Source organism: Molossus molossus, unplaced genomic scaffold (genome assembly GCF_014108415.1).
Source record: "Molossus molossus isolate mMolMol1 unplaced genomic scaffold, mMolMol1.p scaffold_m16_p_17, whole genome shotgun sequence".
Taxonomy (NCBI): domain Eukaryota; kingdom Metazoa; phylum Chordata; class Mammalia; order Chiroptera; family Molossidae; genus Molossus; species Molossus molossus.
Genome location: NW_023425352.1, coordinates 37,006,624 through 37,078,712, shown reverse-complemented (window position 1 = coordinate 37,078,712; position 72,089 = coordinate 37,006,624). Strand labels below are relative to the sequence as shown.

The following is a 72,089-nucleotide window of genomic DNA, read 5'->3' as shown; positions in this document are numbered from 1 at the left end:
ACAGTTGGTCATATTTCTGGTATTATTTAAATGCGGGCTCCTTCATGGCAAACCTTTCTGAAAATGAGGTCAAAACCATCCTATTCTTTGACCACTAATTGAATATTCTCAAGTATTTTAATCTATCATGAAACTATCTCTGGCTACAAAAAGCAGAGATTCTAATTTGGGATTAACCCTTGAACTTTTATATTCATAGACCAAGAGACCATCTGCTGAGCAGGCACCTTGGTAAGTGAAGTAGGCACAGATGTGGAGACAAAGGGTCTGCCTGGACCTGAGACTCCAACCTCCTGACTCCACTATTCCTAGCTGTGTTCACTTCAGGTTTCTGAGCCTCTGTTCTTCCTGGGAAAATGGCAGTGTGAAGGTCTACTCACAGAGACTATAATGAAATCTGGCGTGTGAGGGTGATATGATTACTAAAAATTCATTTTACCAAATAAAATTTGTATTTATTCATTTGGAACCAAAGAATAAGTAAATCAATTGATTTGCTTTATGGCAGAAATTTGAGTGAATTTTCATTATAAGGGGAGAAGGACAATAATGTAGAATACCTTAGGTCACAAAAACAAACACCATTTTTGAAACCTAACATCTTTTCCATATATTAAAGAGAGCCAAATACCTGCCCTTGTCATCGGAAGACGGGACCGCCTTCAGGCAGCTTCAGAGCCTCTCAGGCTGAGTGCACCCTGGTCCTTGCCAGTCCAGGGGCCTCCTCCTCATAGTCCTGTTTCAGAACAACACCGGAAGCGTCCGTCCCTGGGCTTCAGAAACACTGATTTAAGATCATTTTAAAGATATCAAAGCAGACATTAAATTTACATGAATAAAAAGAGGGGTTAGGAGTTTGTTTTCCACAATATCAGGAGATTTCCTCACACGTGTTGAAAGGCCCTCCCGTGCAGGCCCAGACAGACCCACCAGCGTCCCCTTGAAGCTTAAGAAGGGAGGATAGAGCAGACCAAGAGCACACCCCGACTGGACATGGGAAAAGGGGAGAAGCCCAGGGGCAGGCTGGCAACATGGGCTTTGTGGGTGCGACCTGGGCAGTGACCAGGGCCCTGCACTTAGCAGAACCAGCCTGGTTCCATGCTCTGCTGTCTCAGTCTTGAGATTCTTGACTTTCTAACAAGCGGCTGGAGATGATTTCATTTTCCTCCAGGGCCCACAGATCCCACAGCCCCGGGCACTGCCCAGCGGGAACTCCATGCACCCCGTAGCCTCTGAGCGCAACCCTGGCTGAAAAGGAGGGCGGGGCGGGGCGGGCCAGGAGTCCTGCAGCCTGACCCCCTCCGCGGGGCATCCCCACCCCGCAGCCCGGGACCAGCTGCCCACACCTGCTCTCCTCCCGCCGCCGCCTGGACCGCCCGGTCCCTGCGTCCGCACCAGCCGGCCTCGGAGCAGACAAGGCACTTCGTGAAAGGGACGGATTGGCGTGAAACTTTTTGGACTTCCCCCCACCTGCCAGCCCCTCCGGTCAGGCACCCCTCAGCTGCGCCCACAGCCCCTCAGGAGGGTGCGGGCCCAGGAGCTGGGGTGCCCTTGCCCGCGGCACCTCGCCCGACCCCAGCCTCCGGGGCGAGAACCCTGGTCGGTCTGTGTGCCCACAGCAGGCATTTCACACGGAGACCCCAGCACCTTCAGAAGCTTTGCACTTTGTTCCATTTCTCCTAAGCTACAATGTTCCCTTTAAAAAGAGGGGCAAGAAGAAGCGGAAAGAACACAAAGAGCAGGAAATTCTGTCCATTTCCGTCCACGCTGCCAGGAGGACGTGTTCAGTGTGAAGTGACTGCTCGGTCCGCGCCGCCGAAATCCCGGGCTAGGGAGAGATTTGCGCGGTCCCACGGTGCCATCTAGGGGCGCACTGGTGAAACGACAGCCTCGTAACCCCGTTTCTACTGACATTTGTCATCTGCAAAAATGTTTACAGGGTCACGGGACACCACTGTAGGCTCTCTTCTCAAACCAGCTGGCCGCAACTTCCATAACAAAAAGGAATAGAAAACCTTCTGGGTTTTATATGGACGAATGAAATGATATAATTTGTCATATTTATTTCTGAAACTCATTTAAACTCTTCCAACTCTAACCATCTGTCTGTCTTCCCTCCAGTTCCGCAAAACCCAAGCTTCCTCCCTCAAAACAAATCAATTATGTTAACAGATCTAAGAAGCATCTCTGACTTAGCTTCCCTAATGAGTTCAGTCTTTCAGCTCTGAAAGACGAAATGATTCTGAGATTCTACAAATCAAGTTAAGCACAACAATGTATAGTGCCTTCTGCTCCGAAGTATACTTCTGAGGACTGTGTCTTGAGAGGTCAGATGTTTTTAGCTCACAGAAGGTGCTCTCATATGTACACGTATTACACCACCAGTATGCCTTGGAAGGAATTATACTTAGACCTAAGGTTTGCTAAAGTGTTTCATGGACCAGAATTGCCCATGTTCATTTTACTACTCTCTAGCATCAGCGGATTTGCATCCAGGGAAATCATACCCAAAGTCACTTCCATGGGTAAAAATTGCCTGCATCCATTTGTTCATTGAGCCGATGCTTGCTCAGTCCCTAGTATGTGCCAGCATCCGTCCTCAGCCCTGGGGACAGGAAATGAAGGAACCGCTGCCCCTGCCTTCTGGTAACTACAAATATTTGCAGACCCGAGCCAAATAGGACCACATGCTATCAGTCAGGGACTTTTCCAAAGGTTGTATAATGGACTAGGTGAAGGATGAACTGAAGTAGAGGCCCTGTGAGGAGTCCAGATTGGGGTCCTTTATCCCAGGTCAAGACGTTTTCAAGGGAAGAGAAATCCAAGGGAAGATGCAGGAAGCATTTCCAAAAAGGAACTCTGAGACAGGTAGAATTCTTTCTTCTACTTCAACTTTCTTGAGTTTTAAGGGCACAGGTTTTGAAATTCAGTTCTGCCACCAATTAGCTGAATGATCTTCAGAAATTTAGCCTCTCCTTGACCACAGTTTCTTCATGTATCAAGTGGCGTGACAAGAATGCCCGTCTCAGAGGGTTGTTATAGGTACTAAATTGGGTGCCTTCAGCTTAGAACTTAGAGATCCTGCTACACAGCAAAGACAGCTATTATTATTTAAATTATGGTTACTATTATTTTCATTAGTCATAATCCAAATGAGACTAATTTAATTTTCTCTTATAGGTAATCATTTTCAATTTGTATGCAAAGTATATTTTGCAACTTTAGGTAGGGGATTTAAGTAAATTTGTTTCTATATGTAGCTGCCTCTGGAAGATACCTAAGAAATGGAACAGTGGTTTTACCTCTGAGAAGGCAGACACAGGGCCAGTGATGGAAAGGAGACTTAATTTCTCATTATATATATACTTTAGTTTTGTGCAACTTTTTATTATATGAACATCTTACCTATTCAAAAAAAACTATTAGAAAGGGCAATTTTTGCTATTAGAAAGATTATAAATGATAGCCAGATCTCTACATGAAAGTGAGGATAACAATTATAATAATACGTTAACATGCATTAAGAGTTTCTTACATGCTTGATACTTTAAAAAACTATTTTATATGTATTTACTTGTTTGATCCTCAGAAACAATGAGAGGAATTATCAATTTCTGCAAATTAAAGATGAGACACAGGAGGCTTAACAACATGTCCAAGATTACCCAGCTAGCCAGTAAGTAGTAGAAATGAGATTTGGATTCAGTCTAGGTGTGTTTGTGTGTGTGTGTGTGTGTGTGTGTGCGCGCGCGCGCACGCACGTGCGCAAGCCTCTGTATGATTATTGTTGGATGTGCCCACAGCAATGGCCAGGGCCCACACAAAGTTAATACCCTGTGCATCACTAGAACAACTCTTTGGTCCATAACCAGCCACATTTACCAACCTGCTCATATCTATGACTCTTAAATGGATTCCACAGATTGAAGTCATTTTGCAGAAGAAAGAAAAACAAAAATTACAGACTTGGAAAAAAAGAGATCTCTGGTGCCCGAGCATCCTGGAACTACTGAGTCATCCCGTATCCAAATTGAAAGTCACGATTCAAACACAAAGAAAAAGAAAAAAAAAAAAGTCAGTGAGTCTTTTCCCTGGCTCCTCTAAGAACTTACACATGCTTTTCGGAGATCTGTCTGCTTTGCACTGGCCAAGTGAATTATTAAATTTATGTGGGGGAAGCTGAGCCAGAGCTACTGATCAGTGAAATTGGTTGCACCTGGGTAGAGGAGCCGCACTGCTGAGACTCCAGCAAATGGCAGCATCACTCAACACGGACGGGATGCTGCTGCGAAAATATGACTAACGCCGCATGCACTCGGATGCCTGGATGCCCGCGGCGCAGGGGAGAGGTTATTTGATGAGCCTTGTAGAACTTCTGTACATGGCTGGGCCGATAAGATTAGAGTTAAGGAGAAGGCTGGCTGAGCTCAGGAACTGGCTTTTGTTTATCAAGATGTTGTTAAAACCTACTCTCTAGAAAACACCTTACTAAAATAGCTTTTATTTACAACTTGAGAACTCATGGATCTCCCCAACGTAAATTTAAATGCCTTGCTCTTGAACTGCCTGTTCACTGCTTGCATGCAGCATTTTGATACCTTTCTTTTTTCTTTTCTTTGTTTATCCTCACCTGAAGATATTTTTTCATTGATTTTTCAGATAGAGTGGAAGGGAGATAGAGAGAGAAAAGCATAGATGTGAGAGAGACACATCGATTGATTGCCTCTGGCACGACCCCAACCAGGGCCTGGGATCGAACCTGCAACCCAGATACATGCTCTTAATTGGGAGTTGAACCCGAGACCCTTTGGTCGAAGGGCCGATGCTCTAACCACTGAGCAAAACTGGACAGGGTGCATTTTGATATTTTTCTATTTGCGGTAAGAGTTCGGAGTCTGATAGGATGGTGGAAACAAAATGTTATTTTAAGGGATGTTGTAAGTTCTGGTGGAAACACGGTCTGTCCAGAGTCTGGAGCACTGCAGGCCAACACGTTTGTTCACAGACGCCTGGGCGTAGACTCCCCTTTCTCCTCCTGCGTGAGAACACCATCATGTTTCTGTGCTTTCCCAGCACCAGGAGTGAGAAACAGTGCTGCAAAGTGGCCACATGGATTGCCAGAGTAGGCGCTTTGGAAACAGAGATGAGGTCTCCAAGGTTAAGTGAGCAACAGTACGCAACAGTTGACTTTTCCAGTTTGGCAAGGCCCCGCTGTTCAGGGTGCTTCACCCGTGCTCATTGCCAGTGGCTTACCGGCTTATTGGCCTGATGTGAGCATGTCCCAAATGAGAGCCCATGACATACCTGGCGTCAACCTCTTCTACTTCATTGGCTGCTCTGGAATATATTTTAACTCTCCTGAGACACACACACACATGCATGCACACGCACACACGCACACTTCAGTAAATTGAAAGAGACCTCTGCTAAGTTAGTCATTACGCCATTATATTTAGGGGCATAATATGCGCGTTTATGAAGGAAGGTGACTTTTCTAAACCCTCAGCTAAGCTCGGACCGTTTCCTTTCCATTATGAATTACTTTTTAAGCTTTTATACAAAAGGAAAGATGGCCCATAAGAGGTCATTTTCTCTCTCTCAAAAGCTTCAATAAGGACTAATATCCTTCTAACATGCGAGGAAATTTTCACCTCACCCCCTCCTCTGTTCAGCCATTTGACATGAAACCTCACTGATGCACAAGTGAGGATTTGGATACAATCTTTAGAAACAGAAAACTCCTATTAATAGGGTCATACTTAAGATTAGAAGTTCTAGAGTCACCCGTGTGTACCCAGGGACGGAATCTTCTCTCCTTGATCAAACAACAGTGACAGCTGATAAGTCACATAATCCTACTTACAGAACACTTCAGACCATAATACCTGAACACGGAATTCAATGTGCAGAGTGCTGGTTTCGCTTAAATTTAATTTCTTCCATGAAAAATTTCATTGCTTCCAAAAAGAATCTCAAAAACCCATGTGGCTAAGCTTTGTGGCATTTACAAAGCTACTTATGGGAGAGTAGCCGGCCATGGAAAAAGGAACACAGTAAACTGCTTAACTCTTAGCTGAGAAGCAGAATTTCGGGACAAGTACCAGTGCTTTTAATTAACTGAAATTAATGCGCAACTTCTAGCGATCGGAGTGCAGAGTACTCTGACCAGAGCAAAAGAAACAGTACTGATCGGCTGCCTCCTTAACCCCCTCTAGCTTGACCTTCATTGAATTTCTTCCCCATAAGCAAAATTAGGCTCCTAAAAAGTGAAAAGTTGTAGGTCAAGGAGGTACATTAAAACTTTCCGACAGTGTTTTGGAAACACTACCATTTATTAAATTGCCATAAGTTGGAAATAAATCGACATTACCCGCCTAACTCTACTCCTCTCACTTTTGAGCTCTCCAACGGTCTCATTGGCCCCAAACCTGCGGAGCACTTGGGCTGAGTCCACTCATAGAATGAGAATTGCACACAGAGGATAAAAATAAACTAGCCCCGCATTAGAACTGTCCTGTGGTCATAGACCCATCAATACATCTGCTTGTAATTTTAAAATAATAAAGTATTATATGTGGCTGAAGTTACATCCAGGATAATTAACTGAGGCCCCTTCGCTGGCAGTAAATAGAACCCAGAGAGTCCTACAGGGCTCAAGGTAGCAGTTCAACTCTGAAAATGTTCGCAGGCAGTGAGCGGAGGTGGCACGCCAATGGAAGGAAGTGAATTAGCAGGTAATATGTGATACACTGGGCATTTAAGAAACACAGAGAAAATGGTACCTGTCAGAGCAGTGGCACTGTGTGACTCTTGCTAAACTCAACTGAAGCTCTGTAAAATATAGAGACCTGAGTGTGATGAATTGGTAGTTAAATGCCAAATGTGAAAAGTTAGAGCAACCCCTTGGGAGTATCTAGAAAACTCTCATTCCCTGAAGTGGGAAGACAGAGAAAGCTGAAGACGGGACTCGGGGTAATTTTAAGAATAGCCATGTGCCAAAGAAAGTTCAGCTCTCGAAGGAGCAGGTCTGCTACGCCAAGGGGAGGGCTCTGGTTGGAAATGAGTGGAGTCTGTCGAAGTCTTCATGGAGACTGCATTTCAGCTTCCCTTCTCCCTGCCCTCTTCTGTTTCTTTTGTCACCCTGCCACAGGTATGATACCCCAATTTCCCTTATAAATAATCTGTGCATCTGTTTATCTCAGGAAAAAAAGCAACAGAAGACACTCTGCATAAAAATCCTGCAACCTACAAGCAGTGCCATGTACTGTTCTGACATACACATATATCCAAGTTACAAAATAGGCCTAGGAATGGGAAATGCCGACTTGAGTATAGAGGTTAACTCTTGGGAGAAAAAGAGGGAAATGGGATCAGGGAGAGGAACACAGAGGCCTCCATCTGTATCTGCAATGTCTTATTTATTTTATTGTTATTATTTTTGTTGTTGTTGCTGTTAATCCTCACCCGAGGATATTTTTCCATTGATTTTTAGATAGAGTGGAAGGGAGGGAGAGAGAGACATCAATGTGAGAGAGACACATCAACTGGTTGCCTCCTGCTCGACCCCAACCAGGGCCGGGGCTGGGGCTGGGGCTGCAACCGAGGTGTGTACCCTGGACCAAAATTGAACCTGCAGCCCTTCAGTTCTTGGATTGAAGTTCTAACCACTGAGCGACCGGTCAGGGCTATGTTGCTGTTATTATTATTATTTTAGAGAAAGATAAAACTTTGATGTGAAAGAGAAACATCAGTCGGCTGCCTCCTGCACACCCTCTACTGGGGATCAAGCCTACAAGCTGGGCATGTGCCCTGACCAGGAATCAGACCTCGACCTCTCAGTCCATGGGACGATGCTCAATCCACTGAGCCACACTGGCTGGGCTGTATTATTTATTTTCAAAAGGAAGGGGAAAAAGTGAGGGAGAAAGGGGGGAAGAGAGAAAGAAGAGGAAAGAAAAGAGGGAGGAAAAAAAGAAAAGTAAGAAATGTGAGGGAATGAGGAAAGGAAGGAGTCAAAGGAGGGAAGGAAGGAGAAACGGAGGGATGAAGAGGGAAGTGGAGGGAGGGAGGGAAAAATGTTAAGAAATGACCAGTCTTGGTAGTGGCTCCAATGACATTTTATTTTCTTTATATTTGTTTTTATGCTAAAAGTATGTTATGTTTAAAAATTAGTGGAAGTCCAATATTTGAAAACCGAGAAAAGTAGAACAGCTCAGATGACAGGGTTTGAAAGAGCAGACTCCTCCTGATCCCTGGCCTTCGTGAGAGCAACAGAGAATATGCTTCACAAAGGCCTCACCTGAGGGATCAGCGGTCAGAGCATAGCTTCTCCATGGCATGTCATAGAAAGGACACAGAAAAGACACCTAGGGATTAAGTTTTCATTTGGTCTATGAGCCCGGCTGGTGTGGCTCAGTGGTTGAGCGTAGATCCATGCACCAAGAGGTCGCCAGTTCGATTCCCAGTCAGGACACATACCCAGGTTGTGGGCCCAATCACCAGTGGGGGGCATGTGGGAGGTGGCCAATCCATGTTCTCTCTCATCGATGTTTCTATCTGTCTCTCCCTCTCCCTTACTCTCTCTCTCTAAAAATCAACAAAGAGAAAAAAATATTTTACTTTTGGCTCTGACATAGACCACCTATGTGAACTTAATAAAAAAATATAACTTTCCAGAGCTTAAATGATCTCCAAATCCCTCCCACCTCTAAGTAAGAGTCCATTCGTTGAGTAGCCCCTTCTTCTATGAGGCTTCCTACTGTTCACTGCACTAGGTCATACAATTGTGATCTAGATTCTGGTAATTATTCAGTCGCACCAACACCACCTTTGGAAGCTGCGTAACTTCTCACACTGACACAAGGCAGATGCTGAATAAAGAGCAAATAAAGGAGGGAAGAATGCTTGTGAGCCTGGAAGCCACTTAAAGAGGTGGCCTGTGGCCCAGCCAAGCGGTGAATTCGCTTTGCCTCCTTGGTGTCCCGCAGAATGTGTGAACTCTGCATAAATCCTCACCTGTTTTTATCTAGCCCTTTCTTGTTCCCCTAAGGATGTGTCCCCCTTAGGATGTGTCCCCCTTAATGGTATTATAAACTCTCTAAGGCAGAGGTGGAAAACTATATCCCACAAGCCTATTCTGGCCTTTAGACTTTTCTGTGGCTTTTTTTTTTTAAGATGGCTTATTGTTTGATAAAATTAGAGTTTGAATATCTTTAGATGAAACCAAGATTTCTGCAGTCGCCTATGTGATTTCTACTCATACCCTTCATTTCCTAGTGTTTATACTCGGCCTAATTATCTGCCCTGATGTTATCCTCCCTGCCCCAGAAGTTTATGACTTATGTCTAAAGGCAGGGATTATGCCCTCATTCATTTAATCCTTAATCAATAAAATCACTAACTGCCAGGCCCTGGGCTGTTTCCTGGGGCTAAAAGATTTAAAAATATGTCTGTGCTCACAGTGGAGCTCACAGTCTATTAGAGAGACAAACATTATAATTCGATTATACTTATTAAAGTTATAGATACAATTAGGAGCATTTACAAGGCACCTATCAAGGAGAAGGTGAACTGAAGCTTTTGGTAGGTTAGGAAGAGGCTACCAGGAGAGGTTTCCAAGATGATGATTTTCTAAACTACATTTAGAAAGTAGATACAGGCAATCAGGGAGAAGTAGGCATTCCTGGCAAATAGAACCTCACTTGTAAAACCACAGAGGCAGGAAATGCAAAGTGAGTCAGCATGGGGAGCAGGTCAAGAGGCAGAGAATAATGAGCTAAACCCTGCAAGTTTTAATAGTTGAGTAACCTTGGACACTGTTCAACCTCACATGTGAAATGCACATAATACTTCCTTCCTCGTGGTGTGCTCATGTTAGTGTGGACTTAACATGATGACATTGATTAAAGCCCTTAGCACAGCATCTGGCCCCTGGGATGCACACAAACATTCATTTGACCTGATTGAAATTGCAGAGCCCCGGACACTCTGGTCACCTTCAATGGACTTTCTATGGATCTCCACTGTAGCATTCCTATAGGCCCTATGATGATCTCATTGTGAAAACCATGCTTTTGCACTTGGACCAAAAAATGTCTTCAACCACTTCCTAGCATCCTCCTTGATAATTCCGACCTACTGCATTTGTCACATTTTGGGTCACTAGATCACATAGTAGCTAAGCTGCAAAGACATTCCCTAATGAGCCGTGTCTGCTGGTGTTCACACTTTTATGTGTCTCCTCCTACCATGAATGTGGCCCTGTGACTCCCTTAACAAAGAGCATGCAGCAGAGGTGACTCTCGGCCACTTCTGGAGCTAAGCCTCAGGAAGGCCAGGCACCTTCTGCTTTTATGTTCTTCTGAGCCTTGAGTGACATGTAATAAGTCTGGCTATCGTGAGGGTGAACTACATGGAGAAACAGCCTGGAGAGATGATGTGGAAAGATAGGGGCCTTGAAACTGCATGGGGAGAGAGAGGAGCTTGGCCATCCCAACATCTCAGCCTAACCTAGGCTTAAAATAATCCCCACCGAGACATTACAAGTATGAGTGGTGTTATCCTGGTCTTTCTGGTGACAGCTCCCACCTGACTGCAGCTTCATGAGGTCCCAAGGAAAATCAGTAGGAAAAAGAAAAAAAGAAAAGAAAATTCAGCCAAACACTTGCAAACCCATTGATGCATAAGTAACAGCAAAATCATTGTTATTTTAAAAGTCACTTCGCTTTGGAATGATTTGTTCCACAGCAGTAGTTAGCTAAGATAGAGCAGGAAACAGCTTTGACCTTTGCCAAAGGGCTGAAGAAATAGAAACATCTGTGTATGTGGGCAAATATGGGCTAATTTTATTCTTTATCTACATTGACTTAAGTAATCTCATTCAGTGCCTTGATTTAAGTATCACCTGTAGCATCGTATTTTAGGTGTTGTTCAACCCAGAGAAACCCCAAATTTTATCTCAGCTCCCTTGCATTTAGGTGAGTCCAAATGACCAAGTTCTGCCTAGTAGGTTGTAATTGGAATTGTCACATGCAGCCTTTAGTGCTCTTAAAGAGAGAGACCACGTGCTTTTTCATTCTTGCCTCCTCCTCTGGCATAAATGGAGACATAAAGGCTGGAGCTCAGGCAGCCACATTGGACCATGAGACCAAAGTCACATATTGAGGATAGCAGAGCAACAAGATAAAAGAATTACAGTTCCCTAATAACTGTGGAGTCAGGCTCTTAGACTGCTAATCTATAAACTTTTATACAATGAAAAAATAAACTATATAATTTAAACCAATGTGATTTTGCTATCTGACATTTGCAAACAAATCTAATTCTAACAGATAAACTATTTTAAAGCTGACCGTCTCCAAATTGGATAAAGAAGATGTGGTACATATATACAATAAAGTAATATTCAGCCATAAGAAAGGATGAATTAATGCCATTTGCGACACCATAGATGGGTCCTGAGGATATCATGCTAAGTGAAATAAGTCTGACAGAAAAAGTCAAGACCCATATTCCCTTCATATGTGGGATGTAAAACTGAAAGCAACAAATGAACAAACAAGACAAACAAACAAACAAAAACTTATAAACACAGTGAACAGTATGGTGGTTACCAGAGAAAAGGCAGTGTTGGGGGCATTGTAATGGGCTTGGGGGTCAAAAACATGGTGACAGAAGATTTGACGTTGGGTGGTGAGCATACAATGGAATATACAGATGGCATATCCTGGAATTGTACACTTGAAACCTATATAATTTTATTAACAAATGTTACCAATATATTTATTTTTTTAATGTTGTTTAAAAAACACACAAAACAAAAACAAATTTATCACTCCTGTCCCAACCTCTTTCCTAAACTCAAATTCATATTCCTACCTGACTAGTTATATGTACACTTGGATATCTAAAAGGTATCTTTAATTGAATATGTCCAGCTAGGTTCTTCCACTCTTTCCTATCTTAATAAGTGATAGATCACCTCATCCTATCAGCTACTTAAGCCCACAAGTGAGTCATCTTCACTCTTTCATTTGTCAAACCTCATTCAGTCCATCAGCAGATGCTATTGGCTGTACCATCAAAAGCTGACAATTTTTCATCACCTTCACTACTGCTGATTTCATCCAATCGACCTTGATCCTCACCTAGATATTTACAATAGCCTCCATTTTGAATCTCTCCCACTTGCCAGTGTGTCTTCTTTTTAAATATGTCAGGTAATGTCATTCATCTTTTCAACCTTCCTATGGCTTCTCACGTCAACTCAGAATTAATCCAAAATCTTTCCTTTTTCCTGCAAATCTTTATATGATCTCATCCATGCTCTTGCACTCTCTCTGACCTCATCTCCCACCAATGTGACTTGCATTATTGTGCCCCAGACACACTGTCCCCTTCTTTTTCTTATCCATACGTGCTCTGACCAATGGGTTTTTAAACTGCTGTTTCCTTAGACTGAAACACTCTTTGTCCCAGACTTGTACATGGCCTGTTCCTTCCAGCCTTAGATTCTTTGGTCAAAGAGAAGTCTTCTCTGACCATCCTATATAAAATAGCCACTCAGGACTCCTCAGGAGAACGTACCCTGACCACCCTCCATAAATTAGTCACTTGCACAATTATATCTTTCTTGAAGCTATTTAATTCTTCCTGATGGCACTAATCACCATCTGACATATTATGTAGTCGTTTCCTTTTCAATTACCTCTCAGTAGATTGTTAGATCCATGAGTGCAGAGTTTTTGTATGTTTTATTTACTCTTGAGTCCCAGAACCTTAAATAGTACCCAGGCCATACACTGTGCTCATTGGTATTTGTTGAACAGATGAATAAAGGTGTGCACTGGAGAGCAGCAGAATGAAATCTCGAAAAAGTAAGGAAGAGGGTTTCTGAAGTGAAGAGAAAAATCTCAGGGCATTTCAATTAAATTGTTCTTCTTTATGAGCTGGTCTCCGAGTTCTTTTTTTATTTTTTCTAAGTTTATTTAGCACTAACTCTTTTCAAGAGCTGAAATTCTTTTTTTTCTTTCTTTCTTTATTGATTTTAGAGAGAAAGGAAGAGAAAGAGAGAGATAGAAACATAGATGAGAGAGAACATCGATTGGCCGCCTCCTGCATGCCTCCCACTGGGGATCGGGCCCACAACCCGGAAATGTGCCCTGACTGGGAATTGAACCAGTGACCTCCTGGTGCATGGGTCGATGCTCAACCACTGAGACACACCAGCCGGGCCTGGTCTCCAAGTTCTAAGGTCCTCTGTGGGCAAAGGCCAGAGTGTCATCCTTGCTGGCAATTCCTCTGGCCAACGCAGGAAAGAAAGATTTCAAAGAGGAAGGATTGAGAAAGACCCCACCCCAAATCAGAGAGAACTTAACAAGAAAGTAAAGCCTAAGAAGCCAGAAAATGGTTCTAAGTGTTTGAAATGTGGTAAAGTCGACCACTCAAAGCAGATAATCCTATTTGAAGCTGGCTTGTAAATGCCTGAGTAAGTGGTACATGGAAGAGCCAACATCACAAATCTGGAAATGAAGTCATTATGTACAATGAGGTCATACTGGAAGCAGGGTGTGCTCTAATCCAGCATGACTGGTGTCCTTCATAAGAAAAGGAAAAGAAGCACAGAGAGAGCAGATGCACAAGGGGAGAAAGGCATGTGGTGACCTAGGCGGAGTGTGAAATGCTACAGCTGCAAGTCAAGGAATGCCGAAGATTCCCAGCAAATCACCAGAAGCTAGGAAGAGGCGAGGAAGGCTTGCCTGAGAGGGAGCATGGTCACCTGCAAACACCTTGACTTTCGACTTCTACAGAACTGTGAGAAGACAGATTTTTGTTGTAACCAAGTACCAATACATGTGTGTGCATGTGTACTAGGTTGCAAGGTAAAATGAGTTGTTTACTGTAAACCCGGGCAAAAAAAGATTGAAACCATTCTCCTGGATCATGTATAATTCAGCCAGTGATTACATCTTATTTGTTTCTGTGTCTCTATAACATGCTCAGTGTTTGCCACACAAGAGCTGAATAAATATTTGAGATCAAAACAGGGGAAGTGAGAGGTGGGGGAAAAGGGGAAATGGGATGGAGTAGGGAGAAAAGGACAGAGGAGAAAAGAGAGGTGCATAGGAAGAGAGGAAGAGGAGAAGATAGTACCGTAGCCCCTCTTATCCACAAGAGAAACATTCTAATACCCCTAGGGGATGCCTGAAATACAGACAGGACCAAACCCTGTATATATCGTTTTTTCCTATACAAACATACCTATAATAAAGTTTAACTAATAAATTAGGCACAGTAAGAGATAATAACTAATAACTAATAATAAAATAAAACAGTTAAAAAATATTGTAGTAAAATTTATGTGAATGGCTAAGGGGCCGTTATTCGGTGAAACGAGGGTTAACTGAAACCAGCACTGCACCACCAGGACAGTTGATCTGATCACCGAGACAGCCCAGCGAGTGCCTGAGTGCCTCGCAAGGTGGGTCGCATACACAGCATGGATACACTTGGCAAAGGGATGATTTACATCCTGGGCAGGGAGGGGCAGGATGGCACAAGATTTATTCGTGCTACTCAGAATGGCGAGCAATTTAAAACTTATGAATTGTTTATTTCTGGAAATTCCCATTTAATATGTTCGGAGAGTAACTGAACCATAGAAAGCAAAGCTGTGGATGGGGCAGGGAGGGGGGGAGGGGCCGTAGGAAAGAGGGAAGGAAGGTGGGTTCTGTGCTGTTCGAGTTTCAGAGTCCCGTGGAGTTGAAACAGAGAATCACAGCCTGGTTTAAAAAAGATCCGACAAGAAATGGATTTTGGAGATTTCCTGCTTCTTTTTGTAGAAATAGAGATACTTTGGTTGAGAACAAATACAGGTTTTTATGGAAAATAATGAAAAACATCCAAAATGTTGTTCTAGGCAAAAAGTGTTCAGCTACCCTCCAATGAATTCCAGAAGGTATTTATAAACTGAAAAAGTAATATTTAAAAGTTCTTTGATATAACTTCCTCACATTGGGCCAGACCAGAGACCACACAGACAAACTGGTGTCCAATGAATGAAGAATCACCTTAGCCGTCCCAGCCGCCTATAGATGAATTCCATGTATTTTATTTGAAATATGTCATTTCTCCTTTGTCATATTTGCTTATTTATATTTTGACTTTAAAAAAAAATAATTGGTCACTGATTCAGATGCCAGATAAGCAGAAGAAGTAAATGCTTTAAGGTATTACTATACTCCCTGCAGACTTCTTACATTAAAATGGACATGGGTATGTTCCATATGCAAACACTTCTACATCGACATTTTCATTCAAACATCTGGTTAGCTGCAGAATCACAGCTTCTAAGCCATTTAATTCACTTCTAGATAGCACCAGGGCACCAGTGCATAAAAATGGGAGAAGATGAAAATAAAATATTCCATCCAATTGCAGCAAGTGAAAGTGAGGCCTCCTCCAAGCTTCGTGTGATCTGCATGATCTTATTCCAAGACTGCTGGAACGAGAGCTTGCGAGGGCCTAAAAGCTGTCTACATTACCCTCTAGCTTACATGCACGAGTGTATGTCGGGTGCAATGACAATATTTTAAAAATAAAAGCCAGGACATGTGGATAAACAGAGATTGTTTATTCTGACTTCTGAGTTCACTCATAGGAAAAGTGCATGTCGGTAAAAAGAATGAAGGAAATCACATTTAACTGTGCACATTTAACAGTTTTCTTACTGAACCAGTGGCCATCCGTGCATCAGGATATGTTGTGTTTGAAGCCATAAATACATGCCCTGTGCTGACTTTTCACTCTGGAGTCTGTGGTCCACACAGTTGAGATCAATTGTTAACCAACAGAAGGTTAGAAAATTTCATTACTTACAGGCATATTCTCTGTGCCTTCAGTTGCAGGCCCAACCCAACTCAAAGAAATAAGCTTTTAAAGATTTTATAAACTCTACAATTATAATTCTAGAAGTTCTACCATACTCTAATCACCCACAGGAAGGTAGGTAGTAAATATTTAAGGGGAAAAACAGAATACTGCTGGTTTATCTTTTTGTGTTATAACATCTTTCTCATATCTTAATAGTCCAAATAAACCAGCTCCAGGCTGGCCGAACCTCAAAAATCCTAATATCCCAGGGAGCTGGTAAGACAGTGTGATACAGAATCTTGCATTGGATTTGTCTGTGGCTGGACGAGGAGAGCATTCTGTGCTTTGATTTGGCTGTTAAAAGTCTCAGGTGTATTATTCAATCCTTCTTGGATATAAAGACCAATGGTGAATCTAGCAGGATGCCAACAAGAAAACTTCAAAATGACTGACTTTTCCAGATTCATATCAGTCTCAAAGGATGCTGAGATCAAATGTGAAAAATCAGAATGTGTAAAATTTATAAAAATGTACCGATATCATTAGCCCAAATAGATATCCTTCTAGTTGAAATGCCCTTCCAATTGCAAGGTTTTCTTTTTCTAGATTTTCACTATAATAGTTCATGTGTCCCTACCTCCATAAATGCTGACTTAATGTTCATATGTGTTAGAAAACAACATTTCTTCTCCTTTTTATACATAGCCAACAAAATTATAGAAAACTGTTGCTTCTATCATAAAGAGCTTTCCTTAGGAAGAAACTGGGGAATCACAGAAATAACTTCAACATAATAAGTCACGTGAATGATCTAAACAAGGTTTGGAAACTTGAAGGGATACAAGACAGTCACCAAGTGATTCAGTACTGAAGTCTCAGTCCTGGAATCTGAGCTACAAAAAGGTGTTCTCTCCAAGCCATCAAGAGGAAGCCAAGGCCAGAGGTCCAAAACCTCTGGGCTGGCTAAGGAGTCTAAGAGCCACTACCGGCCCAAGTGGCATCTGAGGGAGGAAAATGTTAGGACCAAATGCCAGGCAGAGGGGAAACATGGCAAAGGACTAGAGTTAAGGGAAAGATAAGAAGTGTCCTAGGAAACTGTTTTTAATGAACTAAAAGATCCTGAATATGAATAAGTCAAGATGCCTTAAATGATGTCAAATAACACTATGAAGATATTTTAAATGCCTTTCTTAATCCAGATGGCTATTTGAAATGAGCCGTGTATTTAAAGACTGTTAAAGAGGTAATCTTTTCAAAGACAAGTACTGTACCTCTTTGACCATTCACAGTTCTTAATGACGCTCAAATGTAAATTTGGTTGGCCTGCCCATAGCTCCCAAATGGGTTATTTAAAGTGCCTTATGATTTTAAATTCCTGACCATGACTAACTGGATCAGCAGTAACCAGTTCATTCAATACCAGAAAACTCATATACTAATCAGCAGCCAATTATCATTCTCAAGAATTTCTATTAAGACTAAATGGACTCAGTGGATAGAAAGCTCTTGAGCTGAGAGGCCCTGTCGATTCCTGACGTACACCTTTAAGAACACAGAGATGAATTTAAATAGGGGAAAGGTGTTCTCAGAAAAGGAAAATAAAGCAAAAGTGAAGAAAGAGGCAGACACTTGAGGACTGGGCTCAGAAAGAGAAAGACGGAGTAAGTTCGGTAGAGTTAATTTTATCCACTGAAAAGCATGGCTTAGAAGTATTTTTCAATCCACTGATATTCATATCTCTTTTCTTATATCTTCTTTGTTCTCCAAAATAATGAAGTCTATGCTGTATAATACTCAAAGGAAAAGCAAGGATATCTATTTTTTTCATGTCACAAGATGAATTCTGAGTTATGAAAAAAAAAAGTTAAGCAGGAAAAAAAGTACATTGTTTCCACAATGAAAGAAAAATTGGATCATTTTCTCCTGAATTTTCAGGGGATTACAAGATCCAAAGGGAAAATAGCTTCTGCCTGAAAGAAAAACCTTTTTAATGATATTGGGCTGCAATGTACAAAAATCACACAGGAAGAGAGAAGACCCGGTTTATCAAACAGCCATTTCCAGGTTCCACACAAAGGCCTCGAGAGAAGCAATCAAATAAAGCTATATGTAAATGATATACTTTACAGTTGTTTAGGACTTGTCTTTCTTTCCAGCAAAGTAAATGGCAAGAATCCATTCTTCTTATTTAGTGGGAGGAAAAAATCGTTAGAAGAAAATTACGACCAAAAACCTAGGGGCAGCATTCTATATAGAAGAATAGCAGGCTCGCTGACTATCATTTCATAACTGCGCTATCACAATGATTTTAATAAAACAAATTCTTTTCATAGAACACAGAACACAAAGGACAATTCATATCAGCGTGAAAGAACCGGTGAAAAGAAAGAACTGAAGATGTTCAATGTTTTCAACCTCAAAAATCTCTTGCGTTGCTCCAACACATACTCTTTGTGTTGAGTGTAGATACTGACATCCATCGGGTTTCTTCTTGTGAGTGAAGAGGAGCTGTCAACTGTAATAAGTACAGCCCTGGCTGGGTAGCTCAGTTGGTTAGAGTATCGTACTGATATGCCAAGGTTGCAGGTTTGATCCCTAGTCAGGACACATATAAGAATCAACCAGTGACTGCTTAAATAAGTGGAATCACAAGTCTCTCTATCTCTCTCTCTCTCTCTCTCTCATCAATAAAAAAAGTATAAGTACAAGCAGCATGACCAAAAAGAATGAACTCTTCTTAACAGAGAGTTCTGTAAAGGGGATAGTTTATGCTAAAGCTAGATATAACACTTTGACCAGAATAGACAGAGTCTATTTATGATGGATGTCTATTCATAACTATACCTGGATGGGAGTTTTCATTAACTTAAGCATACATGTGTATAATTGCAAGGAAATATTACTGAACAGATTGGTATTGAGTGGGTAGGATCGTTCTGTGGAGTTAAAGATAGCCAAATTTAGACACAGATTTGTGGAGTAATACACACTAGCAGCATGACTTCGACAAGGCAGTTTCCTTCCCAGTTTCTTAGTCTACACAACAGAAATAATAATAGTACCTACCTTATACTCTTACTGGGAAAATTATGTAAAATAAACCAATTGACATACACCTAATTCACACTAGGTACTCAGTACTGTAGAGTAATGATAATTATTATGATGACCATGACTATCAACAATGACCTGAATTTCTGGCTTCTCTTCATTATCAATCTGTTGTGAATTTTTGTAACACTACTAACTAATTTTCAATAGCCCCTGTCACTCAAGTATTTTTCCTAATGCCAATTGATGTAGAACCAAATAGTTGTCATAGAGATGGAATAGTTTGGTGGAGACTAAGCATGCTTTCCCTCAAAATACACTTAGAAAGCTTTCCCCAAGGAATTCTACCAGAACTACAACAACAACAAAACCCCAATGCTTTTAAGCATGGTCATGAATATTAACATTATGAATATAAATGAGCTCTCTGAAACGCTTCTTTGTTTCCTATGGGGAAAAAAAACGTTGTCAAACTACACAGTACAGACATACACAGAGAAATAAACAATTTTGTTAGGAGATTCCAAAGACTGGTTTAGAATCTCTCAAGGATCCAACTTCTCTGCTGGAAAATAGGATAAATGTATATACAAACTCGTCTGTATTTCCTCATTAAATAACCTTATATGAGCTTTTTTTTTTTTTTTTTTTATCCTTACTCAAGGACATTTTTGCATTTATCTTCAGACAGAGCAGAAGGGAAAGAGGGAGGAAGAGAGAGAGAGAAACATTGATGTGAGAGAGACACATTGACTGACTGCCACCCACACAACCCCAACCGGGGCCGGGTACAAACTGCAACCGAGGTACTTGCCCTCAGTGGGAACTGAATCTGGATCTCTCTGGTCCGTGGGCTGGCGCTCTAACCGCTGAGCCAAACCGCCAGGGCTATATGACCATTTTTTAAGGACCTTGATCTTCTTCCACAGTAAAGATAGTCTTAACCGGCAATAAAGGAATGGCATTTGCAAGAAGAATTTATACTTGCATTAACCCTCTTTGAAATAATGAACAGAGCTCCGCTCCGCTGTAAAGGAGAATCCTGTTAATCATCGATCTTTTACATTGAGCAGCAAGGAGTCTTACAGTAAGCAAAAGAGCTGAGTTTGCCTTGAGGCTCATAAAATTATAAAGCTGAATATAGAGGCTAACTTCCTAATTATGACATCTTCATCGCTATGCATTTGTTTAATACCCGAAATGTTTGCTTTACCATCTAGGCTCTAAACTCTCCCAGTAGCCACAGCTCCATTTGGCCATATCCTTTGCTACTATTACTTATTAAATGTGCTACAAATGATTTTTAGAGTACTGGCCAGAAAGGCACTAGTCCTATTCACTTAAAATATATTGTTGCATGAAAGCCCTCAGGACAAAAGCAGAGGGAGAGTTATTACTTGTTTCTAAATACTGGTGAATGAAATGAAATGCAGTGAAAGGAAAGAGATTGGTAGACAGGGGGCTTGTTAACGTGGGATTTCTTCTAATGGTAACACCATGATTCTCATATAGGTATACAATGAACACATAGAAGTGATTTTTTTTAAACTCACTATTAAATGAGAAAATTGGGAGTATTTTACAACAAGTTCAAAAAAAAAAATTCAGAGATAGGAACATTTATAAAGCAGGAATATTGATAGAAATTTACAAATGGATGCAATACTGCCTTTTCTACAGAAGGGCTACATTTGTCCTTCCTCTGAGCTAAATTATTTGCTTTTTATAGACAGAAACGATTTACATTGCTACCTAAAATTGGGAAAGTTGTAAAGTGGCTCAAACACAATGAAAGGTACAGAGCCTCCATATAATCAAAATCAGATATCTGGGAAGGTTGTGCTATAAATATGTTAGTATTCATGGAAGCACAGAGTTTTCCCTAGAAAATAGAATGTTATAACTTTTTTTAAAATCTAAGCACAAAATCAGGTCATCCAAAAGGATAAGACAGTAGACATCATAGAACGGTAAGTTGAAAATTCCATTGAGATATAGTTTATGCCATGGCTTCTAACTATGTTTGAAAATACCAAAGTCACATCCATTGATAGGAAGGCAATTAAGTACCTCAATGAATGGTCTCCATTGAAACAAGACTTGCTTCTGATCAAAAGAAATTTGTAGGATTGGGTAAGAGGAGGTAAAAATTTATCCCATCCTAATAAAAGGATAACATCAGGAAAACTTCCTGGAGAAGAAATGGTATTACTTTCATGGCATATGAACATTATGATCACTGCAATTCTATTATAATTCTCTTTTAAAGATTTTTAATCTCACTGTTTTATATTCGAACTCTTGGTTGATGATAGATTGCAAAACACCAGCACAGATTTCACGCAGGACGATCACATAATTCTACATGCTTTACAGGAAAATAGAGCAGGTTTGGCTTCTTAGTTCTGTATTTAAAGTACAACATGTTACAAAATTCTTCTCAAAGAGAAAATAAGTCACTCTGTTATGGAGTAAATAAAGAAGAGCTAAAATATAATTATCTTAAATAAATATGGATAAAATAAAATGGATAGTTTAGCAATATAAAATTCTGAAGCTGATTTTCTTGATGTTTTCATTCATCAGCAAACAGGTACACAATATAATAAAAATGAATAAATGAACAAATGAAAGAGATATTCCTATGCTTTGGCAGCTCAAAATCAATTTGAGGAGAGACACATTAAAAAGTAATAATAATAAGAGAGGAAACAAGACCAATGTTTTATTGGGAGACATGCTGATCACTATCTAGGGTCACTAATTATGGTGTCTCCACCTAATGGTTATCTACAGGGTTAGTCTAGGGCCAACAGGGTCATATTGGTGACATTTTTTATACATACAAGAGCAGAGGGAGAAAATAAGTAAGGAGCAGTATCAAGTAATCAGGAATGTGGTATATTCTGGAGATCTTCCCATGGCTAAGATGTCACAAACCGTCTATTTTCATGGGAACACACACATTTAAACTTATTCAGAAACTCAAAGGAAATGGTCATGTTCACAGTCAGGCACAGCCCTCTGGACTACCTGAAATAGCTGTAAAGTTTGCCTTCACAAAGCAACTCCGTACACATATCTATAATGTATTATCTGTATATTGCATTGTGTGCCCACCCATCACTCAAAGTTAAATCATCTTGAAACCTATATGACCCTATTAACCAATATGACCCTAATAAATAAAAAAAAATCAAGTAACTGATTTTGTACCTGGCCAATTGCTTCTCCCTTCTCTTGACCCTTTAATGAATTCCCATAAGGAGGATAGAAAAGCCAGCATCTTGCACCAGTTTTTTTTGTCAGTACTTTCCCTGAGTAGTGCTCGCTGGGTATAATTTTAAGTCTCCAACATCCACCACCTCCCCACATGTGGTATTCCCCACCCACTTACATAACAACCACTTACTCCTACCCCAAGGCCTGTAAATACTTCCCACGAAGTTTGAAGATCCTGCCCATCATCTTTCTTTGAGGTGTGAGGTTGTATGTCTCTACTCGTTCCCGTGTTATGGGATACATACAAGTACCAGCAATGCTTGCTTCCTCTTTCTCTCCTTTATTCTTCACTTTTCCGATGTCCTTTGCCCTTTCTCCCTCTCTTCTCTATTTCTTCTATTCTTTATAGAGAGTCAAAGTGTAAATGTAGAAAGAGGATAAATATCATTTATCCCTAGATAGTAAGTCTATCATTTAATATTTCATAGATGTCCATCCTTAACTCCTTTGAGCTTGTTATATCCTTTTCAAATTAAAGGTAATGATTCCTAGCCCAAAGAGTTGTAGTGAGAATTAAATACTATTGTACATATAAGGTACTTGCTAGTATCTGTCATCTAGTAAATATCCCCAAATGGTAACCATTATTTATCATTACCACCATCAATAACATTTCCTACAGGTCCTGGACCTCCTTCCTTTTTCCCTGCAATACACTCCTTTGAACGCTCTTGCTTCCCAAAACTTTTTATCATCCAGAGTTGGTGATGATACTAAAGATGACGACGATGAAATAAATTAGTATAAACATAATGATGAAAGTAAAGATCATTAAGGGGAGGACGAGGAGGAGGACAGAGAGGAGATACGGTCAGTCCATTCAGTTCTCACTTTGGGTCAGATACTATGCTAGGAGCTTCATGTATATTACCTCATTTTCTTTTCATGGCAATGCTGCTTGGTGGGTTCTGTTATTATACATACAATAAAGAAATGGAGGCTTGACCAAGTTCACGTGGCTCTGAAGTGTCAGTGCTCGATTTTGAACAAAGTTTATTACTGCACTGATTAGTTTCCCAAGATTGCACGGTAAACATATGGAAGAGGCTACTTCCCCTTACTTTTAGAGAAAAGGCATTTTTCTCTAGGGATGAAGGTAGAAAGGGAGATGTTCAGGAAGTGGGGTGTTGGGGGACAGCTTATTGTGGGGCAGTGCAGGGGCCTGATTGATGCATGGTTGCAGCAACTGTGCATCTAGTACAGAAAGCAAGCAAAGCCTATCCCTCTTCCCTGACTTTTCTTTGATCTCAAATAATGGAGAATGCATCTACGGATTGGCCAATCACTAATATATAGTTCTAGGAGGTGGAGCCTTGACAGAGATTAAAGTTCAAGTGCAAATGGACACTGCTACAGACTGAATGTGTACCCTCAAATATTCAACCCCCAGTGTGATGGTATTTGGAGGTGTGGCCTTTGGGAGGCAATTAGGTCATGAGTGTGAAACCCTCATAGATGGGATTAGTGGCAGCATAAGAAAAGACAGGGGGGAATCTCTCCTCCATCCAACATGGGAGGATAGAGCAAGCAGGCAAACCAGGGAGAAAGAGTTTATAGGAACTGAATCAGCTGGTACCTTGATCTTGGGCTTCCCAGGCCTCAGAACTGTGAGGAATAAATTTTTGTTGCTCAATCCCCCCAGTTTGGTATTTCTTTCTTACAGTGAGCATGCACACTCTTCTGATTCCTCTATACATCATTTTCTCCAGGATAATACTCTGGCATTGTCTGCAGCAGCAATGCAGATCTAGAATGAAATACATGCTGTGCTCCAAGATCATTACTTCTGCAGAAGGAAACTGTTTCTTAGGTTGAGAGTTACTACAGCAAAAATAACTGGTGCCAAGATTCTTATGTGTGTAGCCACTAAGATTTTGGAAAAATGAAACGTAAGAGTTTGTGTTTTCTTTTTTTCCCAATTTTATTTTGTTTTATTTTTTCCATAACCATCTGTCCCCTCTATGCCCTCTTCCACCTTCACCCCTCCCCCTCCACCCCTGCAATCACCACACTGTTGTCCATGCCCATGAGTTCTCTCTCTCTCTCTTTTTTCTTTTTAGCTCAATCCCTCTACTCTCTGAACCCCCTGTCCCACCCTGGAGTTGTCTGCCTGCTCTCTGTCTGTGAGTCTGTCTCTATTTTGCTGGATTATTCAGTTTGGGATACTGCATTTAATGGTGCTGAGGAGCATCATCAACTCCAAGGGAAGACAGCCTCAGCGGAACCGCGGAGAGAGAGACCCCGACTCCAGACCAGTGCCTCGTGCCTGGTACCGAGCCCACCAAGAAGAAATGGGACAAGAAGTGTCTTTTGTACATATTCCAGGACTTAAATTTTCCATCAACAAAGGGATAGGAGATTTATTTTGTTATAATTTTAATTTTAATTTTGAAACAGAGAGTGACATAAAAACAAAATTCATGTTTCATAAATTGTCCAATTTAGGGTATTTATGTCATATCTTTATAAAAAACATTTTTTAAGATTGTGGGCTACAAAATCAGAGAAGGGTTGTTCTGAGATTTTTTTTTTTTTTGCCATGTGAATTTCAGCTAGTTACTTAACAATTCTCCCTCAGTTTCCCCTCCTGTAAAATCGATATATTGATAGTACCTACCTTATAATGTAACTGTGAGGATTAAGTTCAATGATACATGAACAGTGCCAGTGCCTAGCCCAAGCCATGTGCTTAGTAGATATTAGCCAACCACTGTTGTTGTTACTAACATACTGTCTGTTATTTATTTATTTTTTTTATCCTCACCCGAGGACATTCTTGCATTTATCTTCAGATAGAGTGGGAGGGAGAAAGGGAAGAAGAGAGAGAGAGAAACATCGATGTGAGAGAGACATCAAGTGGTTGCCACCCACACGACCCCAACTGGGGCCAGGGACAAATTGCAACCGAAGGATGTGCCCTTAGCAGGAACCGAACCCAGGACCCTCTGGTCCGTGGGCCGATGCTGTAACCACTGAGCCAAACTGGCCAGGGCCTGTCTGTTATTTTTTGTTGCATGTATTATGATGCTACCTACTGAGCTGGGTTTGAGCAAGTAGGACAAGAGGAGAAATACGTACCAGCGACCAAGTACTCAGTGTGCTGTAGGCTCTGGGCTGAGCACTGTCACTCAGACTTTCACTTATTGCTCACAATTGTGACACTAAAATTATACAGACAAGAACAGCAAATAACTTCCCAGAGGTCAACAGAGTAACTGGTGAATTTAAATCCAGGTCCTAAGTTCTTCCCAAGAACACTCTTTTACTTCACATTAAACCCAGCTAACATTTTCCAAAGGCAAATAATTAGAAAATGAATGACTTCTTAGGGTATGGTGTGTCTTTGGAGTTCTTTTTTTTCTTTTTTTATCCTCACCCGAGGACATTTTCTCATTGTTTTTTTTTGTTCAGATAGAGTGGGAGGGAGAGAGAGGAAAAGAGAGAGAGAAAAACAGCAATGTGATAGGGACACATCGAGTGTCTGCCACCCGCACGACACAACCAGGGCCGGGGACACACCGAGGTACACGCCCTTAGCCGGAACCGAACCCCAGTCTCTCTGGACCGCAGGCTGACTCTCTAACCGCTGAGCCAAACTGGCCAGGGCTGGAGTTCATCTTTTAAAAGCTTCCACAGCATGATCCAGCAGTATTCATGAAAACATTTAGAAACTGATCAGCCATTCTCACCTGTAACAGTGCACAGACCAGAACTGAACCAATGGTCCCTGAAAGTGGGATCAAGGTTCCTATGATGCTGTCATGGATGCTCTCGCCCATCAGTGTGCAGAAAATAGCTCGTACTGTCTCCCAGGAGCTGATCACTTGATTTAAAGGCCAATTATAAATATAACCATTATTAAAAGTTTAATTATATATAAACACTTTTGAATTAATTTTATTAAAAAACTAAGGTAATAAACAGTAAAGTGTATCACTTAATAATTAGATTACTACATCTTACTATTATTTACGCTCTTGGGATTAATTACTTCTATTGTATGTCTAGGTACAAATGCCGTAAAATAGTGTCTCTCTTCTTAACTGCATGTTCAATGATGTTATGTTGACAGCTCGGTATCAGCCTTGGAGGTAGAATTTACAGCATGGAATCATCAAATGAAATAACTCAAAATTTGATTTATCATTTTGTTGATTGTCTACAACAAAGAAAGTGATGGAAAAGATGTCAATAATGCAGGTTAAAGGTAAAAATGTATTGGATGTGTAGCTGTGACATTATGAATAGCACACAAAAAATTGGCAACGTAGTCTCAGGGCATTCAAAAAGTATACTTTGATTACCAAAGTTACTTGTTTCATTGATGAAACAGTAAAATTCTGGCATACATTCTTATTGTTTTATTTTCATCTTACACATTAATGCAAATGAAAACATAAATCAACATTCGTATCAGAGCTATGTTTACTTATCAGTTGCAAGCATGGTTTGGCTGCAGATAAATGAGTTTGGCAAAAATTGCTGCAAGCTTTCTGCAATAATCAATTGGCAATGTGGAATTTACAATGAAAAGTATTGAACATTCTGTTATTATCTATAAATTGAGAACTGTATATACTTTATATTAGTAAAATTAACAAAATTGGTAATGAAATGATGCACATGTACGTTGATGTTCTGCAAAGCCTGCACCCTGTTCATCCTTAAGGGGGAGGAGAGTGTTTGTGGATCAGATCCTTGTCCTCAGATATTTCAAAAGAGTTAAAGATTACACACACACATACCTGTTATAACTTCCAATGTCCGTTTCAGGAAACTTGAGAAGTCAGGCAGAGACAGGCTAAAAATCTGGCCATCTCTCTTTTACTTGGCTGCCCTCTCCCTTTTCAGACCTACTTCATTCCTGTTAGTTGGTAGGAAAAGGTGTGGCTGAGAGTTTCTGCTGCTGCTGCTGCTGCTTCTAGTTGTCTCTGACCCCTGCCAATAAAGTCGAAGGCATGAGACTCGGGGGTGGGTTCGAGGGGAAGGATGTCATATATCCTGCATTGGTGAGAGACCTTGAAACCTGCTCTTGGAGTAGGCAGATGCTTTCTCTGTGTGCAGTCAAGTTCTACTTTGTGTTTGGGGCTACAGCATAAGAAAAAAAATGCTCTTTTGTCCATCACTTTACTCTGACAATATATCTTCCCTTTAGAAACTTAGAATACCTTAACTGTATATATTTTTTTCCAAATAGTATCCTAATCTCACCCTCCTGCGGCAATTATTATTCTCACAAAGTATAGAAATAGCATTTGTCTCTGATTACAATTATACCCATGCCCCTTCCCTGAACTCGGGTCCTCGGCAACATTTGAACCGGAAGACAAAGTCTGATTGATTCCAGGATCTATATGGTCATGACGTGGTTTCTTGACATACGAGAATGACAGGTTTAAAAAAATCATGAAACATTGCAGTGGTGAAAAAGAAAGAATCGCTAAATTTTCTATTAGCTCTGTAACTTGAGAAACAATCATAGTGCTAATAGTTCTGCAACGAGGAGAATAATCACAGATTGTCAAAATAAAAATAAAAATTGAAGGCAAGAAAAGCTAAGCATGCTGGGAGAGGCCTGACAGTTCTCATCAGTACTTCCTCTGGTGGGGAAGAGTCGCCTGTCCCAATAGTTCACGGGGCGTCGGGGGCACAGAAACTACACGTGGGAGGAGGAAGCTTTCACGCAAGGAGCACAGTGGCCAGGGGTTGCTTTCGAACCATGGCCGTTTCTGCCTCATGGACAAGCAGAAGAAAGGAACCTGGAAAAACAGATTTCAAAAGAAAATCCCGTGACCTTTTCTAAAAACATATAACCCTCTCACTCTGGCTTTTATTCTCCCACTTCCGATGAGCGATTTCTAGGAGCAATGTTTGTTTTCCTTCTGGGCCTTCCGTAAGAAAAGCAACTGCAAGCATGATGCTAAATTTTAACTAACACTTAATCTCATTAGAGAGAAATTAGCCGAGGGAGGAGAATGTGGCCGACTGGAGAACTGTTTCTCTGTCTCAGTGTGGCAGCTGCTATTTAATTCCAAATAATTGTTGTCTGTAGAACTACAGGGCCAGTGTTGCCAGATCTTCCATTATTTGACAGAAGTCAGAAACATGGATGTTATTAAAAATATCTGAATGTTAATTGTTGAGAATTACCGATAATTAAAGCAACGAAAACTTGGCAAACCAGAAACATGCAGGCTAACCAAGACCCATGTGGAGGTCCATGTTGAGACAGAAACGTGCAGCTGCTGCCTGAAGTGTATAAGACGAGGAAAAGGACATGAAGCTTTTTATCTTGTTTTGATGTTGCTTTACTACAAAAACAAAACACAAACTAGTTCTAAGTGCATGCAGTGCTGTGATTTAAGGATGATCAAAGGATGGAGACAGCTCTTCATTATATAGAATCACCTTTCCCACTTGTGAGCCTGACGATGTTTGTGTTTTTCTATTGTTCCAAAGTGTCTGATGGTCCGATTACGACAGTTCAAATCAGGCAAAGTAGTGATTCAATGACATGATAATGCATGATTTAGCCGACCTTTGCCCAGAGTTCATGCAGTGCAATGACATTTTAAATACCAATTTAACAAGTTGATTTACCGACACCCCAGATAAAACATTCACACTTAACAGGCAAAGCCAGAGAATTATGTCCATTCTTCATGTGGTGTTACAGAGTCAGGCAGTCTATGTAAGTGGGTTTTATTAAAAAATAAATTTTTAATATGATGGCCTAAAGCAAAAAAAAAAAAAACTCTTATATGATTGATCATTAGCATATAAGAAATGTTTACATTATCTTATTCATCTATAACTGGGTACTTAATAAGAAAGAGATTGAAATTTGTTATGTACTTGAATAAAGTGAATCTTTGTGTTTACTACGAACAAGCTATTGACTAAATGATAAATAGATAAGGATCTAAGGATTGTAAATTTTTAGTAACTACCACCAAAAAATAGCAGACTTCCAGATAAACGTGCAAGCCAGTTTTCAGAAGCAACACATTGCTACTTCCATACAATGTAATAAGGCTTTTTGTGATGTTCTCATTCAATGAGAATAAGCAAGGAATGCAGAACGGTTTCCCAAGACTGGGGGAGAGCGTTATTCAACACTAACGGCAAATATATGTACATGTGGCCAGCAACTTCAACTCTGAGCTAAAGCTATAAATGTTTGACTAACTTCCAATGAAATATTTATGACAGGTCCCCCTGAGAAATCACTGCAATCTCCATAATGCCTGCAATAGGAAATTGGAGTTTGGGAAATGTATGTTTCTTTATGGTTCAGCAGAAGTTCAGAATCAGAGTATCGGTGAACAAGGCGGCTTGGTCACTGCAGTCCTACTCCAGCACAGTAGTCATCAGCACAACCGAAAGGTTCATCAATACCCTTCAGGGTGAGGCAGAGTTTTTCTGTTGATCTGATGCTTTTTATTGTTTCTGAAATCTACGCATTAGACCTGAACTGGATCGAGATGACCATGAACATAGGAAAGTGGTGCAGGGCTGCTTCTGAGGCACGTATTTATGACACTAACTAAACAGAGAATACAAAGTGTCACTGGCATAGATGTTTATTGCATTTCTTGAATTCAGTGTTTACTTTCCTTGGGGTTATAATAACCAGTGTGTTACTAAAAAACATCGAGGGAAAAAGGCTGGTCAAATTTAATAAGAAGCCAGAAGCGTGGCTGGCTAATGCAGAGTTAATAAGTAAGATGTTTTCCCCCAGAACGGAAAATGTTGTTTCTCTGGATATTTTTTGATAACTGAGGCCAGCTGGAGCTACCTTGCCATCCCATGTACTTAAAAGGCAAAAGCTAAGTGACTCAGAGGAGTTTTGGGTACTTCATGTTATCAAAAGTACAAGTTCAATTGATTCCTTTTCTCCGAAGTGACTAGTTGTTACACACAATTGACTTAAATCAAGTAGCAATGTAAACTGTACCTACATATCACTCAAATAAATCAATTCAAAGAGAAAAGTAAAATCAGGCAGATTGGGTTCACACGCATTTGGCTGATTGATAATACTTTTCACTTCTTAACCTTCCATGGCAATGTTTCAGCAGCAGCTCCATAAAAATCCGAGATTCCTTCTCAGAGAAAAGTGAGTGTTCAGCACGAGCGGGCATGACTTTTTCCTCCATGACTGCCTAGGGAGTAGACGCACCATCGAGAGCATTTCATTCATCTTCTGCATTCCCGCACCAAGGAGAAATACATCTTTGTAATTGACTCCTGGGTACTAAGCAGAGAGCTTAGCCAGCCCGAGGTAAAGTTCAGAAACAGACCAAGGCAGGTTTGGGGAGCCTACGATTCCTGATAACTAATCCCCTTTCCCATGTTGCCCTCAGGATGACTAGTGACTGAAAAGCCACATCATATTCAGGCCAGTACTCAGCAAGAGGCTTCAAGACCTAAAACCTTTCTCAACCCAGGTAAACCCAGTGCTTAAGTCAGCACTTTACTGATTGCTTTTTAAAATAGACTGAACTGCCCAACCATTGTGGCTCAGTGGTTGAGCATCGACCCATGCACCAAGAGGTCACCAGTTCGATTCCCGGTCAGGGCACATGCCCAGGTTGTGGGCCTGATCCCCAGTGGGAGGCATGCAGGAGGCGGCCAATCAGTGTTCTCTCTCATCTATGTTTCTATCTCTCTCTTCCTCTCCCTTCTTCTCTAAAATCAATAAAGAAAAAAAAAATGACCTAAAAAACTACTAAACTATTTGCATCTATAAAACAAAAGTTCGTTAATGACTTTTATTCTATTTCACTCTTTCAAATGGAGTCTCTGACACAAGGAATGACCACTGACTGAGGAAATGTTCCCGTTTACCGTGAGGCTGGGTCCTTTGAGTGCCCAGGAGGTCTGGCATGGTGTGTAGTTAGCACACTTTGGGCTGGTTTTTATTCCAGAGTTACAAATGTTACTCAAAAGTGAAAGTCTGCACTTCAGAATTATCTGTACAGCTTTCAAACATACATTTTCCCTGGATTCTGACTGGTGGCTGGGGTAGTGTCCAGAAACATGCATTTGTCAGAAGGAATGCAGATATTGAAACACAGTCAGAGCTGAGTACCATGGGAAGTAGATTCTAGTTATCAGATCATTACCGAGGTCCAGTCTGTAATTAAAGTTAATTGTTGTTGTTTTTTCTATCAGTCTTTTCTTGTATATCACAATGTGTAAGCAGAGATTCTCAGTAGCAAACATGATGTTTTGTCAGGGTTTACATCCAGATTTTATTTTTCTCTGAATCCTTCCTTGCCTTTGATGAACGAGCAGCAAAAGCCCTAGATAACGAAATTGCATTACTGAAATGAATAGACAGACCACATAAAAAGCATCCCTGGCCAAGCCATTGATATTGTAAACACAAATTCCCTGTGGATTGCAAAGTACATGTCTCTTTCAATCAGAACATCCTGTGCGGGCTTCAAATGTATGGTGACTATTTAATCAAAGTAGCTCATCATTGTTGTCAGAATAAAGGTGATCCCCAAGACCAGCAATTTTCAACTGGTGTGCCACAAGAATGTTTAAAACATGCAATACCTGACTAGTCAGGGGACTGACCTCTTTTACCTTAGATTGTTAAATAAAAACTAACAGCCAACACGATAACAATAGCCGTCTGGTGTGCATATATCAAAATTATAGCTTATTTTTTTTCAAGATTGACAAAAATACATTTTTTTTTTTTTGTTGTTGTGCGGCACAATTTTAGTAATTAGTGTGCCATGAGAAGAAAAAGATTGAAAAAATCACTGTCCTGGACCGCTCAGCAAATCTTAACAAGAGCACTTTCGCCACCTAGTGTTCAAAGGCTGCAAAATACTCTGCGCATTTGGAGAGAAGCAGCTCTTCTCTATCAGACCTAATGAAGTTTCCTCTCCACGGCCAGGGTTACTTCAGGGCTGCCTGGGAGTAATAGGAAACAGTGAGATTTCTGGAAATAACTGCACGTACTTGTTCACTATGACTCATTCAAAAACCAACTTGGTTTCTAAAAATTGAGATCATTAATGTCATGATTCATTTGTGTGAGTGACCCACATTCTAATTAAATTTGATTCCATACAATAAGTAATCAGAACACCAAATGTCTTTAGAGCCCCACTCATACTGTAGGCAGCAGTATGTTATTTCCACATGGAGTTTGTAAACTGGAGAATTGTTGCTCTGATTTGGAGGATGGTAGAGTCTGGGTAATGACAATAATATTATTTAACTTTTAACATTGAGGACTTCACTATTTGGGTACTGAAATTCATTTTTTCATAAAAACAGTTAACATAAAAATTTCCGTCCGTATAAAATGCCTTGGGCTTACAGCTCAGTGGGCTGAGCACCCCATCTCCTCATGTGATAATGACAAAGACCATCATGCACCTCGGGGTGCTCAGCTGGAAAATGATGAGCCTGAACTTACTCCCAAAATCAAGGAGACGGTGAGAAACGGCTACTTCACACCATACATCTTGTATTTAAAAATATATGAATGTATCATGGGCTGAGCCATTGCCAAGAGTAAGAGAACTAGAGAAGTTATTGGGAACAGAGACAGTTCAGTGTGTGATGAATCCAAGGAAAAAGTTGAAAGTGACCAGGGCTTTCCCTTGACCCATACAATTGCATTCTTCTTTGTCAAAGATTTTTTAAAAAATAATTATAGGTAATGACTAATTGTCATCATGACAATTTGCCAATCATATGGGCATAATCTACACCTGATCTTTCCCCTTGCTACCATGATTTGCAAACAAAGGAAATCAAATAATTCCATTGAGCATCTATTATATGCCAAACAATTTAATTTAATAATCCTGAGAAGTAGGCTTAATTACTTCTATTTACCAATGAGGAAACTGACATTCAGAGAAGGTAAGTAGCTACCATAAGATAGCACTGCCAAGAAAGGATAGAATCAGAATTCAAGTTAATATCTGTTTAATGCCAAGATTCTTTTCTAAATCTCCCTCAGTTTTCCAATATCCAGAAAATCCTAGGGTTCATGGGGAAGAAGAATAGCATTCAAAGTCCTAGCCTCTCCCTTTCCTCCCAAACTCCATTCATTTGTTTGCACCATGAGCTCCTTAGCATTAGCTGCTAGAAAAAAAATACTATTGAGAAATTCAAAGTTAACCAATAATCTCAAATGCTGGACTCTTTCTACTGAGTGTATGTTACTAAGAAAAAACGCATTCCTAATGTAAACATATCTTAAGAAAACATTCAAAATAATTTCAGCTAAAGCCAGGATTTTCTCAAAAAAACACATATACATTAGGAGTTTAGCCCAATTAGTTCTGCCCAAGACTGACTCTTCCGACACACTTATTCTATCAGTTATTTAATATTTCAAGGCCTTAAATAGTGCCCTGTGGTTTAGAATAAAGTCTGTTTGAGCATGTGAGGCCATCCCCTAACCAACCTACACTCCTACTCTCCATTCTATGCATCTTCCTCTCTAATCAGTTTCTTTTTTCAACTCATCAAAATATGTTCTTGCTTACTGCTGCTCCCTGCTGCTTTGCTTAAGAAATTCCCCAAGGCTAGAATTTTCTTTCCCATCTTGGATCTGTGTTCAGATGCTCCCCACTTCTCTTAGCCTTGGCCCCATCTCTTTTTTGAGGGCTTTATCATCATGGTGGCAATTGAGAGTCAGCTTGTATATATGCTGATATCTTACCGCTCTCTTTTCTTATTCATTTGCAGAGCATATTTTTATGTGCACACATGTTTGTTTTCATTACACTATAGGATCCTTTAGGGCAAAAAATCTCATTCTATTCAATAAAGCATTATATTTATTAAGCGTCTACTCAGAGACAGGCACTGTTTACATGACCTCGTGTTCCAATGTAAAATGGATTACCGAACAGAAAGCCTAATGAAGTGATCAGAAAGTATTTGTAGGAAAGAAAAAAAAAAGGAAACTAGTATTTTTAAAGGTATGATATGATCTAGGCACTGCCGTAAACATTTTAAATATTTTATCTCAATTAAACCTAAACATAGTCCTAGAAGTAAAGTTAACTAATTTTTGTCAGCAACGATACTGATACATAAGACTGTAAACAATTTACCAAAGATCATACATTTAATGTGTGTGTTGCATCAACTCATAGTTTGTAGTTTCAAAATCTATCATTTCTCCTTTTATATGATACAGTTTCCTTGTCTTTAACTTAGGAAGTTAAAAACAAGAACAGAAAACATTTAATTAGTAGGCGTTACCATGAAAAATCTCCTGTTGAGAACGCCCCAGATCCTCCAAAGGGAGGCAGGATAGGAATAAGCTGGAAAAATTCCTTGGCAAGTGGAATGGGAAAACTGAGACAGATAGCTCACTCAGACTGGCCCCACCCAGCAGCCTGATTCACCTGCCTCCTTCTCCCTGCATGACCACTCACTCCTTGAAGCATTGAGCCCTCTGGATGATGGGATTCTGATCTGCATCAAACAATCTCAGAAACAGAACCTTGGGTCTGTTGACCACAGAGACAGAGTTTTGGTCAAACTAGAGATAATGTCTAGGCCTCAGTTGTGTTTCAGCTCCAGAAAAGCAGCAGAACCAGACAAAACGATGCAATGGCTGACATCAGGACCAGATGCAATGACTAATGACCCCTACCCTAATGCTGACCAATAAAGAGAGACCCTGACCCCGAAAGGATGCACCTGAAAAGCTGATGAACATTCTATTGAGATCCTCCCCTGAGACACTCCCTAAAATTTCTGCCTTTAGAAAACAGATTAAAAACTTAAAATAGGGGACCTAGTATGATCTCCCCCCACCCTTCCCCTCCTTTTCCCTCTCCCCCTCTCCCTAGAGCACACCCGTGCCTCCCCATCACACCCCTTTCCTTAGGCACATAAGGATATGCTTTCTTTCTCCTAAGCTCTAAGAGCCCTTCTTTAGCCTCTGAAACTTGTTTTCTGAGTCCACACAGCCCAGCTGGCTCACATTTTTGGTCTCTGTGACTTGCTTTCTCAAAGGCTACATAAACTTGTGCTAGAGTTCTTGGCTCTGAATTCCTTCTTAGCCAAACTCAAGATCCAAGGTCTAACACTGCCACCATCAGGAATACTGACTTTTAAAGAGAGTTTCTCTCTTTACCACTGAAGCTCCCCCACCCCCCAAATAAGTTGAGACTGTAGACCCTAAGTTATAAATGAGATGATAGCACTTTATTTTAATACAGTAGTTTGAATTTAGGTACATTTTTTTTTTTTTACTTTGAATTTTAAGGATATATTAAGTGAATAACCTATCATTTTTTTGTGTGTGTGAACTTAATTTACTTACACCTTATTTTTTACCCATTGTACTATTTCTTCCCAACAGACACATCTCCAATGAAAGGATAGATTGAATTCTAATTCATCTAGTTAAGGCTCTAGCATGCAGGGGTAGTTCCACAGGGCGGAATGTTGACACCCCAGCATGGTGTTGCTGCCTTTGAACCCAGTGTCCCTAATAAGATCTCACCAACCTGAGAGGTTTGTTCCTTTTTCCTTGGCCTGGCTCTGTGGGTGCCCTGCATGGGATGCTCCCTCGCTCGCTGGCTTCTTGTTGGGTCCACCTAATAGGGCACACGGGCGAGGATCAGAGAGCAGAAGGAAAAAGAAGTCCGAGTGGGATCCTCACCACTTCACCACTCCCTCTCCCCACCACCCTGACACACACACACCTGCACTCACTCTCCTCCCACATGCAGTTGGCAGGGGCTGCAGCCCTGCCTGTGGGCCCTGCTTTGGTGGCTCTGAGCCCTCTCCCCTGGCCCATCCCCTGATTCTGGAAGTATCTTACTGGCCTTGTGCATCGATCAGAGCCTACTCACACCCCTGTATATAGCCTTTCCTCAATAAAACACTTCTGACTCGAACCGTCTGAGTGAGCCATCTGTTGTTTTGCCAGGCCTCTGACTGGTGTACATAATTAGAGCAAGTTATGAAGAATGGTTATTATTACTTCACTTTGGCTCTTCCCGTGACTTCAAATTTATACCCAGAATCGGAAACACAAACGTTGTTAGAGCCCGAATTGATTGCCTGATCCCCACAGGCTGGTTCCTCAGAATTATTGCTCACTGGGGATAATATTTTAGTCTTTAATAAAATAAAAAATAATGTATTCCTTTCTGCCTGTAAATAAAGACCAAAACAGTGTTCTACCTTGGAATCACCGACACCCACACCTAGCTCAATCACAGGGGATGATTTGGAACTTTAATTCCTAAGAGAGAGACTGGATCAGCCCAGTCTACATGGGTAAAAAGTATAGTGTAAATGATAAATTGAAACCAAAGGAGAAGTACTGATAGACATTGTCTTTAAAATGTTTACATTAAATTGCTTAATAACCTATGAATACTTGCAAATGTTGTAATCAATGGGTCCCTAAAGACTGAATATTTTTTTTCTTTCCCAGTTTGGTTTCTTTTTGGAACTCTGCCTTTGTGATTTCTTTGGAATTGGTTTCAGATTCATCTTCTGTGGCATAGGACACTTTGGTTCCAGGCAGATTATTTTGTTCCTCTGGGTCAGGTTGTTTTGGGGCAGGGAAAACATTGAGAGAGGGTGCGCTTGAGTACAGAGGAGCCCGCATCAGTAATCAGTACAGTAGCTAGCACTCTGCTAAAATAGCAACTATTCTGTAACTACTAAATGACTACCCTTTCTTTCAAAACACTTTACATTTTCGACTCATTTAATCCTCACAACAGCATGAGATATTGTTATTCAGACCTTGCAGATGAGGTAATACACGCACGAAGAGGATAAAAGACTTGGCCATGGTCCCACAGCAGTAAGGGTCAATCTTAGGGCTGGAAGCAGGTGGTCTGAGGTCCAGTGCGGAATCCAGCCTCCGCATCACACTGCCTGATCCTCACACCGTAATGTTCTACTTCTCCTTTGTCTGTGTGCTCATCTCAGCACAAGAAGGACAAATTAATAAATAAATACATCTTTTTATAATACTGTTTAAACTTGAAACAAAATGAAATGTACCTCTGAAAAAGAAAGTCATTTGAGACATGTCTCAGAGTTGCAGAGATGCTCCTGACAGGTTGCTGAGAGCTTGGCTTACTTCCATGACGGGAAAAAAAAAGGTTCCAGACCACTCTTGGGCCACTACTGATATGAGCAAATCCAGGACATCATGGTGACTTAAAAATACATATAGACCACTGTGTCTCAGCCACAATCATTTTCCTGGTTTCTAGCTATGACCACTGTATAATAATTACAGGTCCTTTTTACTAGTTTAAATAGTATTTGTCACCATATGTCTGAAAATGGATTGCAACCTTTGTGAACATTTATAATTTACCAAGCAATTTAATGTAAACATTCAAAAATTAATCTATATCAAGTACTTAACCCAACATTTCCTTTGGTTTCCATTTATTTACACTGTACTCTTTACCCACGTGGGTTGGACTATTTTTCTCTAGGAGATAAGACACATTCCTACTCTGTAGAGTCCTTGATGGAGCTTTAGGATAACTGAGGAGCTCCCAAACCCGACTAATCATCGAAACCACACGGTCAGAATTCCACAAACACAAGTTCCCAGGCTCCACCCTGGAGTTTCTGATTCTAGCTCTAACAAGGCTGCAACATTTGCATTTGTATCTCCCCAGATGATGGTGGTGGTTTGTCAGAGCACATATTTTACCATTTGAATATCTTGAGAGCTGTGAACCTCCACTGACTGGCCAGGAAAATGTCTGTTTTTTTTTATAGCAATTGCAACAGATCAGATGATTGAAAAGACAAGACCCCACAGAGCATACCTAACACTTACTTAAAGCGTTTAATCAAGTCAAGGAAACCCAGAGAGCACAGGCAAATATCGGGGCTCTCTGACCCTCCTGGGTACAGCTCTCCTAAAGTCTTTTTCAATGGAGAGGAGAGTGTGCCTTTGTTACAGAGAACAAATGGGCTTTTTTTTTTTTTCTTTAATTGATATAAGAGAGAGAGAAACATCAATTTGTTGTTCCACTTACTTTTGCATTCATTGATTGATTTCTGTATGTGCCCTGACCAAGGATCAAACAAAAAATCTTGGCATATCAGGATGATGCTCTAACCAACTGGGCTACCCAGGCTGGAGCACATTTTATTTTATTTTTATACATTTTTATTGATTTTTTAAAAAATTTTCCTCACCCGAGGACATTTTTGCACTTATCTTCAGATAGAGCTGGAAGGAGAGAGGGAGGAAGAGAGAGAGAGAAACATAGATGTGAGAAGACACATCAAGTGATCATTTTTATTGATTTTTAAGAGAGAGAGAGTAACATCAATGGGCTGCCTCCTGCACACCACCTACTGGGGATTGAGCCTAAACCCGGGCATGTGCCCTGACCAGGAATCGAACCGGGATATCTCAGTCCATGGGATGATGCTCACTCTGCTGAGCCACACCGGCTGGGCCAAATGGGGCATATTTTAAAACAGTTACTTTCTGTTCCCACTGACAAAGACACAAGATGATTCCTTTGGCTATTTATCATGAGAACTTGGTGGGGTTCCTGGGTGTCAAACGCCCAAATGGGGGATGTGCAGATCTCCTGAAAGTGTGGCTCTCACAATTGTCTCTTCTCAAGCTAGTCCTCAGTCAGCCTCCAGCAATTCATCAAAGTTACCAGGTAAAGGATCCTGCCAGTTTCTAGCTTTATGGTCCCTGCTCCAGGTGAGCAGGCATCAGCTGTGTTTCTCTGTATTCACGTCTCCAGATTTCAAGCGGCAGGTTTGCCTTGTGGTTCAATTCTCTGATGGATTTAGGAAAAGGTGCTGATTTTCAGTGGATTCGGCTTTTCTCTTGCTGTGAAAATGGGGATAATGACTTCCAAGTTCTTTCCTGATCAGAGTTGTAATCTGAAGTCCAAGGATGTTTCTGGTTAACAAAAATGTTTTCAGCTATAATATAAAATAGAAGAGCATTTATTTGAACAGAGATGGGACTGGAGTTATAGATTCAGAGAGCAACCTGAACTGTGCTCCAAAGGGAACAAAGAAAGGCAGGGTTTGCAGAGGGCAAAACCTCCAGAAGCTGTTCCCACTGGGGTCCTCCATGTGCATGAAGGATGTTGGCTGGGTCAGCTGGGATTGGTCAGGCCCATTATGTAAATAGAGGATGCTGGTTGTTGAAACTGATTGGTTCCTCTCAAGGTGGGAATGCAGATAGCCTGGTCACCTTGAGGAGGTGGGAGTGAATTCCATATACGCGTGTCCACGCAGTGCTCATCGATCCAAGATGTTTGCCGTTCCTCCTTGAGCTGAATTCAGCAACCGGAAGCCAACCTGGCCATTGTTCTAAGAGCTGAGACATGAGGCATGGTCGTGTCTCACTCCCTCAGGGCCTCCGAGCCTTTTCTAATTGACTCTCAGCAACACTTATTCCACTTTATTTATTTTTTATTATCATTTTGAGTCTATTTTGGAGTATCAATGACAAGAAATAACAGCAAATATTACCCCAGGAAGGACCTGCAACCCATTTTGTGTTGTAGATAATATGTATAGAACTTAGTTTACTGTTTCCCTGTCTATGCAAAAGCAGGTTTGTAAACAAATAATAATAATAATAAGTAAATAAGTAAATAGCATTTTAAGTGTATATGGATATTTTCTTAATTGAAATGTAAACTAATAATCAAGTTCATTTTAGAGCATTTTTGTAAAAGTAAAAATTTTATTTAAGAGGCAAAGGTTGCTAACTTATTACATATACATATTCACGTTCTGTCTAGAAGACAAGAAGAAACAGATAGATCATGATAGGGTATCTCCAGCCAGAATAATTTTGTTCTCATTCACGCTCATTTTCTTCATGGGAACCCTAATGGGCAGCATTTCTCAGAGGAAAAAAACCTGATTGAATTAGCCCAGAGTACTAGTCTAAAATAAAGCAAAGTTCTCAAATCTTTCACCTCTTACCCCTTTCTAAAGTCTTCACTTATATACAAAGAATGCAAATTAGGTGGGAATTTTCATGAGCGTTTATATTCCTTCCATCTAGGCCATGTTGAATGTAAGGAAACTTACATTCTCTTACTTTTGCTGCTCATTTGCCCTGGTTATTCCAATCAGTTCATCAATATCACTTCAATTAAGGGCATGAAGCCATAGTTATTGCGATCTGAAAACTGTATCTAATATGTATTCTATAGAAGTTTTTAAAAAAGTAATGGTATAGATTGTAAGAGTACTTTTAAATTTTCTTTTGAACAAGAGTAATGGTACATTCTCTACTATGCTTTTAATATTTAAAAATAAGTTACCACAATGCATTTGGGAATACACATGAATACATAAACAAATACAAATAAAATTTAGGGTCACAAAGGATTTTATACTGCTATTTTTTTCACTTGCCTCACAACAAAAATATTGATATTTCTATGTTTTTTGACATGGTGATATGTCAAACAAAGAATGATTTATCAGGTATTCAGAATTCCTTCAGTTTTATGTATTCATGATCAGGGAATACAGTTTAATGTGAAAAGAAAAATGCATTGTCACTAAAAAAAAATATTGACTTTATCATATGGATGGAAGTCAACTGCTATAGTTAGTTATTGGGCATAGCACATTTGGCCTCTTAGGGTTTATTTTGTACCATAATTTCAAGTATTTGAAAGGTATAGTCTCTCTGCAAGTTATAGAATTACTCTTTCTCATATCAAAAAACGACTTTTATGTAATTCCCACTTCATCACAAATTATTTATTGTAAAATGGCTTTGTAAGACTGCAGGAAATGCACTTACCTCTTTAATATCCTTTTACTCAAAAGCGGAAGGGAACCCACAGGGAATGTTTAGTTACATCAGAAAGGAGGTAAATTTGACTAACTTTGTTTTCTTATGAAAGTGTTGATAAAAATAAATTTCTGTATTTGTATTGATCTTTCTTAAATCTGTTTTTCTAGAAAAAAGCCAATACTTAATTTAAGGTGACAGGGCAAATGCATTCCCTATTTGTACTTTCTCTTCACAAAGATAGAAAAAAAGATAAAAAGAAAAAGTTGAACTATTTTCTCTCTTATAAAACTGTATTGTGATCCCCCATTAATGTTGTATTGTGTGCACAGAGAAATTTGATGTGCTAAAATGTGTCTTCATCTGTAACTAGATGATGTTCCACTACAATTGTGATAAGGTCTCTTTTCAAAACAATGTAAAAAAAAAAAAAACTATGAAGTGTTGGAGGCTATAATATATATATATATATATATATATGTGTGAATATATATATATATATATATATATATATATATATATATATATTTCCTTCCACTCCCTAACTTCTTATAAGTGGGCTTATAATCAAATTAGCAGAGAGTAGCAGGAGAAAATGTACAACGTTTACCATGGATGTACATGCTGGGTGTTTCATAGATATGAAACCTGAAGTGCATTGGGCAGTTGAGGTTTATCTGCCATAACAGCCAAAGGAGATGGGGGCAGGGTTCTGAGAATTTGAAGAAAACAGGCAATCTACTGGATGCTGAGGCAGAGCTGAACCTCCAAGGCCGGGAAAACCTTGCTAGGCAACCAGAGCCAATGGGACACAGAGGGTGGGGATCTATGCTGAGCTGACTATGCTAAGACCCCCTTGCTGGAGTTGGCCTTTCCATTTGCATCTCTTAGGCAGGAATAAGGGAGGGTCAAAGGTCCTTTCTGTGTTTGTTAATAACCAGCTTGAAATCAATATCCCAAAAGGCACGGTTTGGGGGTGGCGAAACTTGGGTTCCCTTCAGAAGCATGTGCTATCATAAAATTGCAAAGTATGCTAATATTTGTTATAAGTGTAAAGTGAGCCTTGGAAATTATCTTTCTAGGTGGCCTCCAGTTCCACAGGTCTGGAAACTCTGTCTCTGGAAGGATCACGGAAATGGTCAAGTAATGACCACAAGTCTCTTTTCCGGGCTTTCGACACGAATGATCTTTCCAAGTGCAATCTCTTAGGTCATTGAGCTAGCCTGGAGTGGGGGTGCTAGCCCGCCAATAACTGAATGCTCCGTGTGCACAAGAGAGAGGAACCCTGTCACAAGGAGGGTGACACAGGCCAGGCAAGCTAAGAAATAGGGCACCAAGATCCCAAACCAGCAAAGAACTCCCTGCACGCACGTACGGGAATTAGTTAAGTCCCCACAAGGCACCGGCATTGAGAACAATGGGTGGGCACCACTGAGGAGTTTCAGTGTTTGGGGGGTGGAATTCTCACATGGTAAGTGAAAAAGGAATTAATCAGACCCATGGAGGGCATTCTGACAGTCTTTAAGGAAGGCTAATACAGAGAAAATGAAAAAGAAGTCTGGGGAACCAAAACACAGAGTTCTAATACTCAGGCTGATAAAGCGGTAGCTGACTTGTGACTTGTGAGTCTCTATCCAGAGGGCATTGAAATTAACTGCCGAGGCTGACAGTGGGAACATACATCTCAGCTTTTGGAGTCAGTCAGTGTTGAATTTGAACAGTGCACTGACATGTAAGGATTGTGTGACCACGGAAAATGTGTATAATTCAGGATGTAGATATTGGTGATACTAATGCCTACCAACTAGATTTATATGAGAACAAGTAGAGAACTGTGTGGAAAGCACTTATTCGGAGTCTGGACCAAAGCAGGTGCTCAATAGCTGTTAGCAGGTGTGTACGCATAATCTATATCAGAGGATGCAGCACAAGCGAGCACTTGGTAAAAGCAGGTTCCCCAAAAGTTAAACACAGAATTACCATGTGATCCAGCAATTCCACTCCTAGGCATATATCCTGGAGTATTGGAAACACAAGTTCACACAAATTATGTACATAAATGTTCATAGCAGCACTAATCATAGTAGCCCAGTAGTGGAACCAACCTCCGAATCTATCAACTAATGACTAGAAAAATAAAATGTGGTATCTCTGCAATAACATATTATTCAGCCATTAGAAGGAATACACTGTTGATTCATTTCACAACACAGATGGATCTGAAAGACATGCTAGGGAAAGAAGCCAGCCACCAAAGGCCACATCTTCTGTTATTCCTCTTACAGGAACCATCGAGAGTAGGCAAATCTGTACAGATCGAAAATACATTAGCGGTTTTCCAGGTGTTGCTTAGAAGAAAGAATGGGAGCGACTGCTGGTGAGTATGAGATTTCTTCTTGAGGCAATGAAAATATTCGGGGACTCGTAGTGATGATGAGTGCATAATTTTATCAATATGCCAAAAATAACCAAATGATGTAATGCAAACAAAGTGTTTATCTTCATTTGGACTGTGGAGAAAAATGAAGCACACGCAAGTGTTTTTAACGGGTCAAGCCTGTAAGTGATGCAGGACCTCGGCTCACCTTCCATTGGCCATGCAGACACATGGTCACACCTAACTTAACAGAGAGCTACATAACTTTGTTGGGTACAAAAATGAGGTTTGAAAAAGATCTAGCCAGTCTCTGTCATAAGAATCAATCATACCAATTAAAAACTTATTGTGAATTTTCTCAAATCATTACCTAACAAAAGTAATCAGCGTATGGAGACAGATCATGTATATTTTCTGATTTTATGGATTATACATAGAAGTGTTTTTTGAGGGGGCACCATTGTAGTCCAAGTGGATACTAGCCAAAATACCTGCATCTTATTCCTGCTCTTTGTTTTTTATTCCTTTATTGATTTCACAGAGAGAGGAAGTGAGAGGGAGAGAGAAATAGAAACATCGATGAGAGAGAACATCGATTGGCCGCCTCTGGCATGCCCCCCACAGCAGATCAAGTCCACAAACTGGGCATGTGCCCTGATTGGGAATCGAACCGGCGACCTCTTGGTGCAGAGGTTGACACTCAGCCACTGAGCCACACCAGCCAGACTATTCCAGCTCTTTAAATGAATAGCTAAGGTATTAGGTAATCTATTGAATATTTTGGTCAGGGATAAAAAAAGAGCTTGTTTACAAATTATTGAGTATGAAGGACTTAAGTTTCAGATCTTGAATTGTCTTAGAATTTCAGACATTAGCTCATAAACCGAATAGACCTTTGCCTTAAGTGGTCTTCTGTTGGCATGCAGTTGCAATAGATTAAAGTAGTAATTATTAATATTTACAAATGAAATAACATACATGCATAATTCTATCTAGCTTTCAAAATGCTTTCACATATTTATCCATTTGATTCTTTAATAATCCTGTTACTTGTGTTTCCTTTATCATTTCTAACATTTTTTAACACATTATTGCATTTCAATTCTTTCTCACATTTAAAATTTTTTAAAAAATGTTAGATGGTATGAATTTTCCTTCTTGAAAAACTTTAGCTCTATTCCACAGATTATTATAGTTTGTGTTTTCGTTATTTGTATTTTTAAAATTTTGTGCAGTAATGTTTTGGGTGGCTCTCTGGACCCAGAGATTATGTAGGAGAGCTCAGAATTTTCCAACCAGTTGTATTTTTTATTTTTTACTTTAAATATTGTTACTTATTTCTAATTTTCCTGAAGTGAGATTATGGAACATAATCTCAATTTGAAAGTATTTTGTCTTTCAAAACATTTGAGGGTCTCTCTGTAGTCCAGACTGGTGATGTATAACAAATGGGTCGTGGATGCTTGCTGTTACACATGTGTTCAGCCTTTTCAGTTGCATTACCCTGCTAACTCACATCCACGGAATTTAAATACTAGCCTAGTGGTTCCTCTGGGGGGTCAGCAGAGCATTATATGCAATTCTTCAGGAAAGACAAAGGGTGGTTCTGTCCTTCTGCAAAGAAGCTTGGGGGTCTGAGCACTTAATCCACGAGGATCTCGCCCTGCGGTGAGTGCTCTCCTTCAACACAATGTTGCCAATGGTGACCCAGCCCTGGCATCCCGACAGGACAGGAGTTCCTTCCCTGTGGGTGCAACCAGAGTCTCCTGTTACAGACGAGGAAAGTGAGGCTCCCACAGCTAAGGTCTCTTCTGAGAGTCTGCCCGCGCAGGAGGGAGCGAACCTTGACCTTCAAATGCCCCGCACATTACCACATCTGGCATTTACAATGCTCTTTGGCCTAAAATGTACTTCCTCGCATATCTATACTTCAGGATTCTTTCTTCTTTCCAGAGATGCCTTCCTTCCCTGAATAATCTTCTGATGTTCCCTTTATATCTGTCCTTTGTTTTCTTCATCGCAGAACATTTTAATATAAATTTGGGTCAGCTTTCCCCATTAGACTGTGAGCTCACAAGGCAAGTACATTCTCCTGTATATCCCAGGTTCTGTCCCAGCGCCTGATGGGTAGCTTCCAGAAAGTAAGTTGTAGAATGATTGAAAGGGGATGTGTGATCTCTCGGGCAGCCCTTGGTTAGCTGCAGTTCTCTGTTTAGTCACTAGATGGCAGGGGTGACCAGTAAATACTCTTTGGGACCATCGGAAGCCCTGCAGAGCTAACTGAAAGGACAGGACCCCCTCTCCCCTCCATTCCAGCTCCTTAAACAGGGAGTCAACCCAGACCAGGTGTTCCTGGCTCAGTAAAACCTGGTCCCTCAAGTTTCCATTCCCCCATCTGTCACAGAAAGCTCTCATTCTTGGTTTACTTTCTCTGTCAGGGCAATTTTTTTTTTAGCATGGGCCCCACTAGAGATTCCATATCCATACAACCTTCCAGTTAGCCCTCCAACAACATATTTCTGGGTTTTAAGGACTTTTTTAAGTCCATTTAACAGCGGGGGGATTGAGACTCTGTCTCAGTCACAAAGCTCAGGTCTGGATGGGAATCAGATGTATGTTCCCTGTCTGAGGGAACGTGGAATAGGGGCAGGTGACATCTAGCTCCCCTTGCCCTCCAGCAGAGAGCATCTTCCTAACCCCTCCCACGCCCATTCCACTGCCACCCACTCTCCTCCAGGGTCCATACCCCCCTGCCGCGGACAGTCTTCCCTGCATCCCCAATGTCCTGGTCCACAGAAGTGGTTTGGGATTGGTTAGCTCAGTTCCCCCGAGCCTCGGGTGGTGTGTAAGTCATCTCAGGCTGCCTTGACAACACACTCCAGAGTGGGTGGTTTAAACAACAGATGCTTACTTTCTTGTAGTTCTGGAAGCTAAAAGTTCAAGATCAAGGTAGCAGCAGGGAGAATTTCTGATGAGACCACTCTAGCTGCTGTGGACACCCTCTGGCTGCCCTCTGTGTCCTTTCAAAGCTGATTCTCCACGTGCGTGCACAAACACGAGGTCTCCGGTGTCTCTTCTTATAAAAACACTGACACTATCGCACCAGGGCCCATCATTATGACTCATTTATTATTATTATTTTTTAATCCTCACCCAAGGTATTTTTCTATTCATCTTCAGATGTAGTGGGAGGGAGGAAGAGAGAGAGAGAAACATCGACTTGAGAGGGAGACATCGACTGGTTGCCTCCCGCAGGACCCCGACCAGGGCCAGGGATGAACGGAAAACTCTTTGGTCCGGGGCCAACGCTCTAACCGCTGAGCCAAACCGGCCAGGGCTGACTCATTTATTCATAATCACCTCCTTTAAGGCCCTGTCTCTATATACAGTCACACTGGGAGTTAAGGCTTCAATGTATAAATTTGGGGGTGGGGGTGTCAATGGAATTGAGCCACTAACAGTGGATGCCTTGAAGCTGGAATAAACTAGGGGCGGCTCTGTGGTGCCTGGGCAGAGAGAAGCCCACAGGCAGCCTCAGAGCCCAGAGCCAGCCAGGCCCAGCCTTCTGCCCACCTTGGCTTTCAGCCTTCCCGAGGCCTGGCTGGGGCACTCCCTGATGTGACATGTGCCCTCAGAGGGCACACAGGGCACTGAAGGATTTGCTGTGCACACGGACACACCTACTGTGACAGTTATCGGAGGTCTCTGAGTTACAGATTTGTTCTTCAATGCATGCTGTTAAACTACAGAACGCCCGTGAGCATTTCTTCCTTAAAGTGACCAGAACAAGCTTTCTCATTATTGGGCACTAGAGGGCCGCTCAGGACAAAGGGGCCCCATGCAGACTGTGGGGGCAGTTTGGTGGGCCAGCCTGGTGGGTGTGAGCACATCCCAACAGCTCTGGCCCAGCCACGGCTCCAAGGCCCGTCCCTGGCGAGTCGGAGAGCATACGGATAGCATACCGCCTGGGCCTGGTCTGACTGCAACTCCCTGCAGCCCTCTGGAGGGAAGAGCCAGCTGGAAGGCTTCCCGCCTGCACGTCTGCCCTGACTCCCTCCCCCGTCCTCTCCCCACGTGCAATCTCGGGAAGCAGCCGCTCCCCCACCAGGGACATTGTGCTCCGGGCCTGCCACACCCACACCCACTTCCACCAGGGACATTGTGCTCCGGGCCTGCCACACCCACACCCACTCACTGCCCGGCAGAGTGGCCACCAGCTCTGGCTTGCCTCCCTGTCTGTGTTCCAAAACGTTCCTTCCTCTGTCCCATGACTGCGGAGCGCCTCTGGCCAGGCCAGGTGGCAGACTTCTCGGCCATCCTCTGGGTTCAGTGGTTCAACTATGCCTCCTCCAAGGAGGTCTGAGCCACGGAGAGTGTTCTTACATCCTATGGTCACTTTTCATTATAGCCTATCATTCTTCATACCATTTAGACCACCGTGGGTCCCTCTCATGACTGGCCCCTGGGTATCAGCCTACCTGCAAAGTCACAGGGGTGCTCCTGATCGCAGGGCGTGGTTTAAGGAAAGGCATAGGTGCACATTCAGAGACCCACATTCGCCCACTACACACACACACACACACACACACGCACACACACGCACACAAGTCCAAGTGTCCAGTGTGGGGATAAATTCCATAAAACAACGACGTAGTGGATCCATTAATGCAACAGCGGAGCTCGCTGTGTCTCTGGTCTTGGAGGGTATCAGGAGAGCTACCTGGTGAAAGTGGAAGATGTTTTGAGACATTCGTGATTTGGGGGTCATCCTTGTCCCCCGGAGAACCCAAGCGCGGCTGTTAACATGCAGTTGGTCACAAGAATCAGAAGTGACACAATGTTGAGAACAAGAGTGCTTCCACCCAATCACACATTTCTGAACCGCCTCTAAATCCCTTAGTTTTTAACTGGTACAAAGGGAAGGGATTTAGTGATGTAATTGGTTAGAGGCCAAGTACTCACTGGGCACAGCTATCAGGTTAGGCTCAAGGCCAGCGCCTCTCGTTGGTCTCCTCGCTGCCATCAGTGTCGGGCTGGGCTGCCATCTCCGTGGCTCCCACTCCTTGCTCCCCTGTATCTGTGTGAACCAGTTGGTTTGGGGGCATCCAAACCCGGAGCACAGTCTGTCCAACTGAGTTTTTGTGCCACAGAGCCTGCCCTTTTGTTGTTAATACTCTGAAGTTCCCTGTTTGAACCCCCAGCTTCCATTTCCCCGGGTGCCCAGCACGGAACGGGGAGCCCTCTGCCCCCTCAGCCCTCAGATGCGTTCTTCAGCTCCACCCACCCTGGCAGACACACTTACTATTTTGTTCATCCAATGTGTGCACTTTTTCCCATAGCGCCAAGCAATTCTCTGACGCCGCTGGGTGTCACAATTCAGCGCCACTCTGCCACTGTCTACCTGGAGGCAGCAGCAGATCCCACAGGTTAAGGTCTCAGTCCTACAAGATTGCACCCCCCCCACCCCCCCACCCCACTTCAGATACCAGTTGCAAGTCCAGGAGCTGGACTTCTGACTGAGCAGCTGTAAATGGACGATTTCCATGACCCCAATCTTGGGCTCAATTAATTTGCTAAGATGGCTCATAGAACTCAGAGAAACTGTTACTTACATTGAACAGTGTATTGTAACAGAATGTAACTCAGGAAAAGCCAGATGAAAGAAATCTATTGGGCAAGGTATGCAGGAACGAGCAAGGAGCTTCTATGCCCTCTTCCATCCAGGATGCCACGCCCTCCGTCTCCACGTGGTCGCCAACCCCGAAGGTCGCCAATCCTGAACACTGTCTTTTTGGTTTTCTTATGGAGGCTTCATTACAGAGGCATGACTGATTAAATCATTGGCCATGGGTGATTGAACTCAATCTCTAGCCCATCTCCCCTCTCCAAGATGGGTGTGGGGGGCTGAAAATTCCAACCCAGTAACCACAGCTACTAGTTCTCCTGCAATCAGCTCCTCCTTAGGTCACCTAGGAGCTTTCCAAAAGCCACCTCATTACCATAACAAAGACATTTTCTATTTTCATCACTTAGGAAATTCCAAAGGTTTGGGGTGCTCTAAGCCAGGAACAGGACAGAGAACAAATAATGTATTTCTTATTATAAACCACAGTGTCACAGTTCATTATTTCAATGATTCTGTTATGCCACTCATTTTAATATGTCTATTTTATCATTTTTATACCATCCCTTGTCTATGTCATATGGCACATGTTTTCACTGACTTCTTTATAGATATCAATTATGTTTACTTTAAATGACTGGTCAGACCATTCTGATGACTATGCAGTAGCTGGTGTTTATTTCTGGCCACGTTCCTATGGTGATGAGGTGCCCACTCAGCTCTCTTCTTATCTCATCTGTGAGCTCCTCCTCCTCCTCCTCCTCCTCCTCCTCCTCCTCCTCCTCCTCGGGGTGCTGGGCTCTAAATGGTTTACTCCGCCATGCCCTGCGCTGCCTCCCACCCAGTGAGACAAAGTGGGGGCAGAGGATGAACACTCACAAAAATTTTCCTGGCCCCAAAGAGAGAACCAGGAATGAGGGTAACTGTCTCCATGAGCTGTCACTCATCAGGAAACTGGTTGTTAGAGAAAAGGGGGCCCGGAGGGAGGCACTCTGTTGGTGGAAATACAACCCTGGGTGTGGGGCGGGGCAACGACAAAGTGGAGAATGTCTGAGAAGCTCTGAGATCCCTGTGGGTTCTCATTTCTGTGCACAGGAGCAGGCCCCTGCTCTCCAGCACGTTCATTCTGATATGAGATACGAAGATCATTCCAAAATCTCTTTATTTTTATTTTTATTGATTTTAGAGAGAGAAGAAGGGAGAGGAAGAGAGAGAAACATTGGTGAGAGAAACACATTGATTTGTTGCCTCCTGCATGACCCAAACCGAGGCTGGGGATTGAACCTGCAACCCAGGTATGTGCTCTTGACCGGAATTGAACCCTCAACCCTTTGGTTCAAAGGCCGATGCTCTAACTGCTGAGCCAAACCAGCAGAGGCTCATTCCGAAGTCTTACCTGAACACAGACAAAAAAGATCACCCAGAGAACCACAAAAATGAAACCATGCTCCCCTCCTGGCTAACATGAATACCTGCTGCTCTTTTACATAATACAGCTTTGACTTGTTCTATTTCTCTCTCCTGCTTGATAAAATTTGGTAAGATAACTCAATTATAGCATCACCTCGGTTCTTGACAGTATCCTATGCAGCACAGACATCGTTTCTTAAAATTTCCCCCCAAATCACCTACTACAAGGCTAAATCCCCTAGAAATCCCTCCTGATGACCTGTTCCTGAGAAGTCATGTGGTTTGCCATTGTATGCAATATCTCTCTATATAATACGTACAAAATTCACAAAACCTAAGAGGAAGCGAATCAACTTCGTTTGACTTGAAGCATGTTCCTGGTGGACTGTGCCTGGAGGTCACTGCCCTTTTTCAACTGCGGTCACTGTCTCACTCACCGTGTCCCTATGGGAGGGAGAATGAGGTTCAAAGTCTGATTTTATAGGTGAAAAAACTGAGGCTATCAGAATATGGGGTATATTTAAACTCACAGTTATGAGCCCAAAACAAGCCTCGGAATCTAATTCTGCCTCCCACAAGGGACCACCCAAGGACATTGCTTCCTAAGGAGACTATTGAGTGGTCATCCTAGAAGCCACGAAGGCCCTGGCATGGTGGGCGGTGTGCCATGCACCAGAAGGCATGCCACAGCACAACCACGGCAGTGGGATCCTGGTTCCCAGATGAGGAAATTGAGGAACCGAAGGAGATGGAACTTGGCCAAGGTCACACAGCTGAGAAGTGGCAAAGCTGGGACTCCACTCCAAGTGAGAGGAAAGGGGTATAAGGGTCCAGGCAGTCCTCCTACAGGTCAGAGAGGCAGTGGCTTTGAAGTCTCTTGAGGTGAGATGGATGTCTGGTGGAGGAACCTGCGTGGAGGCCATACTGGGAAGGGTAGGAAGGGACAAAGTTTCGGAACAAATACACGCAGTGGCCTTACCTCTGATGTAGAGTGAAGATGGGGTAGCCAGGGCTTGATGCATGTGGAGAGGGGTAGTTCATGATGGGAAAGGCCTGCAGGAGACTCTAGAGAGCAGAAAGAGCTCAAAGCTGGGGAGCACCCAGAGCTGTGGCTCACCCCTTCCCAGCCCACTTCCAGGAAATGTCAGGGTCTAGAGGGCAGCTTCCTGACCTTTGGACGAAATGTTTAATAAAAACAAGCACTGTGATCGAAGGCAGCACTTCAACATGACTTGGATTCGGCTACCTTACTTCACCTCCTGCCACTTTGGAGCAGGAGCCACAGGAAAGTTTGGTGGCTAAAGAGTAGGGAAGACAGACAGTTGCCTGCAGCCATGTTTAGGCCCTCGATCTTCTGGTGTCTTTCTTTTGCTTTAGGCATGTGGTTCTCTACTGTCCTGACCATTTTTTAGGTACAGGGGATGGGTCAGCAGGAAGTAAGGAAACCAAGCCAAGGACAGTCCAATTGGAAGGGAACTGGGGGGGAATCTCATCCACCTACATGCCTTCTGGTGTGTGGAGGGCTCTGTAACACCCCCACCACATGGCTTTGCAACACCTGTATGAAGCTTCCATGATGGGCTCCCTCACCACTTCAAGCTCACACGACATTTTATGACAGTTTTATTAGAAATGTTGTTCACAGTTTACTCCATTGTGCATCATAAAGGTGTTGTTTCATTCCATCTATATTGTCTCTCTTAACCACCATCCCATGGTTCAAACCATTTACCCACCAGATACTCATTATCTCTGCTGCAATTATTCTTTGGCCCTTATTTCTTATCTCAGTAGGATGGTACCCAAATATTCAAGTCAGAAACTTGTGAGTCCATAAAAACTTCTTCTTGTTTACCATTTACATCCAACCAGTTCCCAAGTTCCCTCAAATATAGCTTCACCTGTTCTGACATGTGTCCCCTTCCTGACTTCTCTGCCATCGAGCTAATTCTGGCACCAGCATCTGCTGCTTAAATGATGGAAGTACCTCCTGCAGGTCTGATATTTTTTTTCATACCTCTTCCCCTCCAATCCTTTTCCACACTGTAGTCAGAACAATCTTTGAAAATTCAAATCTGATCATCTCTCTTCTGTTGAGATTCCTCTAACGGTCCTTTGGAGGAGGGCCAAAGTCTTATAAAAGTTACAATCTTGTTGTCAGTCCACTCACGCCTTATCCCTCGGCATGTGGATCTCAGTATTATCAGTCAGACTGAACAGTATTATCGCTGGGAGTCTGGTCTCCCTTGTCTCACTTTGAAGCCACTGCACAGGCTAGTCACCAAGTGAAACTTGGACACAGCTCTGAAGGAAGCAAGACTAGTCTTTGAAACCCCTGCAACTTCCTTGAGAGTCCCTTTGGAAAAATTTAAAAAAATAACAATTTTAGTCTCACATATAAGTGGGACAAATAGTAAAGAGAGGTCTCATGTACCCTTCATCCATTATTTACCAATGATAGGATCTGGCATACCAGAGTACAAGTGTCAAAATCAGGAAACTGACACTGGAACAATACAAAATGCAGATCTTATTTGAATTTAACCATTATTTACCTGTTTTCCTTTTTTTTTTTTTCCTGGTGTATAGTTCTATGAAATTTTCTTAGAATCATAGGTTTGTATAACCACCACAATTAAGATGCAGAAATGTTCCATCACCCCCGTTGAAACTTTCCCATGCTAAACCTTTAGAGCTACATCTAACCTGTAGTTCTTATTCTGGCCAACTATGGATCTGTTCTCTAGTACTGTAACTTTATCATTGCAAGACTATAAAAAGAACATGCAGTTTGTAAATTTTTGAGATTGTATTTCTTTTACTCAACATCATGCCTTTGAGTTTCATTCAAGCTGTTTTATGGATCAGTAGTCTGTTTGGGTTTTTTCCTGTGTGTTTTCCACAGTTCATATATCCATTCACTTGTTAATGAACAATTGAGTTAGCTCCAGTCATTTTGGCTATTAAAAAGGAAACTTCCAAAATGTGATATTTACATATAATGGAATATTATTCAGTCTTAGAAAAGAAAATTTCAATATATGCCACAATGAGGATAAACCCTGAAGACATTATGCTAAGTAAAATAAGCCAGTCCCAAAAAGACAAATATCGTCTGATTTCACTAAGATAAGGTACCCAGAATGGACAAATTCACGGAGACAAAAAGTAGAACAGTAGTAGCCAGGCCTGAGGGGTGGGAGCTGGGAACGGAAGTTATTGTCCAATCAGTACAGTCTCAAGTAGTGAAGATGAAAAAGTTCTGGAGATGATTAGTGGTGATGGTGGCACAACAATGTAAATGCACTTAACACTGCTGACTTGTACACCGAATAATGGTCAATTGGTCAATTTGAGGTTATGTATATTTTACCACAATAAAAAATAGGTGCCAATTTGAAGGGCGATTTGTGCAATAGTATAGCAAACAGCAGCTGAGCACTGTGCCCGAGCCCCTGTGCCATGCCAGGAGCTCAGTGCAGTCCAAGGAAGAGTTGTCTATTAATCAGAGGTTGAAGGTCAGGCCAGCCTGGCTGTTCACGAAGCTGATTGGGCCCTGCAGTTTCCAAGACCAGCCTCCTTCCTCACCCAGAGACATCTACCTGAGCCCTGGCTGGAGGGCTGGCTTCCTCTCTTTGCACCCCTGCACTGAAGAAGTCCTGTAAGTTCTTTCTGTTGAATCGATCTAGGGTCTTGGGTTTGTCTAGGGACTTGACTTTACCTTGGAGGCTTGAGGGAAGTTTGCTGAGTGGTAGAGGGGCGGAGAGGGCCAGCAGAAGTCACATAGTAGGTATCTCTTTCTCTGCTTATGCTGGGGGCACCTGTGACTTCCCTGGATTTACCTGACCACTTACAAATGAAACTGCCTTCATTTCCAAAGAGAGCCATAAAGAATTGAAACCACGATGCCGGGCTGCTGAGGTTTCCTGAGAAATGACAGTTTTGAAAGAGAGCTTTGAAGGACAGATGCAAAGCTAAGATTGAGAAATGGGGAGGGGAGTCAAGCAAGGTGGTAACTGCCAGTGTTTTTGACTCACAGAACCCGGGAAGTTTCTGCCAGGAACTGGAGAGGAATCTGGCACCCTGCCAGGGACAAGGGAGTGAGAAATTGCAGAGAAAATGCTACGCCTGGTAAGTTTCTCTTGCAGTGGGAAAGGAAACTTCCGGGGAAACAAACTCAAGTTAATTCTGGGCTGGGTTGGTGACTAGTAGTGACTCTTCCTCTCTCAATCACCAGCCTACAGCTTAGTGCTTGCCATTAAATCAGTGTTGGTTAACTGACCCTGAAGGGCAATGGCCTGCCCAGTTATGAGGATGGGGTGCAGGTGGCAGATGGGCCCAAATGGGAGAGACCTAGATTCCTAGGTCTCCATTCACTTCCACCCCCTACGAAAACAGGCATGAGTGTGCTGGCAGTGTCGGCTCATTTGCTCTTATGAGGGACACGGGAAGCATACTCAGCCTTCTAGTGGCAACGCCAGAGCCCCAGGGGCCCCACTGCATGTTGTACCCACCTTTGTTAAAGTACTAATCATACAATATCCAGAAGGAAGATTTACTTTCCCAAATCCCCAGCCTGGAGGCAGCAATGGGTGGTCCATATAGGTCTCCATCACCTCTGCCCAGTGCGGCCTACGGGACAGAAGGAATGCTTGGTAAACACATGTCGAGTAACTGGACAAGATGAGATCATCTTCCTTGACTTTCCACACACCAAGGTAAGGACCGTGTCTCTGTTTCCGTAGCTCGCTCTCCTTCTTCTGAGTGTGATGACAGCATCTTCCTTAGAAACAGAACCTAAGGAGGACCTCCAACAGACCTGCCCTGTCACCACCTGTGGCTGTCCAGGCCTCAACGGCTTCCCCGGCAAAGATGGGCACGATGGCGCCAAGGGGGAAAAGGGCGAGCCAGGTAGAGCCTGGGCTGTTCCAGCTCTGGGACCCTTCGCCCTCCAGACCAAACTGCCCAGAAGTGTGAGACAATGTCCTGTTCGTACAGGTGCATTGCTCCCAACTACCTGTTATAATTCAAAACACAGAGCGTTGACTCTCTGGCATCCCAGACTTCCACACAGGAGTTGGTGACATGTCCTTGTCCTGCCTGCTCAGGGAGTTGGCCCTCATGGCAGGCCACCTGAGGGACACGGGAAGGTTTTCTTCTCTGGGTCAGCCCTGGCCAGTAGAGCGTCAGCCCGCGGACCGGAGAGACCCGGGATCGGTTCCCGCTAAGGACACGTACCATGGTTGCAGTTTGTCCCCAGCCCTGTTTGGGGTCGTATGGGTGGCAGCCAGTCGATGTGTTTCTCTTCTCTGTGTTAGTGGAAGCAGTGATTTAGAAAGTTGGTCCTGGATTAATGTCTCTTTTCTCCTGGGGAAAGATTGGGCATCACATTCTTGGAGAAATAGGGCAAAACTACAGATACTAATTTATGTTTCTTTCATTTTTCAATAGGCCAAGGACTCAGAGGTATGCAGGGCCCTCCTGGAAAGGTGGGGCCTCAAGGAAATCCAGGGCCCCCTGGGTTACAAGGAGCAGTGGGCCAAAAAGGAGACCCTGGAACGTGTCCAGGTAAGAAGCTAACCTCAACCAGGTCTGGGCTGAGGTCACACAGGGTCCTGGAACTTTGAGTACCAGCTGGGCGAAGTCCCTTCTGCTGCTTCATGGAAAGATGCCCAACTCTGCTTCCTGACCCAGAACTCTCAGCCCTATCTAAGTTACTTAGAGCTTCAGGGGATTCCTATCAGTGCCTGAGTATAGACTTGCCAACCCTTCAGGGCCTCTCCTTCACCTGGCACCCCTGGAGGAGCTGGACCCTGGCTTTCCTTTAGCTGACACACGTGACGCTCTGGTCCAAACAGAAGAAAATAGACCACATATGTGCTGGGCTTATTACGTCTATTTTCACAACAGCAGTATATACGTGGTATGTCAGTTATCTTTTACTGCATGAGAAACAAACAAACAAGCAAAAACCACATCCATTTATTTAAATCACAGTCCTGTAGATCTGCCAAGTGATTTTTTCTGCTGATCTGTCTGTGGTCGACTGATGACCAATGGCCTCACTTCTCTGTCTGGCTGTTTAGTTCTCAGCTGGAGTGACAAGGGTAACTGAACCACAGGTCTCTCGACTTCCAATAGGCTAGACCGGCTTGTTCACGTAGAGGTGATTACAAGATTCCCAACAGTAGAAAGAATAGAAGCTTTAAGTCCTTCTGAAGGCTCAGAACATGTACATTATTGCTTCTGGCACCTTCTATTGGTCAAAGCGTCACAAGGCCAGCCCAGATTCAAGGAGTATGGAAAAAGACTCCATTTCTTATCAAGACAAGCTGCACCTTATAGAGGCCATTTTTGCCATTTTTTACACATGGCCTGCCTTATGTTCACCCCCCACCCCCCAAATATGCAACTCACAAAAATCTTGGTTTACTGAACAAACTCTGGGAAAAACAAAGCAAAATAATAAATCAACAAAAACAAAACGTCCCTAAAGGCAAAAAACTGTAATCACTTTAGTCAATATCCACCAGCACATAATAATTCCCCGAGAGATTTTTTTTTTATTAATCATAGAGTTGTTTATTTGGGGGGGGCACAACAATTAGTGAATAGCTTGGTGCATGGAGTACTATCATGCTAGGTCATCCAGTAGTGCACGTGTGTTCATGTGTGTGCATGTGCATAGTCTCTAAATACATTCAACAGATGATGAGTGATGTTTTGAGCTGGAAGGAAAGAGAGATCGTTTTCCTTCTTTTCTTCTTAATATTTTTTAATTTCCTTCAAAGCACAAATTTCAAGGTATAAGAATTTTTTTAATGTTGAAAAAAATACCCTACCTGCTTGTAGTTCTGAAATCTCTTCTCACAGTGTTCTTTCACGTTGTTTAAATTTTCTAGATTGTGATGATGGCCAGGCTATTTCAGAAATAGCAGCTCTGCGATCGGAATTGAACCATATCAAAAACGGTAAGCCTTCTCACCTGTGTTTCAGGCAGCTTGCAGGCTAGGAAGGTGGGAGGTAATAAATACTCATTATATACTGATCATTTTCTAGTACCTGGATGGGTGTTTCTCATATTCTGATCTCATGAACTTCCTCCAACCTTTCAATAGAAATGGAGGCAAAGAGAAATCGGAATACTTGCTCAAATGCACAGAGCTAGTAAGTGGCAGAGGTAGTTGATAAATTGAAGTGAGTCTGATTCCAGAGACCTCGATCCTGTACTCTTTACACTCAGTGTCTGTGTGTGTCACTGAAAATGGCACCTGTGTCTCTTTTCTTTTGTTATGCTGGTGCTGAGACCTGACGACGGGGCCTAACCTGTTCCTTCTGTGCCCTGCTAGCCAGAGGCAAATATTGTCGGACATTTTTCTTTAACCTCAAGTTAATATTGCGCTAAAATTCAGAATCACCAATTACATATGTTCTAGAACTCTTATCCTCAGGACAAAGGCTTTTGTTCCAGTCTGTCTGCAGATTAGGATTGCCAGAATTCACAAATAAAGGAATAGGACACTTAGTTAAATTTGAATTTCAGGTTAACAGTAACTAATCTTTTTCAGTATAAGTATATCCCCCAAATTGCACAAGAGATACTTATAATAAAAAAAAAAATTCATTGTTCACCTGAAATTCAAATGTAACTGGCCACACTGTATTTCATGTGGCATTTCTCCTCTAGAACCCTTTATCCAGAAAAATGCCTTGGGCTGGGCTGAAGGACAAGCCAGTGTCACCCACTTTTTCCTGTTTTAGTGCTGGCCTTCAGTATAGGCAAACGAGTTGGAACGAAACTCTTCTTGACCAATAGTGAAAATATGACCTTTGAACAAGTGAAGGCTCTGTGCTCCCGGTTCGAGGTCACCGTGGCCACCCCCAGGAATGCTGAAGAGAACGAGGCCCTCCTGAGTCTAACCAAAGGAAACGCCTACCTGGGCATCACAGATGAAAAGGAAGAAGGTCATTTTGTGGATCAGAAAGGAATGAATGTGACCTACCAAAATTGGAATGATAATGAGCCCAACAACGCTAATTCTGGGGAGCACTATGCGATGATCCTGGATAATGGCAAATGGAATGATATCAACGCAGAAGCCAAGCTTTTGGCAGCTTGTGAGTTCCCTTTCTGAGGGAGCATGTCCCTCAGGCCATGCTGTCCCTTAACCTCATCTCAGGCCCACGGTACACGTTGAAAAGACCGATCTATACCAATTTTCCCATACTCAGTACTGATCTGGCCCCATGTGGGGAATCAGAGAAAATGAGAAGAATGGACTGAAGGACAGCATGTGGAAGTGAGAAGTGAGAAGAAACTAACAGAGGAGCAGTGAGAATTTCTCATTCAGACCCAATCGCAATAATAATCACTAACAACAACAAAGTTGTAACAGTAATAATAAGCAGCGGCAATAAAAGTATTGATAATATATTTTTTTTAATATTTACTCTAAACAGACCCTATATTATGCATTTTATATTAGTTATTTACACTATTCATATAATCTATGTAATATTAACATAATTTATATAATATAATTTTTAATTAGGCTATGCACTTTTGTTTGAGTGGTGTTAACTTGCTAAGATATAAAAATAAAATGGCCTTATTTTTTCACTTACTATAAACACCTGTGTCCTGTTGAGTCTTTCTTTCTTCTTGGGGTAGAAGGCTTTACTAATGACATCCCCCAGCCTAATTTCATACCTTTCTGGCCAGCCTCAGGTATTAAGAGGATCTATTTTGTTGCTTTCTTTTGGGACAATATTTTATTTTATTTTTAATGAGACACTAAACTCTGTAAAAAACATAAATATCAAGTTAACTAATAAATGAATTTTAGATCAAGAGTCAGGATATTTTCAGAATCCTAGAAGCCCCTTCATAACTTCTCCTAGTTGATATATTCACAAGGTAAATGCTATTCTGACTTCTAGTATCATACATTAATTTTATCTATTTATGTACTTTACACAGATGGAATCATACATGCATACGTACATGCGTGCTGTCTTATGTTTTGCTTTTAGTATTACTAATTAAGTCTGTGAAATCCATTCATGTTGTTACAATGTAGCAATAGATATTTTTCATCTTCACTGCCATGTAGAGTTCCACTGTATGAATATACCTCAGTTTATCTATTCTATTGCTGATAGACCATTGGACTGCTTCCAGTTTTTGACCATTAAGAAAAAAATCTCATGAAAATGTCTGTACTTGTCTTTAGGTAGACATATGCACTACTTTCTCTTGGCTATCTATCCAGGAGTAGAGTTGATGGGTCATGGGGTAAGTATGTGTTTAGCTTCAGTAGATCCTGCCAGATTTCCAAAGTGATCAAATGAATTTACACTCCCATCAGCAATGTGTGTTAGTTCTAGTTGCTCTACCTAATTGTAAAGAGCTGATATTTTTAATCCTTTTAATGTTGGCCATTCCTGTGGGTGTAAAGTGATATTTCACAATGGCTTTACTCTGTTTCCATGACATATAATAATGTTGAACACTTTTTCATAGGCTTATTGGCTACTTGGATCTTTTCCTTTGTAAAGTAGCTGTTTGAGTCTTTGTATTTTGTTCAAATTAAGTAGCCAATATCTTTGTTATTCATTTGTAAGAGTTATTTTAATATTTTGAATATAAATCCCTTTAGTTTATATGTATCACAAATATTTTTCAAGTTTGTGATTTGTTCCCAGTATTGATTTTTGATGAACAGCGTTCTTAATATTATCAAAGTCCAGTGTATCAATATTTTCCTCCATATTTAGTACTTTTCATGTCCTGTTTAAGAAATCTTTGCCTAGTCCAAAATTTTATTTTATTTATTTTTATTTATTTATTTTTTTATCCTCACCTGAGGACTTTTTTTTTTTTTTTTGCAGTTATCTTCAGATAGAATGGGAGGGAGGGAGGGAGAGAGAGAGAGAGAGAGAGAGAGAGAGAGACATCGATGTGAGAGAAAAACATCACATTGAGTGGTTGCCACCCACACGACCCCAACTGGGGCTGGTGACAAACTGCAACCAAGGTATGTGCCCTTAGCGGGAATTGAACCCGGAACTATCTGGTCCACAGGCCGACACTCTAACCCCTGAGCCAAACCAGCCAGGGTGCCTAGTCCAAAATTTTAAAGATATTTTCATATTTTTTTAGTAGCTTTATTGCTAAACCTTCTGCTTATTCCTTTTAGATATCTACCTGATACTGTACTATTGTTGAAAAGACAATTCTTCTTCCACACACATTGAATTAGAGCAGCACCTTTTTTATAAATTGGGTGACTGTGTATGTGTGGGTCTATTTCTGGGTTTTCTATACTATTCTACTGGTTTAGTTATTGATGCTTGTGCCAAATACTACACTATCTCAATTAGCTTTATAATAGGAACCGATATGTGGTAGTATATGCTCTCCAGCTTTGTTCTTCTTCATGATTGCCTAGACAATACAATGAAGAGTTTCAGAGTATGAGTTCTCCAGTCAGGCCTATCTAAACTGGATTCACAGTTCTATCATTTAATGGCAATGTGACACTGAACATGTTACTTAATGTCTCTGTGTCAAGCCATTCATTTGCAACTGGGAGAAAATAACGATCCCTATTACATAAGAATGGTTGAGACAATTAAATAAGTTAATACCTTTAAAGTGTTTAGTAGAGTGTCAAGTGCTACAAGGCTAAGTCCTAATCCACTTAGTCATGTTTCTAGGTATATTTTTAGATGAGATCATATGGTTATTTATATGGCAAATAACACTTATAAGTTTTTGAAAATTAAACCAACCCTGCTTTTACAGAATGAAGTGTACCTGATCACATTTTATCTTCTGTATATATTGCAGGAATTGATTGGATAAGTTTGTTGAGAAAATGCTTGATTGGCTAAGTTTGATGAGAAAATGCAACTATGTTCATGAGCTATCTTGACTATTTTTTCCCCTTGAAATATCTTAGGTTTTGGTGTCAGTGCTATGGTAGCTTCATAAAAAGAGCTGGAGTTCTCATGTTTCCTATTCACTGAAATGATTTGTGTAAAATTATGCTTTAATGTTAGAGAAATTAATCAGTGAAGTCACCTTCGAGTGGTATTTTTCTTTCTGGAAAGGTTTTTAATTTCAGATTTTATTTCCTTAAGATCTAGATCTATTCATGTCTTCTATGTCTTTCACGCAGTTTTCTTAAAGTGTGCTTTTTCAATGAATTTGTCCATTTCATCTAATTTAGTAAATGTATTGCCATAAAATTGTTCCCAATATCTTCTCATTTATTTTGAATGTAAGTAGGATCTGCAAAAAATGTCTCCATTGTATTTTCATGATTATTTGTATTTTCTCCCTGTTTTTCTTACTAAGGTTCCTAGGGGTCTGTTAATTTTATTAAACTTTTTTTTTTATTATTATTGGTTGTTAATTCTCATCCAAGGATATTTCTTCCATTGATTCTTATAGAGAGTGGGATGGAGGGAGGGAGGGAGAGAGAGAGAAACATCGATGTGAGAGAGACACATCGATTGGTTGCACCCTCACGTTCCCCGACCAGGGCTGTGGATCAAACCCACAATCCAGGTATGCTCAGGCCGATGCTCTAACCATGGAGCCACAATGGCCAGAGTTTAACCTATGATCAAATTCATTTATATTTGTTCATATCTATTATTTCCTGTTGACACAGTTTTTTGGGATTTAATTTACTGTTCTTTTGAATTGACACCTCCCACCCCTGCACCGAAGGAGGTTTAGGGCACATGCACCAGTTGCGGCCTCAATCCCCGATAGGGGGCATGCAGGAGGCAGCTGATCAAGGTTTCATTCTCACATCGATATTTCTCTCTCTTTTCCTTTTCCTTCCTCTCTCTTTAACAAAATCAATAGTAAAAAAAGAAAGATATATGCTTAAATAAGAGAGAATTGATTTTATATCTTTATTCTTTTCTAATACATTCACTTAAAGTTATAAACCTCCATCTAAGGGCAGCTGCAGCGAGTAGCACTTCACAGGTTTTGATAGGTAGCTTTTGTCATCATCAATTTGAAATATTTTATAATTTTTAGTTTACTTATAGGTTTATTTATAAGTATGTCGTTTAAGTTTCCAATATATGGCAATTTTAAAAATTACTTTCCTGTAAATGATTCTCAGATTAATCCAATTATGGTCAAGCTCTGTATAAATCCAATCATTTGAAATATGTTAAGACTCACTTTTAAAGCCTAGCATATGGTTGAGAATGGTAACTATAGTATATGCACATGAAACAATGTGTCCTTTTCACGTAGTAAGGGCATCATAGGTCAGGTGATTAATCTTGTCATATCTTCTGCATTCTCACTAACAATTTTGCCTTTTAAAATTACTGAATGATGAATATTAAAATATTCAAATATGATTGTGGATTTGTCTATTTCACATTTTAGTTCTGTCATTTTTTCTCTATATTGAAGCTATATTTCTATGCACCTATAAATTTAGGATTATTATAACTTTCTGTTTTTAATCTCTTTTTTCATTATGAAGTATCCCTATTTATTTCTAGTAATTGTCTTTTATTAAAGTGTCCCTTGTCAGATACTAATTCTCCAGCTTTCTTTTGTTTAGTGTTTGTATACTCTGCATTTTCTCATTATTTACATTTACCTATTTATGTTCTTACATTCAGAGTGGTTCTTCTATTAGCATATGGTTGGCTCCTTCTGAAAATTCAATCCAACAATCAAAACTGGATCTATAGATTTATCATTTAATGGCTCTGTGATCTTGAGCTAGACTTCATTGAATAGTTTAGTCCATATATATTTTATTTAATTATGAATATAATTGGGTTCAAATATAGCATTTTTATTATTTTCATCAATTCCATCTGTTTTTTTTTTGTTTTTTTTTTTATCCTCACCCGAGGACATTTTTTCATTTTTTTGTTCAGATAGAGTGGAAGGGAGAGAGAGGAAGAGAGAGAGAAACCTAGATGTGAAAGGTACACATCAAGTGGCTGCAACCAGGGCCGGGGACAAACTGCAACTGGGATCAGTGCCCTTATTGGGAACCGAACCCGGGTCTCTCTGGACCGCAGGCCGATGCTCTAACCACTGAGCCAAACCGGCCAGGGCTGTTTATTGTTTTTTATTTCTTCTTTCCAGCCTTATTTCAGATTAATCATTTTTATTGCCATTTTATTTCATCAACTTGATATTTAAACAGGCACTTTTACATGATTGTTTTAGTGTTATCCATCAGATTACAATCTGCATCTTTGTTTTATGCTCAAACACCTGCCGAGCAACGCACAGACCTCACTTTAGTTTCATTTATCTTACTCTCCTCCTGTTTTATATTCTGTCTTTGTTATATATGCATACACTCCATAGTACATTATCATTGTCATTGCTGTATAAACAGTTAACATTCCAGCTTATATGTCTCTAGAGTTCTTTATTTCTTCCTGTAGTGTAGTGCTTTCACTTAGGATACTTTTCTTTCATTGTGAAGAACTTCTTTTCAAGTTTCCCATTTGTCACACCTTCCCTATGTGACTGCAAAAGTATTATCATCCCTGGCACCACCAAGTATATTTCTCTGCTGGACTGAGGCTAACCTCAGCCCTTGCCCAGTTCTGCAATGCCTCCAACGGAAATGTAGCTAGCAATACTCAGCTAACCTCGGAAGCACTATTCATATTCTAGAACTGTTGGTTTTCAGTGGTTTACAGTACTCAGATAGGACTGAAATGTGATTCTGAGTAATTTTCTGGCCTTTTCTAACTGTTATAGTGGGAGCATTGGCCTCCGGTCACCTACTCTGTTCTATCCAGAAGCAGAAACCCCGTTATCCACTTCATCCCTTCATTCAATCTTTTACATTCTTTATTAAGAATACATTTAGAGGACCCTGGTGACCATCCTCTTTGCCTGCTGCCCGACTCTTCATTATGGTTACAGGAAAGATAGCATTTGGATAATGTAAAAAGTGATACATTCAGATTTCTGGCTTCTACTTCGACATGCAAAGTGCTTGGAAGTCATACATACTTCTGTCCTCATGGCCACGAGAAAGCAAGCCAGACAAACGAAACATTAATGACTTTTCTTAGATCCTTTAGAGAATTGAGTCCGCTAGGCTGTCTAAAGATGAAATCCCTGTCCCTTTCTAGTAATTAAAGACTGAAGAATGTGATTTAATTCTTCTTGGTGCTTGATGGTCCCACTCTTCATTTCCTGATTCTGCTCTGGAGGAGCCAGAGGTGATCACTTTGGAGCCCAGCCTCAGCCATTTGCCCTCGAAGTGAATGTAACTCCTTCCAGCCCCTCCAAGTCAGGACTTGGTACATCCCAAACCTCCCTGGGCTCCACTCTCCCATGCTCCCAGAGGTTGGAATGACACATGGGAAGGTTACAGGCCACACTCACCAATAGAAGAAAATTCCATTGCCACTAAAGCTCATCCCAGCAAAAGTGATGGTCCTACTCTCTGCTCCCTGCCAAGAAACTCGGTTGCAACATGAGAGGAAGAAATGGAGGCTGAAACATGGATAGACAACACAGAAGAGACCCCTCAAACCTACCTTTACCATGACCACACAACATTAGGGCCAGTGCCCAGGCCACACACTGTGAATCTAAATATATTTGGGGTAAATCCCCCACTCTGTGGTTATTTTTATCAGAGTTCTGATTATCACAGGGGGAAAAAATCAGCTTCTTCAAATACCACCTCTTCTCTCAGTGAGTAGCTTTTGAGATGATATAACCATTTTGAAAAATTAACACGTTAACTCATGAGACCTCAGGTTTTACATGTTACCCCCCCTTCCCCATAGGATCCATCACCTATATTTAAAATCTCCTAATCATGCCTGACTGATGCAGCTTGGTGGTTGAGCATTGACCCATGCACCAAAAGGCTGTCGGTTCGATTCCCAGTCAGGGCACATGCCCAGGTTGTGGGCCCGATCCCCAGTGAGGGGCATGGAGGAGGCTGCTAATCGATGTTCTCTCTCATGGATGCTTCTATCTCTCTCTCCCTCTCCCTTCCTCTCTCTAAAATCAATAAAGAAAAATATATATTTTAAAAAAATAAAAATGTCCTAATCTCAACTTTCTTTTTCCAGTGCAAATTTTGTCAAGGGGTCATCCCATGAGAAGCTCCACCCTCTAATGGACATTACATCCCACATGCAAGGTGCGGTATCTCTCCCCACAGAGTTTATGGCCTCACCCTCAGACACGATGTTCTGTCTCCTCTTCACTGAACTACTCCACTGCTGGGGTTTCCTCCCCTTCTGCAGTTCTCTAAGCTCATGGGACCCCCCCTTGGGGAGGCTCCCTCTACCCTATGTTGGTGTCTATGGGAGAGGTTTCTGAAGCCTGTGTCTTCAGAGCCCCTGGGGAGGACCAGTGCAGGCTTTCTGCTGTGGGGGTCTCCCCCAAATCTGCTCTCTTGCAGCTCTGAATTATCAAAGCTTCAGACAAATTGCACTCTTTGGCATCAAAAAAAAAATTCTTTCCTGACATACTGTTTTCTGTTTGCTTTTTTCTCTCTTCTTCCTTTCTCTACTGTCTCCTCTCCTTTCAAAGTTTTATTACATAAGACCAAGAAATAATCCTGGTTTATAATAAACCAATATTCTCTATGACTTGAGGTTAGGCAAAATTTTCTTAGAGTAGAAAACTCAATAATCATTAAATGAGAAAATGAGAAATTAGTTTTCATCAGAATGAAAGATTAATTTAATTTCTTAAACAGTAACAGCACATATGCATACACCATGCTCTGAAGGAAATATTTGCAAAACATATATTGGTCAAAACATATCCAGGATATAGAAACAACCCCTACAACTCCATAAAAAATCCCACAAGAATCTGAAGGGTGCTCAGGGACCAAGGGGTGGGAAACAAAGCCCAGGGCAGGGTGTTCTTGTGTCTTCGGTCAGAAATTCACACTCCTTGATCTTGTGGGTTGAATTGTGTCCCCAAAAAAGACATGTTCAAGAGTTCACCCCTGCAACCTGTGAATGTGACCTTATTTGGAAATAAGGTCTTTGCACATTTAATGAAGTTAAGGTGATGACATCAAATTAGGGTCGGAGCTAATCCACTGACTGTTGTCCTTATAAGAAGAGGAAAATTTGGACACAGAGAAATGAGACACACAGGGAAAGTGTCATGTGACCACAAAGGCAGAGGATGAAGTGATACATTAACAAGCTAAAGAATGCCAAGGATTGGCAGCAACCACTAGAAGCTAGGAGAGGGGTGTGGAAGAGATTCTGCCTCAGAGCCCAACTGGAGGAACCAACCCTGCTGACACCTTGATTTTGGACTTCTAGCCTTCAGAATGAGAAAGAATAAATTTCTGTTGTTTTAAGCCCCCAGTTGGTGGTAATTGTTACAGCAGCCCCCGGAAACGAATGTACTTGGCAATTGAGAGACCCCTATTCCTTTAGTGTTCACAGGAAAGTAGACTATACTGTTACCTGGTAATCAGCCTCCTACTCTTCCAGAGAGAGAGAGAGAAAGGGGAGGAAGTGTGGCAAGGAGGAAGAGAGAGAGAGAGACACTGAGCTATTTAGTTATTCCTTATTGTCTCCCAGCAAGAAAATCTCTCAGGAACTTTCCAGAACCTCCAGAAATATTTATTCCTGATTCTGGCCTCACATTCAGCCCTAGATCTGATCACAAGCAAGGATCAACCCCACCTGGGGAATTTAAGCGAAGGGAGCGGGCTACTATGGGGTATGTGATTCAAGGGCTAGGACCTGCCAGCACCCATTAGGAAAATGGTGGTTTTGACTTTGATCCCATGTTTCCAGTGGACTGAAGGTCAGTCTGGACAAGGAGCTGCAGGCCACCCTCAGGCAGACATTGGGCTTTTAACAAGGGGAGGGGGGGAACTTTGCAGCCTTAGGAGTCCATGTACCCACAGCAGAACCTGGTCATTACAATCCAAGTGACTCGTGGGGAGTCTGCTGGAAGAGGGCCAGGAGAGAGGCAGAGGGGTTCACAGCTTGAGTGCCTCATAACTTAATTTATAGAGGACAGTATCAGCAAGGAACAAGAAAAATGAGTAAAATCCGGTCACTCAGCAACCAAAAGTAATTTCTCGGAGTCTGTCATGTGCCACATTTTGTTCTTAGGAGCTTTGCACCACGCCCTGATACAACATCTTTTAACAGATGAGGAAAAGAGAACCTAAAGGTTGAGATACGTGTAGAGAGGTCACAGTCAGTATGAGGTAGCTTTAGTAGGTTGCAAATCCAGATCTTACTGCAAGTCCATTTCATCAAGCACGTTCTCCATGTTATCCCATATACCAGAGTCATAAATAACTTCAGGCCACTACTCTTGTTCTTTCTCTCAGTTCCTGGCTAGGGCTACCTAACCAGGCCCTTCTGTTCAGACCTAACTTTTTAATGTTTAAGAAATTAGGGTGTTCTTCTTTGTGTTCTACTGAACTCATGTCCCACTCAGGCGCCAAAAGAATCACAGAAGATGCCGATGAGACAGGTGGACACACTCACGCCGAAAGACAGAATGACGCACACAAAAGATGGTTAGGCAGAACCCTACGTACACACATAAACATACACACAAGAAACACTCAAAGAGACACAATACCCAAACCAAACACATATAGACAGCACACATACACAAACACACAGTTGCATGAAAGCACACACAGACACTGATCAAAATCCTAACTTTGGCCCCTCTGTGCTCCAGCTCTGACCTTGCAGGATTCAAGATCATGGTGGGAAATAGGACCTTTGCCAGCAGTTGATTGTCAGCCCAGTGAGAACAACGTGTCTACGTGGACACTACCATTGCTACCCCATGAGCTAGAGAAGAACACAGACATCATTTGCTTCATGAAGAAGGTTAACACTCATACTTACCTAGGCCTGAGAAGGCCCCTCACCCAGAAAGTTTTTCTACATGAATAGGACCCCTATTTGGTACCCAAGAGATGCTTGATGGGAAGGACAGAGAAAAGTGCGTGGAAATGGGTCACAGAAGGACATAAAGTGTGTATGGTCTGTGTCATCGTCCGTGAGTTCCACATGCATCAGATGACTAATGCCTGTTTCTGAGTAGGAACTCTCTCAGGCCACCTCTGAGGGCAACAATATTTGAATAGTAATTTTCAGGTAGGGCCCATGTAGTATGAACAATTTTATATGACAAATATTAAAATGGGCTTTGTGATGGCCCTCAAAGAGATGTCCACATTCCAATCCCTGGAACCTAGAGTATTACCTTATATGTCAAAAAGAGTGGATATTACTTTATATGTGATATCATTAAGTTAAAGTTCTTGAGAGGAGAAACTTACTTTGCATTTTCTGGGTAGGCCCTAGATGTAACCACAGGTATCCTTATCGAGACAGACAGAGGCATTTTGGTGACAGGCACACAGAAGAGAAGACACGGACATGGAGGAAGCAATGTGTCCATGGAGCCACAGGCCAATGGATACCTGCAGCCATCAGAAGCTGGAAGAAGCAACAAACAAATTCTCTGCTAGAGCCTCAGAAGGGAGTGTAGCCTTTGACACCTGATTTCAGAAGCAAATATATTTATTTTGTTTTAAGTGAGCTAGGTTGTGTTAATTTGCTGTGGCAGCCCCAGGAAACCAATGCAGTACTCGTGAGAGTTGTTCTTCAAGACTAGGTAATGAGACTGCAGAATTCTGCAGAAATGCATAAGGCCTGTCCCTGGGACAGTCTCTATGTTGTGACCACCAGCAACAGAGACACCCTCTAAAGGCTGCCTGGGAGCTCGAAGGCCACCTCCAGTCCCTCTTCTCTCAGGAAGGTCACCTTGTCATGAAGAGATGAGGAGAAGAAGTCTTGAGGTTGTGAGAACTAGAATTCTTCCCTTTCTGGATGCTTTCAGCCAACTGATTTTTTCTGGGTCCTTTTCCATCCTTGTCCCATTCCTTTCTGCCTTGATATGTGGCCTTACTGATAATGGTCCCTTAACCCCTATACCTGCTTATGTCCATGCTCAACTCCAGGTCTTCAATAACAGCAACCTTGTCGACTAAATCAGCATGGATGGTCTGTTTGCAGTATCTTTATTTTGATTCCCATTTTTGCTGGGAGTGGCTCTCTCCTCACTTTCAATAACCCAGAAGCTTAGCAGGACTGCCTCTCTGTTCCTGCCCCATGGTATGGTCTCTATCATAGGGCTTAGCTGGGGAGTGGCCACAAAAGAATAACAGAATGTACTCATTGTACTCATTAATAAAGAAGTAACTTGCGGAGTGGGGGCTGAAAATGGACACACACACACACACACACACACACACACACAGAGTTCCCTGCCACATTTGGCAGAAAGATAGTCCAATTAAAACGTCCTGCATAGCCCAGCTGGTGTGGCTCACTGGTTGAGCATTGACCCATGCACCAAGAGGTCACCAGTTCAATTCCCGGTCAGGGCACATGCCCAGGTTGTGGGCTCAATCCCCAGTGGGGGGCATGAAGGAGGCTGCCAATTGATGTTCTCTCTCATCGATGTTTCTATCTCTCTCTCCCTTTCTCTTCCTCTCTCCACAATCATTAAAGAAAAATTATCTTTAAAACAAAAAAACGTCCTGCATAAAATTATTAAGCTTCCCGTTCTGCTTCTGAACCAGCACATTAGGAAGAATATTTTAGAGTGAAATCACCAAATATTCAGTAGCAGCAGAATCAGACACACTTCTCAGTACACCCCAGACAGCTGACGCTCAGGTACTGATCGGGTAGACATTAGGGAATCCTGCCTTCTGGGTGGTGAGCACCCTGACATTGTCAGTATGAAAGCAGAGGCAGAAGCATCTTATATGCAACTGAAATAGAGCAGTGCATGTTTGAATCGTTAAAGAAAACTGAAGCACATTAAAATTCATGGAGTGTATTTGAGCAAATGCTAATTTGAACTGGGCAGTGTGAAACTGAAAGCCGTTAAGAGTACTCTGCTGACAGCAGTTAAGGTCAAGGTTTACACAGAGAAGATGTGGAAGCAAAGCAAAGACATTATTTGATTAGCTACAGTTTAATCAATTGCTTTATTTGGGAAAGCCCAGTTGGCTGTTTGTCCTTGCTTGTTCTTAAGTTTCGTTTTCTGGGCTCACGGGCAGTAACTGGGCTAGGTTTTGGTTTCTAGTGCAGACTGCCAAGTCATTACAGCCACCTCAGTCTAACAGGTTCTTGTTTAATTAGTTTAGCAATACTTAGCAAAACTAAAAACGATTTTCAATCAAAATCCTACATGGAACACCTTATCAGAAAATATTATCTTTTTTTGTATTTTGAAAAGTTAAAATTTTATAGCTTTATTGATTTTTTTTTTTTTTTCTTAGAAAGAAGGGAAGGGGGAGAGAGAAAGAAACATTGATATGAGAGATACATCAATTGGCTGCCTCCTGCACGGCCCCCACTGGGGACAGAGCCTGCAACCTGGGCATGTGCTCTGACCAGGAATTGAACCAGGACCTCTCAGTCCATGGGACAATGCTCAATCCACTGAGCCACATGAGCCAGGCCACGTGAAGCTCCGTAAGGATCTCCAGATAGGCTCCCTTTCCTGCTCCCACCATCTTGACATAGTCTGTCTCCCGTTGGTGGAATACCTCAGTGCATTCTCCTGAGTTTACCTTCTCATTATAATAGAAATCCATGAACACAGTCTTCCTGGGATTTGGGGACTATTTCAGAAGAGACAAAGCCTCTACAACAAAGACCCATAAGTCTTATCCTCAGTGTTCTGTGATGTTGGAGCAAATCCAACCTGATGTTGGAGCAAAGGACTCTCAGGCCCCACTTTTCATACTGACATTGGCCATGGCACTGGATTTATATCCTAACAGCTCTAAATAGCCAATGAGGGACACGTCTCTTAAGCTTTCAACTTAAAGTGAGTGTGCCATTTTCCAAGAATGGGAGAAGGGAGGAGGTCACAGCACAGCCTCCTGGTCCCTCGGGCATCCTGAAGGGCAGGGTGAACCAGGGGCAGACGAAGTGCTGCCCTCGTGAGGCTGACTGCTCCCATCGACGACTGCAAAGCTGCGGAACTGTTTACCCTTAGGAGGCTCCTGACGGGTGTGAGTCCACGAGAGATATCCAGGGACAATAGAAAGACAGTTCTAGTAACATGAGCGATTTTAAATTTTCTAGCATGCACATTAAAAGAGTAAAAAGAAACATGTGAAATTAACTTTGATGAAATTTACCCCAAAGTATTCAAAATATCATCTCAACATGCAGTCCTGTAACTATTTTCAGTTATTTTTTTTCTTACAAAATCTTCAAAAGTGGGTGTACATTTTGCATATACAGCACATCTCATTGGACTAAGCATATTCCAAGTGCTCAATAGACACACATGGCTGGTGGCTCCCTATTTGGCTGCCCTGGAGTCCAGAAGTGTGACGACTAGTTTTACATGTCAGTTTGGTCAGGCTGTAGCACCCACTTATTTAATCAAACACTAACCTAGATGTTGTTGTGAAGGTATCTTCCAGGTCTGGTTAAGGTCTTGCCTTTTCTCAAAAGCACACACTGGTAAGAGTTTTGCAAAATCCTTGAAGTCCTTCAGAATCCTGTCCCTGTTCAGGGCTCTCTGCTTTGGTGTTCTTGCCCTTGACCTCTAGATGCCTGCATCTCCCAGCTCTGTCTCCTCAGCTCGGGGC

General features: G+C 41.7%; 1 protein-coding gene across 1 annotated transcript; it reads left to right on the top strand.

The window, feature by feature from the left end:
• Positions 1–29,446: 29,446 nt before the first annotated feature.
• MBL2 (mannose binding lectin 2) lies at positions 29,447–58,544 on the top strand. The gene is given in 8 exon segments (XM_036265943.1): positions 29,447–29,609; positions 32,554–32,669; positions 42,082–42,208; positions 48,716–48,802; positions 55,036–55,320; positions 55,861–55,977; positions 57,312–57,380; positions 58,171–58,544. Coding segments are annotated over 8 exon segments (1,338 nt in total).
• The last annotated feature ends 13,545 nt before the right edge of the window (positions 58,545–72,089 follow it).